This window comes from Oncorhynchus kisutch, linkage group LG30 (genome assembly GCF_002021735.2).
Source record: "Oncorhynchus kisutch isolate 150728-3 linkage group LG30, Okis_V2, whole genome shotgun sequence".
In the NCBI taxonomy this organism is placed as follows: Eukaryota; Metazoa; Chordata; class Actinopteri; order Salmoniformes; family Salmonidae; genus Oncorhynchus; species Oncorhynchus kisutch.
In genome coordinates, this window is record NC_034203.2 from 8721429 (window position 1) to 8793517 (window position 72089).

At 42.4% G+C, this 72089-nt stretch overlaps 1 protein-coding gene across 1 annotated transcript; it reads left to right on the forward strand.

The window, feature by feature from the left end:
* Positions 1-8818: 8818 nt before the first annotated feature.
* LOC109875323 (ephrin type-B receptor 3) lies at positions 8819-54171 on the forward strand. Its single transcript, XM_020467642.2, has 15 exons — positions 8819-9557; positions 23332-23396; positions 27423-28095; positions 33089-33244; positions 34748-35083; positions 35611-35735; positions 36430-36586; positions 37546-37654; positions 37911-37963; positions 39663-39785; positions 41533-41780; positions 47028-47243; positions 47681-47830; positions 49605-49798; positions 52258-54171. The coding sequence occupies exons 1-15, from the start codon at positions 9494-9496 to the stop codon at positions 52370-52372; spliced, it is 2784 nt and encodes a 927-aa protein (XP_020323231.1). The 5' UTR covers positions 8819-9493; the 3' UTR covers positions 52373-54171.
* Positions 54172-72089: the final 17918 nt, after the last annotated feature.

A 72089-nucleotide genomic window follows, 5' to 3' on the forward strand; every position in this document is an offset into this window, starting at 1 on the left:
GGTATGACAGTGTGTTTGAGTTTTGGTATTACTTTTTCAAGTTTATTATTCATCAGTCTGCACTGCAGTAACTTTTTATGTCTCCGGCTCCTATTCTATTGCCTTCTTAGCTGTAAGTCTTACCTCAGTCTTGAAATATATTCATAATTTAGAACCAAGACACACAGACTTCCAATATTGTCCAGAGAGCTTTATTCACCTTTGTTTTATGCCCTGGCCTTCAATGCCCTCCCCCCGCCCCATACACACAACCCCCCTACACACACACATACACACACACACCCCGTCCACACATACGGTAGCAGAGTCGACTGACTCCATAATACGCAGGAGAGCTCAGGCTCTGAGATGATCTGTCATCCTCTCCTGTCAGCTTAGCGCCACTGTGCCTCCCCTTTCAGACGCTGTTTCGCAGCTGATACCTCTAGTGCAATTCTCTATTCCCAGGCTTATCCTTGGTCTGCGTCCCAAATGGCACTCTTCCCTACATAACGCACTACTTTTGACCAGAGCCCTACGGGTCTGCTCAAAAGTAGTGCACTTGACAGGGAATAGGGTGCCATTTGGGAGTTAGCCCTTGACTTCGTGTCGTCTCGCTGCAGCGTCTCTTCGGCATGCTTTGTGAAATGTGTTTTCCCCCCCACCTCATCCCAATGACTGAATTATCATTTGTGGACTGCAGCGGGATCGTAAAAGGTTCTCTCCACAATGATTCTTCATAACACACATGTCACCACCACAGCAAAACCCAGATGGTTGTATTCTCAGTCCATGGTCAAAAGCTAAGGTATACAGTATGTGATGGACTTGACTACCTGTGTTAGGATCCGTTTGAATGAATGAAGAGACAGACAGACAGACAGACAGACAGACAGACAGACAGACAGACAGACAGACAGACAGACAGACAGACAGACAGACAGACAGACAGACAGACAGACAGACAGACAGACAGACAGACAGACAGACAGACAGACAGACAGACAGACAGACAGACAGACAGACAGACAGACAGACAGACAGACAGACAGACAGACAGACAGACAGACAGACAGACAGACAGACAGACGACAGACAGACAGACAGACAGACAGACAGACAGACAGACAGACAGACAGACAGACAGACAGACAGACAGACAGACAGACAGACAGACAGACAGACAGACAGACAGACAGACAGACAGACAGACAGACAGACAGACAGACAGACAGACAGACAGACAGACAGACAGACAGACAGACAGACAGACAGACAGACAGACAGACAGACAGACAGACAGACAGACAGACAGACAGACAGACAGACAGACAGACAGACAGACAGACAGACAGACGACAGACAGACAGACAGACAGACAGACAGACAGACAGACAGACAGACAGACAGACAGACAGACAGGACAGACAGACAGACAGACAGACAGACAGACAGACAGACAGACAGACAGACAGACAGACAGACAGACAGACAGACAGACAGACAGACAGACAGACAGACAGACGACAGACAGACAGACAGACAGACAGACAGACAGACAGACAGACAGACAGACAGACAGACAGACAGACAGACAGACAGACAGACAGACAGACAGACAGACAGACAGACAGACAGACAGACAGACAGACAGACAGACAGACAGACAGACAGACAGACAGACAGACAGACAGACAGACAGACAGACAGACAGACAGACAGACAGACAGACAGACAGACAGACAGACAGACAGACAGACAGACAGACAGACAGACAGACAGACAGACAGACAGACAGACAGACAGACAGACAGACAGACAGACAGACAGACAGACAGACAGACAGACAGACAGACAGACAGACAGACAGACAGACAGACAGACAGACAGACAGACAGACAGACAGACAGACAGACAGACAGACAGACAGACAGACAGACAGACAGACAGACAGACAGACAGACAGACAGACAGACAGACAGACGACAGACAGACAGACAGACAGACAGACAGACAGACAGACAGACAGACAGACAGACAGACAGACAGACAGACAGACAGACAGACAGACAGACAGACAGACAGACAGACAGACAGACAGACAGACAGACAGACAGACAGACAGACAGACCGACAGACAGACAGACAGACAGACAGACAGACAGACAGACAGACAGACAGACAGACAGACAGACAGACAGACAGACAGACAGACAGACAGACAGACAGACAGACAGACAGACAGACAGACAGACAGACAGACAGACAGACAGACAGACAGACAGACAGACAGACAGACAGACAGACAGACAGACAGACAGACAGACAGACAGACAGACAGACAGACAGACAGACAGACAGACATATTTTAGTCATTAGCAGGGCACATCCATCTATCTACAGTGCCTTCAGAAAGTATTCACACCCCTTGACTTTTTCCACATTTGGTTGTGTTCCAGCCTGAAATTAAAATTCATTACATTTAGATGTTGTGTCTCTGATCTACACACAATACCCCATAATGTCAAAGTGGAACTATGTTTTTAGACATTTTTACAAATGAATAAAAACAAGTAAAAGTTCAAATGTCTTGAGTCAATAAGTATTCAAACCATTTTGTTATGGCAAGCCTAAATAAGTTCAGGAGTAAACATTTGCTTAACAAGTCAGATACGTTGCATTGACTTACTCCATGTGCAATAATGGTGTGTAAAATGATTTTTGAATGACTACCTCATCTCTGTACCCCACGCATACAATTATCTGTAAGATCCCTCAGTCGAGCAGCACAGATTCAACGACAAAGACCAGGGAGGTTCTCCAACGCCTCGCAAAGAAGGGCACCTATTGGTAGATGGGTAAAAAAAACTGACATTGAATATCCCTTTGAGCAAGGTGAAGTTATTCATTACACTTTGGATGGTGTATCAATACACCCAGTCACTACAGAGATACTGGCGTCCTTCCTAACTCAGTTGTCGGAGAGGAAGAAAACTGCTCAGGGATTTCACCATGAGGCCAATGGTCATTTTAAAACAGTTACAGACTTAAATGGCTGAGGATGGATCGACAACATTGTAGTTACTCCACAATACTAACCTAAATGACATAGTAAAAAGAAGGAAGCTTGTACAGAATCCTGCCTGTTTGGCCCTGTCCGGGGTATCATTGGATGGGGCCACAGTGTCTCCTGACCCCTCCTGTCTCAGCCTCCAGTATTTACAGTGCCTTGCGAAAGTATTTGGCCCCCTTGAATTTTGCGACCTTTTGCCACATTTCAGGCTTCAAACATAAAGATATAAAACAATTTTTTTGTGAAGAATCAACAACAAGTGGGACACAATCATGAAGTGCAACGACATTTATTGGATGTTTTTTAACAAATCAAAAACGGAAAAATTGGGCGTGCAAAATTATTCAGCCCCTTTACTTTCAGTGCAGCAAACTCTCTCCAGAAGTTCAGTGAGGATCTCTGAATGATCCAATGTTGACCTAAATGACTAATGATGATAAATACAATCCACCTGTGTGTAATCAAGTCTCCGTATAAATGCACCTGCACTGTGATAGTCTCAGAGGTCCGTTAAAAGCGCAGAGAGCATCATGAAGAACAAGGAACACACCAGGCAGGTCCGAGATACTGTTGTGAAGAAGTTTAAAGCCGGATTTGGATACAAAAAGATTTCCCAAGCTTTAAACATCCCAAGGAGCACTGTGCAAGCGATAATATTGAAATGGAAGGAGTATCAGACCACTGTAAATCTACCAAGACCTGGCCGTCCCTCTAAACTTTCAGCTCATCATACAAGGAGAAGACTGATCAGAGATGCAGCCAAGAGGCCCATGATCACTCTGGATGAACTGCAGAGATCTACAGCTGAGGTGGGAGACTCTGTCCATAGGACAACAATCAGTCGTATATTGCACAAATCTGGCCTTTATGGAAGAGTGGCAAGAAGAAAGCCATTTCTTAAAAATATCCATAAAAAGTGTTGTTTAAAGTTTGCCACAAGCCAGCTGGGAGACACACCAAACATGTGGAAGAAGGTGCTCTGGTCAGATGAAACCAAAATGGAACTTTTTGGCAACAATGCAAAACGTTATGTTTGGCGTAAAAGCAACACAGCTCATCACCCTGAACACACCATCCCCATTGTCAAACATGGTGTTGGCAGCATCATGGTTTGGGCATGCTTTTCTTCAGCAGGGACAGGGAAGATGGTTAAAATTGATGGGAACCTGATGGAGTCTCCAAAAGACCTGAGACTGGGACGGAGATTTGTCTTCCAACAAGACAATGATCCAAAACATAAAGCAAAATCTACAATGGAATGGTTCAAAAATAAACATATCCAGGTGTTAGAATGGCCAAGTCAAAGTCCAGACCTGAATCCAATCGAGAATCTGTGGAAAGAACTGAAAACTGCTGTTCACAAATGCTCTCCATCCAACCTCACTGAGCTCGAGCTGTTTTGCAAGGAGGAATGGGAAATAATTTCAGTCTCTCGATGTGCAAAACTGATAGAGACATACCCCAAGCGACTTACAGCTGTAATCGCAGCAAAAGGTGGCGCTACAAAGTATTAACTTAAGGGGGCTGAATAATTTTGCACGCCCAATTTTTCCGTTTTTGATTTGTTAAAAAAGTTTGAAATATCCAATAAATGTCATTCCACTTCATGATTGTGTCCCACTTGTTGTTGATTCTTCACCAAAAAATACAGTTTTATATCTTTATGTTTGAGGCCTGAAATGTGGCAAAAGGTCGCAAAGTTCAAGGGGGCCGAATACTTTCGCAAGGCACTGTATCAGCTGATGTGAGAAGGGCTATATAAATACATTTGATTTGATTTGAATATAAATATGACAAAATATGCATCATGTTTGCAATAAGGCACTAAAGTTTGCAAAAGGCACCTTATTGATCTCCTGTGTAGCTCAGTTGGTAGAGCATGGCACTTGTAATGTCAGGGTGGTGGGTTTGAGTCCCACAGGGGACCAGTAGAAAAAAAGGGAAAGCATTTATGCACTCACTACCGTAAGTTGCTCTGGATAAGAGTGTCTGCTGGTTGACTAAAATGGAAAGTCGTACTCTGAAAAAACTTGCAAAGAAATGCATTTTTTCCCTGAATACCAACATCACTGAGCAGCACTCTTCATATTTTCAAGCATGGTGGTAGCTGCAACATGTTATATGGGTATGCTTGTCATCTGCAAGGACTAGACAATTTTTAGGATGAAAAGGAAAGGAATAAAGCTAAGCACAGGCAAAGTGCTAGAGGAAAAACCTGGTTCAGTCTGCTTTCCAACAGACAGTGGGAGACAAATTCACCTTTCAGCAGGATAATAACACACAAGGCCAAATATACACTGGAGTTACTTACCAAGACAACATTGAATGTTCCTGAGTGGCCTAGTTACAGTTTTGACGTAAATCGTCTTGAAAATCTATGGCAAGACTTGAAAATGGCCGTTTAGGAATAATCAACAGCCAACATGACGGAGCTTGAAGAATAAAAAAAATTATATAATGGCCAAATATTGTACAATCCAGGTTTGCAAAGCACTTAGAGACTTACCCAGAAAGACTCACAGCTGTAATCGCTGCCAATTGGGATTCTAACATGTATTGACTAAGAGGGTTGAACATTTATCTAATGAAAATGTATTTGTGTTTAATTTTCCATCCTCCCCAAAAATAATTTTGACTTTGGCGTTAGAGAGTATTTTGTTTAGATCGTTGACAAAAAAAATGTCAAATCCATTTGAATCCTGCTTTGTAACACAACAAAATGTGGAAAAAGTAAAGGGGTGTGAATCCTTTCCTAAGGCACTGTAGATAACTTACTGGACCTCTAATTCATATACAGAACACTATAGAGCATTCTCACAGGCCCCAACCTTCTGGAAATGGCAGACAGAATCATGGTGGTATTGATGATAATGTGTTGATGGCAACATGTTAATGATGGTGTGTAAATGATACTGTTGACCAACACGTTCCTAGGAAGAGGAAGTCACAGAATGAGTGAGAGGTTTAGATTTCACACCCGCATAGATGCTGGCAACACTCTTCAGATGACAGTCCTTCCTCTCTTCAGAAGACCCTCTGTTGTTAAATTCCTGCTATAAGTGGTGGTCAAAAAATGCAGTGTTTGCCCTATAACCCACCTAATGCCTTTCATACTTTCCCCCTTGAATTCGGGAAACACTGGTCCTTTGTTAAATGACAGAAATCGATCCTCTCTCTCTCTCTCTCTCACACACACACACACACACAGGTATCCAATACACACAGGAAGGGGTATCCAATACACATAGGGAGGAGAGTGAGAGTGTTACCACCCCTACACACAAATTAAAGTATTTGAAAACCCTCCTCCACAGGCTATTTGATAGACTGGTTACTCTTTGCTTCTTGATAGCACTGACTGAATATACAGTTCATTCGTTGTCTTGACATCTGCTAATGAGAAAAACACCCTGTATAAAAACAAAGTACACTTTCCATATTCTCAAAAGAAAAACACTGTTTTGAGTCTGTCAACTATTAAAGCACCCAATACATCGATCGCTAGATGCATAAGTTACATCACAACCACAACAATTGATTACCCCCCCCCCCCCCCCACACACACACACACACACAAACACACAAGTATATACAGTATGGAATTTATGTAGAATACCCCCTCCATTTTAGTATGATGTCATTGATTCTATGAAAATGCCAGGAAGCAGCGTCATATTTTTGGTTCAGTGTCAATGTAGTGATATGTGCTTTAAAGAGTCCTCCTGTCCATCACTGTTTCAATGGCGGGGCAGACCCAAGCCTGTTGGGAACTGAACTGTAGATAATAAGACCATAGAGACTGGGGACAATACAAAAATAGTCGGGAGCTGGGGAGTCTGTGTGAGTGGGTGGGTTTGGGGGGGGGGTTTCACATGGGGGGCTAGGGGGAGCTGGTCATGGGGGGATCAAGCTGGTGAGGGGGCAAAGGGGGGGGGGAGAGAAACAGAGGAGAGAGACAGATGAATTAGCAGTGTTGAAGGGGAGCCTTGTTTAAACATGGGACTCATGAGTACCATGCCCTGTAGCCTACACACACCACTGGGGGGAGAGACAAAGGAGAAGAGGTGTAGTGTAATGGAGTCTTAATCCTTATGAGTCTAAGTAACATCATTTTAAAAAATCCCATCAAAGTATGTCAATTTAAGGTAGAGATATCAGGTATTTTTGCATGGGCAGCACTCCAATCCACCGCATCTGCTACAGCGGTGTTTGTCAGACCATGAAACATCCTGAAAACCGGTCTTCCACAATATGGAAAGGGGAGACTCAAATGAACATGATGGTGTTCTCTGTTTTGCTCTATGACCACCACAAGTGACACGGGACTCATCTGAAGGTAACCCATAGAAACAAATGGAAGTAGTTTTGTGCCATCACAAATAAGGGGTTTAATGTGTAAAAAAATATATATATATATTCCCTGAGCTTCCTTAAATCTCCTAGACATAGGACAGACATTTCAAAACCTTATTCCTTATGATTTTGACTGTCTTTTTTGCCATTTATGAATGTGTTATTCAAGGTGTTTCTATGGGCTATAGTGTTAAAGGCTATAGTAGCCATCGAGTTTGCTGACGGAACGACGGTGGTAGGACTGATCCCCGATGACGATGAGCCTCCTATAGGCAGTGTTGTGCCAGGACAACAACCTCTCCCTCAACATCCGCAAGACAAAGGAGCTGATTATGGACTACAGGAAACAGAGGGGTTGTAGTGGAGCGGGTCTAGAGCTTCAAGGTCCTCGGTGTCCACATCACGAAGGAATTAACATGGTCCACACACACCCACACAGTCGTGAAGAGGGTACGACAGCACCTCTTCCCCCTCAGGAGGCTGAAAGGATTTGGCATGGCCCCCGAGATCCTCAAAAAGTTCTACAGTTGCACCATTGAGAGCATCTTGACTGGCTGCATCGTCGCCTGGTACGGCAACTGCAAGGCACCCGACCACAAGATGGTACAGCGGGTGGTGTGTATGGCCCTGCCATCTAGGACCTCTATACCAGGCGGTACCAGAGGAAGGCCCGAGAAATTGTCAAAGACTCCAGCCACCAAAGTCATAAACTGTTCTTTCTGCTACCACTCGGCAAGCAGTACCACTGCATCAAGTCTGGAACCAACAAGACCCTGAACAAGCCAAGAAAACTGCTAAATAGCTCATCAATGGCTACCCGGACGACTTGCACTGACCAATTTTTCCACTAACTCTCTTGCACTGACTCTATGTCCTCACACTGGACTCTACCCGCACACTCAAACATACTTACACTGACACCCCAAAACACAAATACACACACCACACAAACATAATATGCTCACACATGCATACGGATGCCACACACACTTTCACACTCACCACATACGCTGCTGCTACTGTCTACTATGTTGTTGCCTAGTCAGTTTACTCCTACCTATATGTACATATACACCTCAATTACCTCATACCCCAGAACATGGACTCTGTACTGGTACTCCCTGTACATAGCCATGTTATTTTACTCATGATTATTATTCATTATTCACTGTCTATTTATTCCTATTGTCACAATTTCGATTTATTTTTCATTGTTATCTTTAATTAACTCTGCATGGTTGGAAAAGGACCCGTAAGTAAGCATTCCACTGTTAGTCTACACCTGTTGTTTACAAAGCATGTGACAAATAAAATATGATTGGACACTCAATAACCCGCGGGAGGCGCTATCTATCCATTTCAAAACGAGGCGTAGATATCGACATTCGTCACCTATCCACAGTTCGTTTTGTATCGAAAATGGATTGATTCAGACAGGTTGGGATTTGAATGAACAGAACCTCCACATAAACCAAGGCCTTTCTCTTGTCTCTGTTGCTGGTCCCCAAAGTTCACGACATTCTCTCTGCGTCTCGGGAGGGGTGTGACTCGCAGAGCAGGGCAGCTGCTCCACAGCCGACAACCCCCCTCTTCTTACCCCTTCATCCGCACGCCCCAGCCCCCCTCTGTCTCGGCAGTCCCAATTGCCATTCCAACGAACACTCCTTGAGGAGCAACAGCTACATCTGAGTCAGCGAAGTGGATTACTGAGTTTTTCGAAGAAAAAAATAAGATTTGCAGTATTTTTGGAGCAATGTGCGAGTGTATAGATGCGCTTTTGGACTACAATTTGGCATCGCTAAAGCGCGAGAAAGGCGGAGAGAAAGCGCATTGTAATGCTCCATAGCTTTGCTGTTTCTCCGTGGATTTGGCCGATGATTTGAATGAATAACAAAAATGACTACTTTCGGCGATTGGATGTAGGCTAGTGGAATGGGATGGTTTTTATTTGTTGCATTAATTCAAGACATGAGAATAAAGAGATTTGTAAAAGGTTCTACGTCTCGGGTGGTTTAGGTGCTGTGTATTGTGTGGCACCATCTGAAGGGTCCAGGCAAAACCCTTATTAATGTTGCAAGATCCTAGTTTATGACAATGGATTACTTGCTGTGGATATGCAGCTTTGTGCTTCCCGTGGTATTAGCTGTTGAAGGTATGTATGTCAAATCATTTTAATATACTACACTTTTGCTTGAACTTTTCTTTTACATGTAGCCCCATTCTGATTAATCGGGTTATAATACTCAATTAATTGGTATATACAGCCTGAAACTAATGACTGCAAAATCGTGTAAATATTCCTCACAAGACAGAATGTTGAGTAAATATAAAAATCTGTACTCGGAATTTGAGGCAAAATATCCACAGGAAATATTTTTTTACCCGACTTTTTTGGGGTCCGGTAGTACAGTGCCTTGCAAAAGTATTCAGACCCCTTGGATTTCTTCACATTTTGTTGTGTTTCAAAGTGCGATTAAAATTTATGCAATTGTCATTTTTTGTTAACAATCTACACAAAATACTTGCATGTCAAAGTGGACGTGGTTTCATATACGTTTTTTTTTTATAGCATATAAAATAAAAACATCTCTATATATATATATATATATATATATATATATATAAATCTAACAAATATAGTCGTTGTGTATGTTTTCCACAAGCCTAATTTGGTGAAAGTGTCAAATTTAGCTTAAGAAATCACATACGTTACATGGGCTCATTCTGTGAAATAATAGGATTTGACATGATTTTTTTACTTTAATTTTTCCTCTGTCCCCCACCCATCCATACATTACATCTGTAAGTTTGCCTCCCGAAGTGGCGCAGCAGTCTAAGGCACTGCATCTCAGTGCAAGAGGCGTCACTGGTTCAAATTCAGGCTGCATCACATATAACCGTGATTGGCTGGAGTAGGCCGTCATTGTAAATAAAAAATGTTTTCTGAACTGACTTGCCTAGTTAAATAAAAGGTTAATGTTCCCTTTGTCAAGTATTCCATTTCAAGCACAGATTCAACTACTAAGATGAGGGACATTTTCAAAAGCCTCATAAAGAAGGGCATTGATTGGTAGGTAGGTAACAATAACTATCTCTTTAAGCATGGTCAAGTTAAGAATTATGCTGTGGATGATGTATTAAACCACCCAGATAATATTAAAGACACAGTCATCCTGCTGAACTGAGCAGCAGGACAAGGAAGAAAACTGCTCAGGGATGTCACCATGAGACCATCTGGGATTTTAAAACAGCCACAAAGTTTAAAAGCTGTGATGGGAGAAAACGGATCAAGAACATTGTACTGACTCCACAATAATGACCTAAATGACAGAGTGAAAAGAAGAACACAAATATACTAAATCAAAAATATTCTTAAACATGCATCTTTGTGCACTAAAATATTACTGCAAAAATGGAATACACTTTTTGGCCTAAATGCAGTCTTATGTTTGGGGGCAAATCCAACACAACACAACACTGAATAACTGCAGCCGTATTTTCAAGCATCTGCAAATACTGGGGATTTTTTCAGGATAAAAAGAAATGGGATGGAGCTAAACACAGGCAAAATCCTAGTCTGCTTTACACCTGAGACTAGGAGAGGAATTCACCTTTCAGCAGGACAATAACATAAAACACAAGGCTAAATCTACACTGGAATTGCTTACCAAGAAGATAGTGAATGTACTTGAGTGGTAAAGTTATAGTTTTGACTTAAATTTGCTTGACAATCTATGGCATGACTTGAAAATAGCAATTTGTGTAGATTGCTGACAAAAAAAAAGGACAATTAAATCAAATTTGATCCCACTTGGTAACACAATAAAATGTGAAGAAATCCAAGGGGCTTGAATACTTTTGCAAGGCACTGTATATATGTTTGGCACCTAGGTAAAGTGAATTTTATATTGGATCTTTGTTTTTTTCTCTCGTCAATGGTTATTGAACCAAGCCTACCATGACACTGAATATTGTATATTCTGAATCAAGGGAGGATGGCGAACAATCAAAACCTTTTTTGTTGGGTGGTTTAAAATATATATATTTGATGTAAATCAGAATAAAAAAAACGAATAATGAAATTCACACAAAAAAGGAGTCCGAATATATCATTTTCAATGTCAGTTTCCTGAGTGGTGCAGCGCACTAAGACACTGCATCTCAGTGCTAGAGGTGTTACTACAGACCCTGGTTCAAATCCAGTCTGTATCACAACTGACTGTATGTAATTGGGAGTCCCATAGGGCAGTCACAATTGGCCCAGTGTTGTTAGGGTTACGCTGGGGTAGGCTGTCATTGTAAATAAGAATTTGTTTTTAATTGACTTGCCTATTTAAATAAATAAAATGTCATGGCATGCTTGGTTCAATAGAAATTGACAAGAGAAAAACAAATATCCAATATAAAACACATTTTTACCTTGGTGCTGAACTCAATCAATCAATCCAATTCATTTAAAAAGCCATCAGCAGATGTCACTGAATCATATACCTACAGGCTCTACAGAAAGTCAGGTAAACAATACTTTCCCGTGAAAATGTTGTCTCAAATTTCGAACAGCTTGAAGGATAAACCGCCCAGACAACCGGTAGAATAAGTTTAGATATAATTGTATTCTGGCTTGTAAGGAACATTTACACAATTTTGCAGGCATTCGTTTCAGGTTGTATATACCAATGAATTGCGTATTACAGCCTGATTAATCAGACTAGCAGCCTAGATGTTTCCAAAGAATGTGGGTGTTTGCAAGCCATGATGAACTGCCAAAAATGCGATTATGTTTGAATATGAATATTACATTGTATAATAAGATGAAGCGCAGCTTTATTTTGCCAATGGCATGGCGTATACAAAAATCTGTTCTTTTTCATTGCAGGTTTTAACTGTGATAGGCTTAAAAATATATTTTTTGTGTGCTAAATCGCCTCTGTTGCCACAATTGAAAATGGATAGAGTAGATCGATTGTTTGGATACAAAGTTACCATTTATGTTCATACTATTCGGGTACGGCCTGTTTTGTATCACACCACTGTATTGTGCTGTGGTTGAGTCACACATTGGATTTATTCTAGGAAAACGGACTAATGAGAACATACACACAACACACACACAGAGACAGTTCCTTGGTATAGCTTTCCCCACAAAGGAAAGCAGGGACGCCCCATGCATTTTCGGTCCTCCACGTGTCACCCATATGTGTCACACGTCATTGCAGCTGCATCCCCGTCGCTATTGTCAACTACCTTTTGCTGCGTTGTCACACCCACTAGTTGAGTATTTCATTATGTTGGGTTGCTTGACCAAGCCCACGACACAGCTCAATATGACATAAAGCATTAATCCTAAATAAAACACCCACATACTGTATTTTGCTTCTCACAAAGTACACAAGGTACACAAAGTACCACAGATAGGAGCTAGTTATCAGTGTCTTTGATATTACACTGATGGGGAGGTTATATACTGACTGTTTTCATATATGTTCAAAATAGGTGCCAAACATTACAACATGCTCAGTGTAAAAAACTTTAGCATCAGTCTATACATTTCCTTCCTGTAGGGAAAAGCCAATATCTCTGGCAATTTAGAGAGGAAAGAAGAAACAAATCCTCTAATATCCTGAAGCTTTCTATCTAGCCAATCAATACCAGTCAATTGTGTGTGTCATAGGACACATACAAAATGATAGGCCAAAGATACATGTAGGCAAGTTGCCTGTAGCTTTGTCTGATCAAGCAGACTGTAATACTCAATGTAATTGGTATATACAGCCTAAAATATTGAAGTGCAAAATCATGTAAAATTTCCTTATAAGCCAGACTGTTGAATATAATTACATTTGAACTAGCTCTACCTGTTGTCTGGGCAGTTTTTCCTTCAGCTGCTTGAAATTTGAGACAAAATATCCACAGACAAGCATTCTCTCAACCAGCTTCACATCAACCAAGAGTGTGCAAATCTGTCATCAAGGCAAAGGGAGCTTTTTTGATTTATCACTTTTTTGGTTACTACATGATTCCATATTTGTTATTTCATATTTTTGATGTCTGTTACAATAATAGTACAAATAAAGACAAACACTTGAATGAGTAGGTGTGTCCAAACTTTTGACTGGTACTGTACATCAGGAGGGTTGGCAAACCAGGTCCGCGGTTTGTGCTGAGTTCATGGGTTAGTCGACTTGCTAACTGGTTGTATTTCTACTCGTGCTTTGGCCAACTACTGTAGTTTAGCAGGTCGTACATTTCAGAGTTTCCTAGTTCCGACTAGCACTTGAACGGGGCATTATCCTCTGTGTTGGGTTATGCCAAACTGGTCAAATCCCAGGGACAGATAAATGTCCCCAGATGTATTTCTGCTTTATGCAGGGTCCTACACTTTTAATTGAAGTCTGTGTATTTATGAATTGTCAATCTGATATCTTGAATATGGTTTTTATGCCAATAATTTGTGATTGGTTGTAATGGTATGGTCCATGTCGGAGTATCCGATGTACCATACTTAAAGAAAACCTAAACCAAGGTAACTTCATTTAGACTCTACCAGCTCCTTTATATATTTCTCTCCAAATTCTGCCACGTTCCCCGCCTGCCTTTCCTTCCCTGAGTAAAATGTGCTTCTCTTGGACGCCAGCCAGTGTTATCGCTCATCAATTATGGTGCCAGAGTCTAAATCAATGCAGCGGCAGCCTCCCTAGCTGGTCTCACAGAGATTTTCATAGGCTGATGATCAGCCAGTTTTCCCACCGACCAACAACTTCACTTACACAACACTGGGTTGTTAACTAATATCTGTCCTCTGAGGACGGGGGCAGGTTCGAGTAGTTGAATGGGTTTTAAGGTTGTCGGGGTCGATGCCTCGTTGTCAGTACGGTGGATTCCAAGAGATTTCATTGGAATTTGATTCTTGAATTGGCAGTTGCCTGTTGGTTTCCGTTACTTTTGTTTTGTCTATTTATTTACTTTTTGTCCTTAGAATTAATCCAATTCATTTGAGTGAGGTACAGTGCCGTTTAGTTCACTCCAATAGATTCATTGGAATTCATGGAAGTCTTGAATTAGCAGTTTCACATTGGTTTCCATTAGGATATGTATTTTTTCAAACACCAGTGTATGTCAGTCAAAATTTTTTGCGGATTTGAGTGCAATGTCCAAATGTGTCCTTGGGTCTGTCCATGAGTTTAGCTAGTGACATAAGCTCTGGCCTCCTAGTCACCCATGCAATGGACATGTGACTCACTGACCCTGTCATCTTCTTTATGACTAACCCCTATAACAGTGATGTTGTGCACTTGTGCTATTTTCAGAGTCGCATGGTATTGGAACGTAGCTGCAATTACGTAATAGCTCAGAAAACCTTAACATCCTACAGAAATAGCTCACTAGGTATGCATGGCTGCAGAAGAACACACTAATATCCAATCATTTCCACACGTATAACTACGGAAGTTATACCGGCGCACGCTTTATTTATCTCTTCTCTGTAGAGCATACAGTAAATACTCATAATTATGAATGGAACCATATGCGCAGATGCAAATAGCCTGAAGGAGAACGTTGAATTGGGGTCGGCTTGAGTTGATTAAAGCGGTTCAACAAGCGTCAAACATAACATTGCTCAATCTTGCAATTGTGTGTAGAGGAAAAGGAAGACCCACTCACACGCAAACTAGACAGTGAGATAGTCAAACAGTAGGCCTAAGCACCCTGAATTTGCCACTACGAATTTGCTGTTTACAGTCAAAATACTCATTTGTTGTATGTAGCCGACCATGCACAAAATCAGTGGAGAGATGTTACGCCTTTGAATATTTCATCTGTTTGTGGATGGGAGTGTGAAATTAATACGAGGAGAGGCTTTCCTTCCATAGCAGCCCATCTCAACAAAGTGAATTAAATATTAGCATGTGTGCTCCCATAGCAGCAGTGAGCATGTTTGCTCCAGTGATCAAAAACAGTATACACCATGGGCGGTGAATGAGATGCTGTAAGGACAACAAGTTCCCGTTTGAGCACAGTTTTTTTGGCCCTGGGGGAGGTATCATCACTGCCAGTTTTATGATGGGGGGGGGGTGTACATTTGAGTTATAGCATCAAGGGGAGACTTTTAAATGGTACATGTACATGAAGGGCAAATGCGTAGGTAGAGAGCTGTACATTTGGGACGCTGTTCAATCAAAAGCTGTGTCCGGCTTTCAGGTTTCTGTCAATAACGATATATACTTCATTCGCAGCTAAAGTGTTTTTATTTTATTTAGTAATGGGCCTACAGTTAATTCTCAATCTGAATTTAACTCATGTGTTAAGCCTGTGGATACAGGACCTCTAATCTACACTGATGTTCTTTGTGTGTTAGTGCGTGGAACTCTTCCCAGGCAAACACATGTTAAGTAATAATGAGCCTCGCTAGGGTCTGTGGAGAGTTCAGTTGGAGTAGAGTTTATGTTACCTCTATGCACACAGAGCGTTGGATCTAACATAAAAGAATCAACCTGGACCCTTAGATGGGCTTTTTGTCTTGGCTCTTGTTGAATGTGAAGACAGCTAGTCAGTGTTCTTGCTGCCTCAAGAAGCCCATCAAATTGCCAGATTTGAGTTATAGCAGCAAGGGGAGACTTAAACGGTACATGTACATGGAAAGCAAATGCGTAGGTAGAGAGTTGTACACTTGGGATGCTATCCAATCGAAAGCTGTGCCCGGCTTTTAGGTTTCTGTCAAAAACAATGCTTCTAAAGCATGTTTGATTTAGTATTGGGCCTACAGTAAATTGTTCTCAATCTGAATTGAACTAATGTGTTAAGCCTGTGGATACAGGACCTCTAATCTACAATGTTCTTTGTATGTTAGTGCGTGGAACTCTTCTCATGTCCTCAATCTTCACACAATACCCCATAATGACAAAGCGAACAGGTTTTTAGAAATGTTGGCAAATTTATAAAAATAAAAATAAACTTATTTACAAAAGTATTCAGACCCTTTGCTATGAGACTTTAAATTGAACTAAGGTGCATCCTGTTTCCATTGATCATCCTTGAGATTTTTCTACAACTTGGAGTCCACCTGTGGCAAATTCTGTTGATTGGACATGATTTGGAAAGGCACACACCGGCACACACAGATCTAAGGAGTTGTCTGTAGAGCTCAGAGACAGGATTGTGTCGAGGCACAGATCTGACGTAAGGATACCAAGACAGTTTTGCAGCATTGAAGGTCCCCGAGAACACAGTGGCCTCCATCATTCTTAAATGGAAGAAGTTTGGAACCAGCAAGATTCTTCCTAGAGCTGGGGGAGAAGGGCCTTGGTCAGGTAGGTGACCTAAAACCCGATGGTGACTCTCACAGAGGACCAGAGTTCCTCTGTGGAGATGGGAGAACCTTCCAGAAGGACAACCGTCTCTGCAGCAATCCGTTCTTTATGGTGGAGTGGCAAGACAGAAGCCATGCCTCAGTAAAAGGCACCTGACAGCCCGCTTGGAGTTTGCCAAAGGCACCTAAAAGACTCTCAGACCATGAGAAACAAGATTCTCAAGCTTGTAGCATCATACCCCAAAAGACTCAAGGCTATAATCACTGCCAAATGTGTATAATTACTCTATTAGTATATTCCAAAATCACTAATAGATTTTATTTAACCTTTATTTTGACAGGGAGTCATGCTGAAACCAATGTCTCTTTTGGTCATTTCTATCAAGGCACAAGGCGAGACCCAAATGCAGACACAGGAGGCAGATGGTTGGAGTCTTACAATGTTTATTTAATCTAAAGGGATAGGCAAGAGAAATGTCGCGGACAGGCAAAAAGGTCAAAACCAGAGCAGAGTTCAGGAGGTACAGAGTGGTAGACAGGCTTGTGCTCAAGGCAGGCAGAATGGTCAGGCAGGCAAGTCCAGAAACGGGCAAGGGTCAAAACCGGGAGGACTAGAAAAAGGCGAATGCAAAAGCAGGAGAACGGGAAAAATGCTCGCTGACTTGGAAACATACAAGATGAACTGGCACAGAGAGACAGGAAACACAGGGATAAATACACTGGGGGAAAAGCGACACCTGGAGGAGGTGGAGACAATCACAAGGACAGGTGAAACAGATCAGGGCATGACAATTTCCATGTAAAAGGACCCATGAGCACCAACATGAAGTTCATACAGATGTTGGATCTTAATTTGATCACTTTTGTTGCTGAGAATGTTCCTGCTCAGCAGGAAATGTAGCCTGTTTGTTTTTTGAAAAGGCTTCTAAAGTTTTTAATTTTCACTTTGAAATTTGACTTGATTTGCCCTGACAAAAATGTATCAACCCCTACAAAAATGTCCATTAACTATAATCCACATAATAATTAGCATTTTATGTTACTGCAGGGTTATTTTCCTTAAGTAACAAACTGCCTTCAAATCCTATATCTGTAAGAGCATATACAATTTGGTGTAAAATGAAAGCTAAGAGTCTATATTTTTGGGAAATTAAGGCATGGATACGTTTATCAATCATTTCCCTGTGCTGTACTGTATAGTTTACTAGGGCTGGCACAATTACCGTATAACCATGTAACTGACGGTTATGGATGAAATAAAATAACCGTCAAAACCGGGGAAAAAATGTCATTAAGGCAAAGGGTGGCTACTTTGAACACTTTTTTGGTTACTACATGATTCCATATATGTTATTTCATACTTTTGATGTCTCAAGTTGACTGGTACTGTATATAATCATTTTGAATTGACAGCTGACTGAAGAGGGGAAGGCCGGGCATTCGTGCGGTTGAGTCTGTTTCTGAGATAACATGGACTCTTAAAACAACATGATTAAACTTTGTTGCCCCATTTTAAAACAAGCAAGGTGTTGCAGCAAATTATGAATAGATTGGGCTTGGAACTTCTAACCTTGGCCATTTGACAGGTAAACTAATTTGTAAATTAATATTCTATATATTTTTTTTGCTATTCAAACCGTTATTACGGAGACCGTGGTCATTTGGCGGGCCTATTATCATCATCCAAAATTCCATGACCGTCACAGCCCTATACTCTACTTTTCTTTACTGTATTGTGAAAACTTGTGAAGCATAGACATCTATAGTTGGTAAAGTTTTGTCTGGTCTGGACTAGAGGTCGACCGATGATGATTTTTCAACGCTGATACCGATACCGATTATTGGAGGACAAAAAAAGCTGCTTCCGATTAATCAGTCGATTTTAAAAATGTATTTGTAATAATGACAATTACAACAATACTGAATGAACACTTATTTTAACTTAATACAGTATAATACATCCATAAAATCAATTCAGCCTCAAATAAATAATGAAACATGTTCAATTTGGTTTAAATAATGCAACAACTAAGTGTTGGAGAAGAAAGTAAAAGTGCAATATGTGCTATGTAAGAAAACTAACGTTTAAGTTCCTTGCTCAGGACATGAGAACATATGAAAGCTGGTTGTTCCTTTTAACATGAGTCTTCAATATTCCCAGGTAAGAAGTTTTAGGTTGTAGTTACTATAGGAATTATAGGACTATTTCTCTCTATACAATTTGTATTTCATATACCTTTAACTATTGGATGTTCTTATAGGCACTTTAGTATTGCCAGTGTAACAGTATAGCTTCCGTACCTCTCCTCGCTCCTACCTAGGCTCGAACCAGGAACACATCGACAACAGCCACCCTCGAAGCAGCGTTACCCATGCAGAGCAAGGGGAACAACCACTCCAAGTCTCAGAGCAAGTGACGTTTGAAACGCTATTAGCGCGCACCCCGCTAACTAGCTAGCCATTTCACATCGGTTACACGAGCCTAATCTCGGGAGTTGATAGGCTTGAAGTCATAAACAGCGCAATGCTTGAAGCACAGCGAAGAGTGGCTGGCAAAATGCATGAAAGTGCTGTTTTGAATGAATGCTTACGAGCCTGCTGGTGCCTACCATCGCTCAGTCAGACTGCTCTATGAAATCATGGACTTAATTATAACATAATAACACACAGAAATGCGAGCCTTGGGTCATTAATATGGTTGAATCCGGAAACTATCATCTCGAAAACAAGGCGTTTATTCTTTCAGTGATGTATGGAACCGTTCCGTATTTTATCTAACGGGTGGCATCCATCAGTCTAAATATTCCTGTTACATTGCACAACCTTCAATGTTATGTCATAATTACGTAAAATGAGTTCGCAATGAACCAGGCGGCCCAAACTGTGGCATATACACTGACTCTGCGTGCAATGAACGCAAGAGAAGCGACACAATTTCACCTGGTTAATATTGCCTGCTAACCTGGATTTCTTTTAGCTAAATATGCAGGTTTAAAAATATATACTTCTGTGTATTGATTTTAAGAAAGGTATTGGTGTTTATGGTTAGGTACACGTTGGAGCAACGACAGTCCTTTTTCGCGAATGCGCACTGCATCGATTATATGCAACGCAGGACATGCTAGATAAACTAGTAATATCATCAACCGTAGTTATAACTAGTGATTATGATTGATTAAGTTTAATGCTAGCTAGCAACTTACCTTGGCTTCTTACTGCATTCGCGTAACAGGCGGGCTCCTCGTGAGGCAGGTGGTTAGAGCGTTGGACTAGTACAGATCCAGGACTCATGATGTCGTTCTGTTAACGTCATTCTGTTACCGGGTGTTGACCCACTTCACTTAGTTCAATAATCAAAGTCGATTTTTTTCAAACTCAAGGTGTCATGTTATAGCTGACACCCCATTCTTTCTGCAGACATCTTTGAATCTTAAGTCGGACTAGATATTTAACAAAGAGTTTGGAAAATGTGGTCACATAAAAAACGGAGAGAGATTTTACTGTCATTCTGTTACCAAACTTTGCATCGGCACTGTTGCTCAAGTAAATGTGTTTTAGGAAAATTGTCAGTAGCAATTGTTAAAAGTAGACCCTCATAGGTGTATGGTTTGTTAAACTTTGCAATCAATGGTTTTTGCTTGGCATACATTTCAATGTGAGAAAGTGAGTCTCAGCGTCACTCTGTTACCGTGGAATTGCCCTTTTACAGATGAACCCCGTATACACATAAATACACATGTCAATATTCACATCAATACACAAAAGCAAAACACAGTCATGGAAAACAAACACATTCTTCATTAAAAAAAGGTGCTCAATCAGCCTTTTGAAATGTATTATAATACATTTGAAGCGATAGTGTGATCAACTGTTTTGGCGCCATTTCGCGCTGCTTTGAGACAAGCGCAGGGACTCGTCTTGATAAATCAATCAATGTGCGATTTCTTTCTTTTCACTAAATCTTTGTTTGGATATTGGTTGGGCTACAATTAGGCTGTGGAAATGTTAGCCGAATTGAGGTGCTGCTCATGATCATCTTGTCTCGTTGGCTCATTTGTTAGCACTGATCAGAGCATTTTGCCAAGCATGTTACTGTATGTAGCATATAACAAGTGGATTATTTTCCTCTTCAGTCGCCTGTGACTTCTCTTAATCAATCAATGTGATTTTGTTTCAGTGAATTGCCGTCTGTATATTTGGTTAAATCTCTGTCTGGGCAAATAAGTAGAGGGGCTAGCTCATCTATCACTGATTAGATACAGTTCGCATTGCAATAATGTAGCCTAAATCAAGTGCAGGCCTATTATTTAGCTTGATCGCGTGTAGGCAACTCCAAAATCCCACGGAGGTTGTGAAATATGAACACAAGACTCACGTGCTTTTGTAAAATATAGACTTTCGATTATTTTCTATTGGTATTGTGATGAAGACACTCTCATTGTAAGACCCGACGCCTTTCTCCCTAAAAAAGCGGAGTGAGGGTAGGAAAAGACATGAAACATGGATTTTAAAAAAGCATGTGTTTGCCATGGGCTCAATTCAAAATTACAGCCATTCCACACCTTGCTGTATCTATAAATACTATTTGTATTTTATTCTGTTATGCTTGAATTCTATTCTTAGGCTACCCTAATCGCAGTCAACACACATATTTTACAGACGGCTAAGTGTGTCTTGTTTGTTTAATGAACAAAACAACTGTGGGCTAAACAGACCAGTAACATAATTCATCTCAATATGCCATTCGATTCTTTAGAAATGACATTTTATTAGTCTTATAAATGTTTCTTAGGACCTGCCTAAAACAAATTTAATAACGGATTTCCTTGTGATGGTGTATATTCAATGGATTTATTCAAATAGACGTCCACCCACATGGGCCCACGTCTACTATCGCTCCTCAACTTGCCCGCATGTACACTGGAGATTTAAAAGACTTATCCCGGCAAGAATGTGGTAAAAACAAATGGGACTATATGAATTGGGTTCTAAAAAACATTGGTAGATTTTTTTAGCAGGCACCATACCGTAAAGTATGTCTGTAAAGGGAATGAGAATCAAGAAGGTTACCTTTTACACCTTATAGCTAATCTAGATCCAAACTATGGTAATAAGGAAGCTAGTCCTCAGGGTTGGCGGAGTAACTGATTACAAAATAAACTAACTGGAATCAGATATGTTACCAGCAAAAAGCATTCTAATCAGATTACAGGTACTTTTGAAAACTAGATGATTACTTCTTGGATTACTTTTAAATTCAGAAAGGATTTTTGTGAAACTACACCTTTTTCTCAATGACATTCAATTCAGCATTGAAAAAAGGTTAAAAAGTTTAAGTTTGTTCTGACCACAAGTCGGAGACCACCATGATTCAGATTACATTACTGAGTTTGGGTAATCCAAAAGTTACATTCCAAAAGTTACATTACAATGTTGGACAGGTAACTGTAATGGATTGCATTTAGAAAGTAACCTACCCAACCCTGATAGTTTTCCCCCTTATTTAACTAGGCAAGTCAGTTAAGAACAAATTCTTATTTACAATGATGGCCTACACTGGCCCAACCCGGACGACGCTGGGCCAATTGTGCGCCACCCTATGGGATTCCCAATCACGGCTGGTTGTGATACAGCCTGGAATCAAACCAGGGTGTTTGTAGTGACACCTCAATCACTGAGATGTAGTGCCTTAGACCGCTGCGCCACACGGGGGCCCAAGCTCCCATGCTTGAGCTTCTATTCAAAGTAATTGACACAACTGTAAATTGGAGGTGCATTCCAGTAAACAACAAGAAGATAACCTTTTGCAAGCCTTTGTTGTGTTTTGATGACTTCTCTCAACCATCATACAGATTGACAGGTGACAACGAGGTCTATTGATCCTCTTATTTCCTTTTTCTTCCCTGTATTTGTTTAACCTCCTCATCCTTCGATTTTCATACTCCTGACTCTCTCAAAATGACCTGTATAATACGAGGTCACCACTCTGGGGAATCCACTATGGCTGGGCCGAGTAGTGATTTGTGATTGATTGTGATATCACTTAGTAATAAAGCTTTGAAATTTGATCGAGATGATTTCTCTCTCCTAGAAGGATGGGACGTTTTCTCAAATTTCTACATTTTCAGTGATATCAAAGGCAGACAGGTTTTTTCTTCCATCATCATCTTTTTATTTAGAGCTTTATGAGGATTTAACCGTTTTCTCATGACAGACTTTCTGTGTACCCAGTTTTTTTATGTATCCGTGTGGAATTGATGCCGATAGACTTACTGTCGTCTTATGAGAAGAATAGACAAAAATAATAAATAAGGTAAATAATAGACTTCTGCTTTTAGGACTATAATTTTTATTTCCAACCACCACTTACTAGTTATTGCAGCTTTTCCCAAACTCGGTCCTCAGGACCCCAAGGGGGTTTTGGTTTTTGCCCTAGCACTACACAGCTGATTCGAATGATGAAAACTTGATGATTAGTTGATTATTTGAATCAGCTGTGTAGTGCTAGGGCTAAAACGAAAGCGTGCACCCCTTGGGGCCCCGGGTTTGGGAAACGCTGAGTTATTGTTTGTTATAATAGCTTCTTGGTTTAACTAACTCTCCTGTTCTTGATTTATAGAAACACTAATGGACAGCAAGTGGGCGACCACAGAACTGGCCTGGACCACATTTCCGGAGAGTGGGGTGAGTGTGTTGTTATTCCACAGCATTTGTTACATTTGCTACTTAGTACAGCTCCCCCTGACTTAAACGACACACCTCCCACTGTTTTATACCTCTCTTTGTAAAGTTTCTTTTCTTCTTTGCTAAAAACAAATGAGAAACATACACCTTTTAAGTTTTACTTTTAAGCAAAGTTTTTCTTAAATGAAGATCCCCCAAACCTCCAAAATAGTACTAAACTCTGCTACATACTCATGTTGAGTACATATAGACCCAAAATGGCCACAAACACGGCTGCAGCAACACTAGCTGAAGAATTTGGAAATACAGTACCAGTCCAAAGTTTGGACACACCTACTCATTCCAGGGGTTTTCTTTGTTTACTATTTTCTACATTGTAGATTAATAGAGAATACATAACAACTATGAAATAACACATTGAATCATGTAGTAACCAAAAAAGTGTTTAAACAAATCAAAATATATTTTGTATTTGAAAAATCTCAAAGTAGCCACTATTTGCCTTGATGACAGCTTTGCACACTCTTGGCATTCTCTCAACCAGCTTCTTGAGGTAGTCACCTGGAATGCATTTCAATTAACAGGTGCGCCTTGTTCAGTTAATTTGTGGAATTTCTTTCCTTCTAATGCGATTGAGCCAATCAGTTGGGTTTGTGACAAGGGAGGGGTGGTATACAGAACATAGCCCTATTTGGTAAAAGACCAAGTCCATATTATGGCAAGAACAGCTCAAATAAGCAAGAGAAATGACAGTCCATCATTACTTGAAGACATGAAGGTCAGTCAATCCGGAAAATTTCAATAACTTTGAAAGTTTCTTCAAGTGCAGTCGCAAAAACCATCAAGCGCTATGATGAAACTGGTTCTCATGAGGACTGCCACAGGAAAAGAAGACCCAGTTACCGCGGCTGCAGAGGATAAGTTCATTATAGTTAACTGAACCTCAGGTTGCAGCCCAAATAAATGCTTCAGAGTTCAAATAACAGACACATCTCAACATCCACTGTTCAGAGGAGACTGTGTGAATCAGCCCTTCATGGTCGAAACCACTACTAAAGGACACCAATAAGAAGAAGAGAATTTCCATGGGCCCAGAAACACGAGCAAAGGATATTAGACCAGTGGAAATCTGTCCTTTGGTCTGATGAGTCCAAATTTGAGATATTTGGATCAAACCGCCGTGTTTTGTGAGACGCAGAGTAGTTTAATGGATGATCTCCACATGTGTAGTTCCCACCGTGAAGCATGGAGGAGGAGGTGTGATAGTGTGGGGGTGCTTTGCTGGTGATACTGTTGGTGATTTATTTAGAATTCAAGGCACATTTGACCAGCATGGCTACCACAGCATTCTGCAGCAATATGCCATCCCATCTGGTTTGCGCTTAGTGGGGCTATCATTTTGTTTTTCAACAGAACAATGACCCAACATACCTCCAGGCTGTGTAAGGGTTATTTGACCAATAAGGTAATTGATAGAGTGCTGAATCAGATTACTTGGCCTCCACAATCTCCGACCTCAACCTATTTGAAATGGTTTGGGATGAGTCGGAAAGTGAAGGAAAAGCAGCCAACAAGTGCTCAGCGTATGTATAAACTCCTTCAAGACGGTTGGAAAAGCATTCCAGGTGAAGTTGGTCGAGAGAATGCCAAGATTGTGCAAAGCTGTCATCAAGGCAAAGGGTGGCTACTTTCAATCATCTCAAATATAAAATATTTACATTTGTTGAAAAAAATTTGGTTACTACATGATTCCATATGTGTTATGTCACAGTTTTGATGTCTTCACTATTATTCTACAATGTAGAAAATAGTAAAAATGATGAAAAACCCTTGAATGAGTACATGTGTCCAAACTTTTGACTTGTACTGTATTTCTCTTAAAGTGGAAGAAGCCAATAGGCAAATTACAGCTGGGAATGAATATTTCAGCCGATCATATCCCCCATAGAAATGTTGAGAAAATAAAACAACATATATTTGACCCCTAGGCTAACAGCTTGACAGACCTTCCCCACTCCCGGGCAGTGTAATTTGTCTTTTGTACGTGAGCGCAAAGTCAGTCGATGAAACCGATGGGTTACCATGGCAACAATCTTCTGCAGTCCATTCTTTTCAGGCCTTTCTGCAGACTCACACCGAATGTCTTTGCACCCCAAGAAGTCATATGTCATTAGGGCAAGGCGGCCCTCTCAAAATGCGTGACAAGCCCATACGTTCTGTCCGGGTGCAATTATCATATTTGTGAGGTATTGCTGCTGCGACGTGTTGCACTTGATTTATGGTGTAGAACGCTGACTCCTGGACTCATCGTTTTGGAATAAATTGCATGCGTGCGTGCTCTGCCAAATATGGAATTATGCATTCTGTTCCTCTTGTTGAATTGATCAATGTTTGGAGCCCTCATTAAGAATGGAAATGAATTATTCAGGTTGAGTTGTTAGAGTCAAAAGATTAACTTCTTGGAAAAGGTGATTTATTCCTTGGGCAAAAATATGTTAATAACCCAGTTAATCATGGATCATGGTTAATCATGGATTTAATCCTGTAATAGATAGCTCTTTGAATATTTCCTATAGGTAGTCATGCCTATATTGTAGAATATATTTGGTGTAGAATATCTGGGGATATGAACTGGTGTAAATGGTTTATTTGCTGACTGCAGAGAACCATATCATCGTTAGACCGTTGTTGAAGCTAAGTGCTATGAAATAATTAATTGACTACTTCACTCAATGAGGTATACTGACCACGTTTCATAGCGTGCAAAAAATACTTCTCACGGCTTTGAAGAGTAGGCTTGGAAATGTTCCACTTGAAATATACCACTTGAATCGTAAAGTACCGTAAAACTTCAATTAAAACGCTGAGTCTCAAATAGCCGCCTGTCCCTTTTAATAAGCCGAGCAACGGCACACATTTCAACACAAACACCTGTTTCAAATAACACCGGTCTAAATGAATTTTTTATGCGGTAACCATGAATTACCATGAATTGTTTATGAGTTGTAACGTTTGATTTGTTGCATGAAATAATTCAGTAACGTCTCGAAAAGATGATGTCAATCATCCGTTTTCATCACAAGTAAGAAACTGCTAGCCATTGGTTGCGAACAGCTGAGAACTTCTAGCTAGCGGGCAAGCATAAAAACAGTCAACAACTTTGGGGAGTACACACCCTCAGAAATCGTCCGATCGCCCTCTAATGGCAAAAGTAAGAACTGCCGAAAATGTATGGTCAAACACGAAAACAATTGCTCTGTGAAAGAAAAACATTTTGGGGGTTGAAATAGAGGCATACTAAGACAAAATAAAACGTGACACAGTGTGTAAATGATAACACATTATTGAAGGAAATGAAGAAATTTATTAAAATGCTGGAAGTGAATGCTGGAACTAAACAATTAACTATTCAAATGAGCAAAAGCTGTGCGCATTAGGGAAATTGACGCCTGGCTCAAATAGAAGCCGGGCTCTAATAAGCGCCTGTTGTGTTCAGTGATTTGAGCAAATAAACAGCCAGTCTATTAATTCAAGTATTACACTATACACCATAAAACCTACATGATGCAACCAGAAAGAGGACATTGCATTTGAATTGCCCCTTTAGTAAATATTGCACTGTTTGCATTATACACGATTTGACATTAGAAATGGCAGAACTCGTTAAAAATAGGCCCTATAATCTCTTTCAATATCAGCACTTACTAAATTACTGTAGCATTTGGAGAACCAACATTTCCTAGGAAGGACATTCTGATTGCTACCTTTCCTGTCCAATTATACTATGATTATATGAAGACCTAGGTTCAATTAGTATTTGTTTTCTTTCAAAGGCTTTGCATGTTAGAGCCTGTCTGGAGTGCCAGATGAGTAGGGTTTGCCTTTTTGGCACTATTGCATTGGTTCAAGCAAGCTCAACCAAACGCAGCTAAACTATTTGAAATAAAATAAATACTATTTGAACCCAGGTTTGATGATATCTACAGTTCTCTTCACTAGTAACATTGTTTGTCTGTTTTCCTGCAGTGGGAGGAGGTGAGCGGCTACGACGATTCAATGAGTCCTATCAGGACATACCAGGTGTGCAATGTGCGCGAGCCCAACCAGAACAATTGGCTGAGGACGGACTTCATCCCCCGTAAGGGCGTGCTGCGCGTCTACGTGGAGCTCAAGTTCTCCGTCCGTGACTGTGCCAGTATTCCCAACATCCCCGGCTCCTGCAAGGAGACCTTTAACCTCTTCTACTACGAGTCTGATGGTGATACCGCTACAGAAAGTAGTCCCTTGTGGAGGGAGACCCCTTATGTCAAAGTTGACACAATTGCCCCTGATGAGAGTTTTTCCTTGCTCGAGGCAGGCAGGATCAACACCAAAGTGAGAAGCTTTGGCCCTATTTCCAAGGCCGGCTTCTACCTGGCCTTTCAGGACCTGGGGGCTTGTATGTCCTTGATATCCGTGCGGGTTTTCTTCAAGAAGTGCTCGACGACCATCGCAAACTTTGCCGTCTTCCCCGAGACGGCCACAGGGGCCGAGGCCACCTCCTTGGTCATCGCCCCGGGGGCGTGTGTGTCTAACGCGCAGGAGTTGTCTGTCCCTCTTAAGCTATACTGCAACGGGGATGGGGAGTGGATGGTTCCCGTGGGGTCTTGTACCTGCATGCCGGGGTTTGAGCCTGCTATGGCCGACACGCAGTGCCAGGGTGAGTTTTTAGTCTATAGGTGCCTGTTTTTACTTTGAACTAAAGCCTGGTTTTTCATGTTTAACTAAAGCCTGTTTTTTAATGTTGATATCCCTTTAAATGAGCAATAGGGATGCATAACAACAGAGAGGTTTCAAAAACAGGGGCACTTCCTGATTGGATTTTCCTCAGGTTTTAGTCTGCAAAATCAGTTCTGTTTAACTCACAGACAAAATTTTGACAGTTTTGGAAACTTTATAGTGTTTTCTATCCTAATATGTCAATTATATGCTTATTCTATCATCTGGTCCTGAGAAATAGGCCGTTTACTTTGGGAACGTTATTTTTCCAAACATAAAAATAGTGCCCCCTAGCTTCAAGAGCTTAACTAAAGCCTGCTTTTTAATGCTTAACCAAAGCCTGCTTTTTAATGCTTAACCAAAGCCTGGTTTTTAATGCTTAACTAAAGCCTGGTTTTTAATGCTTAACTAAAGCCTGGTTTTTAATGCTTAACTAAAGCCTGGTTTTTAATGCTTAACCTCTCTGAACCACCCATCTCGGATCCGGTATAATTGTCATCAGCAACGCTGAAAAGCATAGTGCCACAGTCAAATAATATTACTAGAAAATATTCATATTCATGAAATCACAAGTGCAATATTGCAAAACACAGCTTAGCCTTTTGTTAATCCACCTGTCGTCTCAGATTTTGAAATTATGCTTTACAGCGAAAGCAATACAAGTGTTTGTGTAAGTTTATCGATCGCTCGACAAAACAATAAGTACACTTAGCATCAGGTAACTTGGTCATGAAAATCAGAAAAGCAATCAAATTAATCGTTTACCTTTGATCTTCGGATGTTTTCACTCACGAGACTCCCAGTTAGACAACAAATGTTCCTTTTGTTCCATAAAGATATTTTTTATATCCAAATACCTCCGTTAGTTTGGTGCGTTATGCCCAGGAATCCACCGGAAAGAGCGGTCACGACAACGCAGACAAAAATTCCAAATTATATCCATAATGTCCACAGAAAAATGTCAAACGTTTTTTATAATCAATCCTCAGGGTGTTTTTCATATATATATATATATATATTTGATAATATATCAACCGGGACAGTTGGCTTTTCACTAGGACCGGGAGTAACAATGGCCGCCTTTCTCTTTTGCGCACAACTCACTCTGAGAGCCTGGTTGATATCCCTTTAAATGAGCAATAGGCATAACAACAGAGAGGTTTCAAAAACAGGGAGACTTCCTGATTGGATTTTCCTCAGGGTTTAGCCTGCAAAATCAGTTCTGTTTAACTCACAGACAAAATTTTGACAGTTTTGGAAACTTTAGAGTGTTTTCTATCCTAATATGTCAATTATATGCTTATTCTAGCATCTGGTCCTGAGAAAATAGGCCGTTTACTTTGGGAACGTTATTTTTCCAAACATAAAAATAGTGCCCCCTAGCTTCAAGAGCTTAACTAAAGCCTGGTTTTTAATGCTTAACTACAGCCTGGTTTTTAATGCTTAACTACAGCCTGGTTTTTAATGCTTAACCAAAGCCTGGTTTTTAATGCTTAACTAAAGCCTGGTTTTAATGCTTAACTAAAGCCTGGTTTTTAATGCTTAGCCAAAGCCTGGTTTTTAATGCTTAAGCCTGGTTTTTAATGCTTAACTAAAGCCTGGTTTTTAATGCTTAGCCAAAGCCTGGGTTTTTTATGCTCAATTCAAGTCACACAGTCTACTCCACCCTCTGTATGTATTGTGTGGCGCATGAATGAAGGGTGAAGGAGGGTGGAGAGTTTGCATTAATGAGCTGTTGCGGAGAGCAGCAGCATACAAATATTGAGAGAGGGGGGGATCGGAGGGAGAGGGAGAATGAGATAGTGAAAGGGAAAAAGATAGTGAGGAGAGAAAGGAAGATAGTGGGAGAGAGATTGTGAGAGAGAATATTGTATGAGGGAGAGACAGAGATTGTATAGGAGAAAGAGATATTGAGGTGGAGAGAGATATATTGTGAGACGGAGAAGGAGAGATAAAGCGAGAGACAGACAGAGGGAGAGAGAGAGAGAAGGACAATGAGATTGAGCTGTGAATTGCTGATTGCCCATGCCAAAATGAGGAACGGTCAGAGAAAGAAAGAGAAGCTTCCTCGTCTCTCTCCTTTCTTCACCTGGGCGTGGGAAACGGTGAATAACACGCGCCAGAGAGCTCATTTATGGCCATTTGGCGGCTCAAGGTTAAAAGCCTGTTGTCGACGCCTGATAAAAGGCTCTCCAGAGGCTTCAGGCGTGGCGGAGGCGGGCGGTGGCGAGGAGGAGGAAGTGTAATTTCCTGTATGGTCTCCTCACCGTTAGTTCATCTACAGGCGGCTGCACTCATTAACACCGCTCAGACCACCGTGAGCCAACACTGCCACCGCTCACCATTAATCACAGGGACGTTACCTCAGTCTAGAAAGAGAGGTGGAATGAAGAGAGAAGGGGGGGTTGTAGAGAGGGAGGGATGGAGAGGAAAGAGGGGAGGAGAGAGGGAGGGGTGGTGGAGAGGGAGGGTGTGTGGGGGGAGAGGGAGGGTGGGTTGGGGGGGAGGGAGGGTGAGCGGGAGGTGGGGTAGAGAGGGAGAGGCCAGTGAGGGCCACAGAACTTTCCAGTATCAGAGAGAGAAAGACAAATGGGCATTCCCTCCAAGGTTAATGGATTAAAGTGGAGGATTCAAGTGATTGTCCTCGAGAAACAAAACAAACAAACAAAAGAAAACAGTATATAATAAGTGCAGTATATAATAAGTGCAGTATATAATAAGACAAACATAAATCAGATTAATGTTTCAAGAGTGTATCTGGGTCTGAGGTCTTAGTCGAGTTACGAGATCCAAAACACATTTTCATGTTATCTTAACCAAACTATTTATTACATGTTTTTTTAGCTAGAATGTGGAACTTTAAAGTTCGCTAAATTCACACGAAGTGGCATTCCCGGAGAATTAGGACTTAGCTTAAAATCAAACTGGAAAACCACTTAGCTCGACTAGTTAATCACAACCTCTCGCCAGAAAGGTTTTTACGAGCACCCATGCCGATAAGACAGATGTTAGCCAGAGCCACGGTTTTACACCACACTTAAGGAATGTGAGAAAGGTGAAAGTAGAGTCTAGTTTCTAAGTGATATTTACAACCTCTTAGTGTAAACCTCCTTAACCCGACTTTTAGTGCAAATCTTAACCCCGTTTGAGGTTGAGACCTTTTTTGGTTTATCTTGACACTTTTGTCAATGACGTTGGCGATTGAATTGATAGAGGATGGGCCCCGACAAAGAGAAGCAAAACAGCATCCCTATAGTTGCATATGATTGATGATCAAGCTGCTTTGTACCCACGTTTTTGAATTGTGTTCTTCTAAGCCCCAGATAGACACCTGAGTGATGGATTCGGGTGTGTTCTTACTTTAAATAGTATCCTCCACCCTTGTTAGCCAGACCGGAACAATCTACTGTAATCTGTCCATCTTCATCTTTCGCTCTCAATTTACCTGTCATCCATAGTCCTCTCTGGGATAGATTGAAATCCCTCATATGTTATGATGAAAATGAGAGGGTATGAAGGATTTGCACAGACTAGCTAGAAGTTTCTAACGGATTCCTGACATATTTCCACCCCACACGGACTGAGTTAGTCGAGTGTGACGATATGACACGGAGGTCTTTGACAGACTAGCTAGAGGGATGTGACAAATGAGGAGAGAGAAAAAAATCTTAGCGTTTAATTTGTATTTGTATTGGTTTTCCGTTAAAACGATAAGAAATGTTAATAAATTCCGTGTGATTTCAATGTGCGTCCATTTCAGATAGTTAAGCATTGCACCTGTATTACCATTACTGTACCTCAGCTCCACCTCGCAAATGTTGCATTTTACCGCCTTCTCACTTAACTTCTCAAAGCATTGCCGTGTAGGACTTCGCTGATGTCGCTTGCCTTCCTCTGCCATTTTTTCCCCAACCGTTAACAGCAATGATGTGGTGGGGGAGAGTCGTCTCCAAAATAATCGACTCCTTGCACGTCGACTCCTGGTGTCGACTCCCATTTCTGAGTGCCAAGATTAGAATCCGCAAGGAATCGACTCGTACGATTTGGATACTTTTGGAACGGAGGAAACGGATTAGTTGGTGTACCTCTGTAAAAAAAAACACACACACATTTGCGTCTTCCAAAGCAAGGGAGAAAGAGGGGACGGGCACAGTACAGGTAGGTCGGCCACTAGGTAGACAGAGTCAGAATCGTGCACTAGGCCTATCTATCGGCAATCAAAAGCTGAATCTCACAATGGAATGCTTTATCTTGCAAACTTCAGTAAAGCAGGGCCTATCATTAAGGAATATGCAAGTATACTCTACACGCACCAGACCGAAGACTGAACACACACTTGCATCATTAGCGAAGAGAAAGAGCAGACGAGCCGGCACGAGGAAGAGAGAGGAGGGGGCAGGCAGAAAGAACCGTGTGGATATGTCATGGTAATCTGTATCTCGCAATGTCTTTGTCTTGCAAATTTTCCAAGTAGCCTAAAGTTCACCTCTATCTCTCTGGGTTTATTTAAATTACCCAACTTTCCCCAGGCCTTTATAGCCTATCGTCTAGTTGGGCTATAACACGGCAAAGAATATGTTTCGTGATAACTGCACTGTGATTTTAATTTTGTGGGAGGGGGAAAGAAAATGTTTTTCTCTTCATTGTTTACAATCGCAATTGTGTTCACACCCCTCGCTAGAAGTTTCCATAATAAAGAGTTTAGGTGCTCCTCACCCATTCAAACGTACCCCGAAAGAGATAGTCTAGTGTGACATTATGGTTTGAAAGATTTGGACAGAGTAGCTCTCTCGAACTCAACGAGAACGGCCCTAATATCAATAGTTAGGCCTTTCTAACATTCTTGACCCCCAGTCGGCCTTGGTTTGGGGTTGTGCTTTATTGACTTTGACAGTGTTCTGACTGTCCCTTTCGCTTTTGTCTTCCCAATATAGCGTGCGCCCCCGGGTCATTCAAGTACAAGCAGGGGGAGGGCTCGTGTTACCCCTGCCCCCCCAACAGTCGCACGAGCTCCAGGGGGGCCAACATCTGCCTATGCCAGAATGGCTTCTACCGTGCCGACAGTGACCCTCCGGACTCAGCCTGCACCAGTAAGTCAAGCTCACCGTTTTTCATTAGCAGTCGTCATTGGCCATAGATATTCAATGAAGATTCTCCGTTGATGCGATTTAGTCTAGAACTAGGCTTAACCTTTGTCTGAGGAACTGGCCCAGAGAGTTTTTCGAAAACCACCATGGTGCAAGTGTCTGTGAAGTGTCAGTTTAGTTTTAACTTGAGCAACTGCGGTTGTTTCCACAGACACCTTTATCAGAGAAATCCCCCTTTTTCTCAGAGATATCACAATATGTGTGTGATAGACATGTACCGCTTTGACATTGTGACAAAGCCTAACAGCAAAGGCCTTTTTTCCCCCTTTGGCATAACATACATTAACTGTGACTGAGCCCCTATGACTCGTGCACACTCTCCTTGTTGAGAAAATTCGGACTGTGTCACTGTGTCCAAATCTTTTCAAACCACTGTGCCACTATCGTCGCCGACCATTCGGACTTCATACATCCCCTATAGCCTGTCAGAGCGTGTGCCAGGCCTGGCAGACAATGTTTAGCAAGGGGTCGAGGGTGTTGTACTCGAAAGCTCAGCTCGGGCTCACGTCGGGAGCCCAGCATTTCAGACTTTGTGCCCAATTAGATGAGGCCACATTCTAAACTGTGCCAGTCTAATTAGATAGGACAGAGCATGGGGGGGGGGGGGGGGGGGGGGGACTAGCTCCACTTAGGACGAACAGGCAGAGGAGCTGAACTGAGTTGGTTGAGATGCGTGAACTGACACACTCTGAAAGCATTACCTCGCCATGTGCTGCTGCCGTAGTAGGTGTTGTCTGAGTCGGCTTTGAGAGGCGTTTGGGTTTAGACCCCCCCCCAGCCTCTGTAACTGGATGAAAGAAACATTCTCCTTGCTGCTCCAGCTGTCCCCTGTAGCATTTATCACACGTTACCCCGATTTCATACCGTTCTTATTTAAAGAACTCGTCTCCATTGAGTAACACTGTTCCATAGGTATACACTACTATGCACCACCGCTGTGCAATGGATCATTTAAATTCAGATCATCGCTATTTTATGGCTAATGAATCACGTTTCATGAATAGTGATGTTTAAGTCAAGCGTGGCTTGGATATGGTTTATATTCGCTGTATGAATCCTGCTATTTATTTCATCATGTATATAGCAGAACATATTTCTACTTTATGGAATGAACTCCTGTTGCTATTTAATGGGTAATGATTTAAGTTCCTTGAATTATAATGTTGAAGTCATGCATGGAATGAACATGGTATAAATAAAATAAATGAAGACTTCTGTTCAATTCATTATGTGCTGGAGATCATATTTCTCCACCAGAAAGTGGACAGTTGTATGAACTGTATGGACCCAGGAAGATAAGCCCTAATTGGTATCTTAGTAAGAAAATCATAAATGCTTAGAGTGGGGTTCGAAGACTATGGTTTTAACAGTGAGGTTCTACAATATTAGCCTCTATAAGGGGTGTTCAGAGGACATCGCTAACCCGTATGTGGCGTTTCTGTCCAGCCGTGCCCTCGCCACCTCAGAACGTCATCTCCACGGTGAACGAGACCTCGATCGCCCTGGAGTGGGAGGAGCCGCTGGACGTCGGCGGGCGGGACGACGTCATCTACAACGTGGTGTGTAAGAAGTGTCAGCGCGACCAGAGCCCGTGCTCGCGCTGCGACGACAACATGGACATGTCGCCTCGCCGACTCGGCCTGACCCAGAAGAAGGTGGTGGTGAGGAACCTGCAGGCGCACACCCGCTACAGCTTTGAGGTCCAGGCGGTCAACGGCGTCTCTGGGAAGAGCCCCGGCGCACCGCGATACGCCACCGTCAACATCACCACCAACCAGGCCGGTTAGTATCGTCGTAACGCTTTGTCAGCGCTTAACGTTAGCAGCACTCAACATGAATAATTGATATCGGCACTCACTCTCACCTCACCACACGACAACACACCACTCAAGGTCACCACTGTAAGTGAAGTAGCTACCTACCACTTAACATCGCCTCTCTGACTACACGACGACACACCACTCAATGTCACCAACTTTACCACTCAACTCAGGTTAGCAGCAACAAAGTCATCTACTTTCTACCGTCTCATCTTGTTCTCAGGACTGATGCTTTGTGTGAGTTTATGGCCTCAGTATGTGTCATTTCAGCTTAGTACCAAATCAATAAACTGAAATGTCATGGAGAATGGTCAGATTAATGTCATGGTAAGAAGTCAGATAATCGTAAACAATGCTAGATGAAGAGCTTGTACGCGTTGCGAATTTCATTTATACAGTGGAACAAAAAATGCTCTTAACATATTCAACATGAAAGCTTGCATTTCTTTTTACTTATTTACATCACCCTTTTTTGTTGTCCGATCACAGCACCGTCAGCAATACCCACAGTGCACCTGATGAAGTCAACGTCAGACACCCTCAGCCTGTCCTGGCTTCCCCCAGAGAAACCCAACGGGGTCATCCTGGATTACGAGATTAAGTACTACGAAAGGGTAAGGCACTGTTTTATAGCCTGGTCCCAGATCTGTTTGTGCTGTATAGCCCACTCCTATAGCCTTTTTCCCAGCCTCTAACCTGGTCCCAGATCTGCTTGTGCTGTATAGCCAACTCATAGGTGTTGTAGGTGTTGACTATACAGCACAAACGCATCTGTGACCAGGCTCACTGTTCTCTGATTCAACCATGATTTACATTAGGAAACATTTACTCTGTACCTTAAGTTTGAAGAGTCACTGGAAAGAAAACAATTGTACAAAATATGTTTGAAAAGTAAATATTGCATCTTTTGTCTGATGTAGCTGGGTTGTTTTTGGCATTTCACAGGTTAGCGCTCACTTGATGCAGATGTGTATTGTTTTCTACAGCAGCATCAGCATCATGTGCCTGATGGACATAGACATGCTGCTCATATAGAAAAGACTATGAACCAAATTAACTCAACTACATCAAGTGAATGCTGTCTCTTTTTTTTTAAAGAAAAATAATTTAGCTTTTTTTTTTCGATTCTAATCCATGTGTTGTCGGGGTTCCTCAAGGTTTTCTTGCTTCTAGGGAGTTTTCCTTGTCAGTCTGCCTCTGATTTCCATCTAAGCTGTGTTACTGTAAAATCATGTGACAGCTGCTGATGTTAAAAGGGTTTCATAAGTACATTTGTTCGATTGGTTGATTGATTGATGTGTTCCATAGGGCCAGGCCATGTCACACACGGTGACGGCCCAGCACAGCTCAACCCGTGTGGAGGGACTGAGGGCTGCCACTCCCTACGTTGTCCAGGTCCGGGCTCGCACTGTGGCTGGCTACGGACACTACAGTATCCCTATGGACTTCAGCACCTCCATACACAGTAAGCATTTCTCTCTCTCGCTCTCTCTCTCTCTCGCTCTCTCTCTCTCTCTCTCTCTCTCTCTCTCTCTCTCTCTCCTCCTCCTGTGCTCCTCCGTTGTCTCATTCTTTCTCTCTGTGCTCTGTGTCGAGCTCTTCCTCCCCATCTGTCTCTGTGCCTCTTACTTTCCCTCTGTCTCTCTTCCTTTTCTGCCTTCACTAGTTCATTGTCTTTTTCTCCTCCTCTTTCTGTCTCTCTCTCTCCCTTCACTGTTTATCGGTATCCTCCACCATTGCTGACGCCTTTCATGTTTTTTTTCCACCGGCGTTTCAAAGCTTTTCGATGTTCACTTTAATAAGTACAATCCACCCAAGTAGTGAAAGAACACTGAAGAAGCAATTTGAAGAAGTTGTCTGTTTAAAAAAAAATAGCTCTTAATGGCTGTGTGATATTTCTACAGTCTATTACGGAAGCAGATTAATGCAGGATTAAAACATTGAAATGAAATGTCTTGTTTTTCAATATGCGTGTTTTCTTTTTTTACCAGAGTGCATTGCTTTTTGGAATAAGTAAGTAGCCTTGCACAAGGCTTGGCTTCTAGGAGCAGCAGCCAGTCTCCTGTTTCTGTAGCGTGAGGCAGCTTGATGTGCAGGACGCTAGTCTATCGCAAGGCCTTAACCCCAAACTGATTCAATTCTGAGTGCCAAGCAGAGACGCACTGGCCGGGGATCGAACTCCCAACCTTCCAATCGCAGGGCGAACACTTAACCACAAGGCGCTAACTTGGCATTTTGTTTTTAAATAAAGCACTGTTTTTATTGTGTCTAAATGAAAAACTCAACACAGATTGGAATACAATTTGGCACAATTTGTTTTGGCATGAATCCGCTTCCATATTTCACTAGCTGTTTCTTTTAAGAATTCCTCAGTGACATTTCAGGTGTTTATTGTTTGTTTATCATTGTTTTTTTATTCCTCAGGTGACCCTCAGAAATCGGTGCAGGACCAGCTGCCGCTCATCGTAGGCTCGGCGTCGGCCGGTCTAGTGGTCATTGTTGCCATTGTGGTCATGGCCATAGTTTGCTCTAGGTACGTTTTTTTTAAAATATGTATCTATTTATCTAACACAGGCCTTTTTGGTCATTATTTGGCAACTTCTTGAATCCTGAAAAGCCCTTAGAAAGCCTTAAGCCAACCTTAGCATTGTTCCATTCTTCCAATCCCGACTGTCTGAATACAATCTGTTATCTTCCGCTTGTTATTTGAAAGCAGCCTGTGGAGTGCCAGCCAGGAATGAGGATTGATCATACGAATGAGATTGTGCGTGTGTGGTCCTTGTTTGCAGGAAGCAACACAGCGGTTCGGAGCTGGAGTACACAGAGAAGCTGCAGCAGTACGGTGAGCACTGGGGGAGAGTGTGTGTGTTGGGGGAGTGGGTTGTATATGTGTGTGTGTTGGGGGAGCGGGTTGTATATGTGTGTGTTGGGGGAGTGGGTTGTATATGTGTGTGTGTTGGGGGAGTGGGTTGTATATGTGTGTGTTGGGGGCAGGGGGTTGTGTGTGTGTGTGTTGGGGGAGCGGGTTGTATATGTGTATGTGTTGGGGGAGCGGGTTGTATATGTGTGTGTTGGGGGCAGGGGGTTGTGTGTGTGTGTGTTGGGGGAGCGGGTTGTATATGTGTGTGTTGGGGGAGCGGGTTGTATATGTGTGTTGGGGAAGTGGGTTGTATGTGTGTGTTGGGGCAGGGGGTTGTATGTGTGTGTTGGGGGCAGGGGGTTGTGTGTGTGTGTTGGGGGAAGCGGGTTGTATGTGTGTGTGTTGGGGGTTGTGTGTGTGTGTGTTGGGGGCAGGGGGTTGTGTGTGTGTGTGTTGGGGGAGCGGGTTGTATATGTGTGTGTTGGGGGAGCGGGTTGTATATGTGTGTGTTGGGGAAGCGGGTTGTATGTGTGTGTTGGGGGCAGGGGGTTGTGTGTGTGTGTGTTGGGGGAGCGGGTTGTATATGTGTGTGTTGGGGGAGCGGGTTGTATATGTGTGTTGGGGAAGCGGGTTGTATATGTGTGTGTTGGGGGAGCGGGTTGTATATGTGTGTTGGGGAAGCGGGTTGTATATGTGTGTGTTGGGGGCAGGGGGTTGTGTGTGTGTGTGTTGGGGGAGCGGGTTGTATATGTGTGTGTTGGGGGAGCGGGTTGTATATGTGTGTTGGGGAAGCGGGTTGTATGTGTGTGTTGGGGCAGGGGGTTGTATGTGTGTGTTGGGGGCAGGGGGTTGTGTGTGTGTGTTGGGGGAAGCGGGTTGTATGTGTGTGTGTTGGGGGTTGTGTGTGTGTGTGTTGGGGAAGCGGGTTGTATGTGTGTGTTGGGGAAGCGGGTTGTATGTGTGTGTTGGGGAAGGGGGTTGTGTGTGTGTGTGTTGGGGAAGCGGGTTGTATGTGTGTGTTGGGGGCAGGGGGTTGTATGTGTGTGTTGGGGGTTGTATGTGCGTGTTGGGGGCAGGGGGTTGTATGTGTGTGTTGGGGGCAGGGGGTTGTATGTGTGTGTTGGGGAAGCGGGTTGTATGTGTGTGTTGGGGAAGCGGGTTGTATGTGCGTGTGTTGGGGGCAGGGGGTTGTATGTGCGTGTGTTGGGGGCAGGGGGTTGTGTGTGTGTTGGGGGCAGGGGGTTGTGTGTGTTGGGGGCAGGGGGTTGTGTATTTGTGTGTGTGTTTGGGGAGGAGGTTGTGTGTGTGTGTGTGCGCGCATGTGTGTGCATACTATACAACTCTAATCCTGAAGAGCTGCAGCTTCTGTGGTCCTTTTTTCAATCCAAGACGGTAAACCACCTGATTGAATGAATTATTCAGTCATCTGACCAAGGCAGGAAACTGCATTTGCTCACAGAAAACCATGATTATCTAGATCAGGTTTATAACCCCCCCCCCCCCCCCCCCCCCCCCCCCCGCTCTTCAAGACTCCCCGAGCTGTGTGATAGATATGCTCATATGCTGTTCATGCTTCCAATTTCAGACCAGTCATGACTGTATAATAGTCACTCAGTGTGTGTTCAAGACCTGGCGAAAAACATCTGATGCAATCCTCCCTTCATTCATTTCATCTCTCTAGTTTCCCCGGGGGTGAAAGTATACATTGACCCGTTCACTTACGAGGACCCCAACGAGGCCATCCACGAGTTTGCCAAGGAGATAGACATCTCGTGTGTGAAGATCGAGGAGGTCATTGGTGCAGGTAACCAATATAGCTAGTTGTTGAAGTTTCGTCTTTCTTTTTTTTTTTTTACGGATATTTTTTCAGGGGGTAGATCAGCTTTAATATTGCAGATAGATTGCGGCTTCCATCAATGTAATTGTCTACATCATTTCCAATCCCCATATTTTTTGTTTAGATATAGATTATATATACCTTTATTATTTTCTCCTAACCCTAGCATCCCTCCCCTAATTAGAGTAAACTAATGGACAACAACACTTAGGCTTCTACTTCCAGCTTATTCATACTATATAGATTTTACGGACACCAAACATTTTACAAAATGTATCTTTTGTATGTTTTTAGTCCCAGCCTCCAGCTCCACTCAACCCCTCCCATCTATCTCTGAACACCATCCAGTTTTGATTTCTATTTGCCACATATTTTTCGACTGTGCTGTGATGCTTCACAAAAGTTCTGAACCTTAGATTCTGCATATTGTAAATTAAAGATAACATTTTTTTTTGTATGAGTATTCAGATGTTATTGATCGATTGACTATGCCTTTTTAAAATCACCCAGCAGTTGCTATTTGCAGAGTTAGCTCCAGGTAAATTGTTGCAATTCTTCTGCCATTCCTGAACCCGTGACCAAAAACAAGCTACGTATGGACTGTACCAAAACAAATGATCTAATGATTCTGTCTCCTCGCAGCAAAATCTGCAGAGCCGGGATGGTTGTATCCCCCATAATATATAACGTTCTATGGTTTGCAAGAATTTTGTACAACATTTTAATTGAAAAACTCTTGAGTTTTGAATCCAGCGTTGTTTTGTGTATCAGTTCATAAACCATGTGCCATGGAATTGGTACATCAGAAATCTCTTCCCAACTATTATGCAAACTATATGGCACAGCTGTCAATTTTTTGGTCCTGAAATGAAACTGGTTTACTTTTTTAATTTATCACCATTTTCTTTAGACAATTTTGGTCTTTAATGCAGGGTCGACCCCTTCTACTTTCCTCTTCCATTTTTGCGTTAATGCTGCAATTAATTGGTTGTAATTTTAAGTAGAGCAGACATTTCCATATATTTTTGTTAGCTGCATGTGTGACATAACTATAATTTTCAAAGATTATACCTTTTTTAGTGCAGCCTTTTTGAAATGTGGATTTTAAGGGGTAGGCTTTTTTGGAGTCAATTGTGTTTTGGGGAGTCGTCAATGTTGAGGGGGTTGGTTGAACAGGATTTGTGCTGGGTGGGCAGTGTGTGTGTTCAGAGGATGGGCAGCGGTTGTTGAGGGGGTATGTGTGTATTGGAGGGGGAGTTTGGAGTGTCTGCTTCTGTCATCCACCAAGTCTGCTGTTTCTCCTCTAAGAGCATGTCGTCTATCTCCTAACTTCAACCTTGAATGCCTCCTTTGCTTTCCTCTCTTTCTCTTCTTTCTCTCTCCTTTTCCTTTTTAAACACACAACTTTTTACCAAGGCACCAAAACCCCCAAGCTCCTCATCCGTCCCCTCTCCCCCTACACCGGTCCCAGGCACCACTCCCGGTCGCAGGTTGATCTTTCCGTCCCTCAATCCCTCCCCAACCTCTCAGACCCCTGAGCTCTCGCTCTCTTTTCCTCCCCTCCTCACAAACTCCATCCCTTGCTCTCTTCCTCCTCGTCTTCCTCTTTTCCTCCTCAGTTCAAACCAGTAATGCTCCCTCTCCCTCACTCCCCCCCCTCCCCTAATCCACACTCCCTCCTCCACTCCTTCCACTCACTCCCTTCCCCACCCAGGTGAGTTCGGGGAGGTGTGCCGCGGGCGCCTGAAGCAGGCCAGCCGCCGTGAGGGGGTGGTGGCCATCAAAACGCTGAAGGCGGGTTACACAGAGCGCCAGAGGCGGGATTTCCTGGGGGAAGCGTCAATCATGGGCCAGTTCGACCACCCCAATGTTATCCGGCTGGAGGGCGTGCTGACCCGCAGCTGCCCCGTGCTCATCATCACCGAGTTCATGGAGAATGGAGCGTTGGACTCCTTCCTCAGGGTGAGTGAGGCTGACACCAGTTGTGGCGACGTGAGGAATTGTACATGACAACTGTGGTTGATATTGATAGCCTAGGAGTTGTATACTGTTTAAAATCCCAAGGCTCATGGAGAATGGAGCGTGGGGCTCCTTCCTCAGGGGAACACTGACTGAGTTGTGATGATGCATGGAATCATACAGGACACATTCAATTGATATCGAGTCTACTCTACCGAATCAAATCCTGGAGTCACGCATTATCACACGTACTGTGCGACCACCTACTCACCAGTGGAGGCTTTGAGTCGTACCGTACACACACCAGTTATGACAATCCGTGGAACCGTTCCTGACCCCTCTGATGAATATTGATAGCGGCTGTGCTGAAAATCCTAAGACCTGCATAGTTATACACAATACAGCTGACGGATAGGGATTCTCCTGCACAAAACCATTGATGGAGCTACTCTTTGACTGTGCTACGTAAAAGCCTGGGGGCAAGCACAATTGCACATAGCACCTCCTACACATCAGTGGATGCTGAACAAATCCGCGGGGGGAGTAGAGAACTTCTGCAACTTTCGAGAGTTCTATTACATGACACCTACTGTAATGACAGTGGGCGGTGTACACACACGGCAATACTCTCTGACTCAGTTAGAGCTCGTTTTGAGTTTGTTTTTATTTAACCCATATATTACCAGGTACAGTGGGGGCAAAAAAGTATTTAGTCAGCCACCAATTGTGCAAGTTCTCCCACTTAAAAAGATGAGAGAGGCCTGTAATTTTCATCATAGGTACACTTCAACTATGACAGACAAAAGGAGAGAGAAAAAATCAAGAAAATCACATTGTAGGATTTTTTATGAATATATTAGCAAATTATGGTGGAAAATAAGTATTTGGTCACCTACAAACAAGCACGATAAGTGCCATGGGATCGTTTAGTGACCACAGAGAGTCAGGACACCCGTTTAACGTCCCACCCGAAAGACGGCACCCTACACAGGGCAATGTCCCCAATCACTGCTCTGGGACATTGGGATCTTTTTTTTAGACCAGAGGAAAGAAAGAGTGCCTCCTACTGGCCCCCACCCCAACACCACTTCCAACCAGGACCAACCATGCTTAGCTTCAGAGGCAAGCCAGCAGTGGAATGCAGGGTGGTATGCTGCTGGCTCTTATTAGCCGTTATCCTTGATGAGCTCTTAGGAATGACGCACTGTCCATTCTTAGGTCATCGTACTATAGCTTACATAAAGTGTAGCCCCTTTCCTTTAAGAGTAAACCAAGATCCCGCCTACGAATAAAAAAAACAACAACCCAGATTTAACCTTTAACCAGGAAAGACCCTAGAGGTTAGAGACAAGGTTAACGTAGTCATTCACAAATGATCTCTCTCAGAGGACGATGAGGAAACTTAAGACCATGCACCACAGTGCAATCTCCATAGCCCTCCTTGTCTTATCTCATCTTGTGACTGAAGAGCAGCTTCTCACTCCTTCTCATGCACTCCTCTCAGTCAGATGTCCATCCAACCGCGTGTGTGTGTGTGTGTGTGTGTGTGTGTGTGTGTGTGTGTGTGTGTGTGTGTGTGTGTGTGTGTGTGTGTGTGTGTGTGTGTGTGTGTGTGTGTGTGTGTGTGTGTGTGTGTGTGTGTGTGTGTGTGTGTGTGTGTGTGTGTGTGTGAATCATGGATACACTCTGCCGTGATCTAGTGATGGCCCGCCAAACTATTGTGCCTGACTATGGGATGTAGGCAGAACAACACACACAACACGTGCATAACAAGAACAAACATGTTTGCACGTAAGGACAAAAACACACACACACACACAGCATATGTTTTACTATCCTTGTGGGGACCTAAAATGCATTTCCATTCAAAATCATGTTTTCCCTAACCTTTAACCCTAAACCTAACCCCTAACCCTAATCTAACCCCTACAACTAACCCCTAAACCTAACCCTAATTGTAACCCTAAACCTAAACTCAAATTCTAAAATAGCCTTTGTCCTTGTGGGAACCTGGGAAATGTCTCCATGAGGAATAATTTGACTTGTTTTACTATCTTTTTGTGGGCTTTTGGGGATTTTCGGTACCCACGAGAATAGTAATACAAGCCCCCTAACAGACCTAACCATCTATGCCTGTTATGAAGCATTTTGTTTACATATCCATCCAAACTTGTTTTCCTGTCAAACTAAATTTGAGTGTAGAGTAAAAAACAGAATGTTTACATATTTGTCATGTTTGGAATGTTTCCCTCCTGAGTTGTTGAGAAACAAACCTCGATTTCCAGGCTCCCTCGTGAGACTTGGAAGTATGGCATCAAATTAAATCAAACTTTATTTGTCACAAATGCTTCCTTAACCAACAATGCAGTTTAAGAAAGAGTTCCAAATCAAATCTAATTTTATTGGTCACATACAGATGTTAGCAGATGTTAATGCGAGTGTAGGGAAATGCTTGTGCTTCTCGTTCCGACGATGCAGTAATATCTAACAAGTAATCTTAACAAATTCACAACAGCTACTTTATACACACAAATACACACAAATGTGAAGGGATGAATAAGAATATGTACATATAAATATTTAAATGAGCGATGGCCGTGAGGCTTAGGAAAGATGCAGTAAAAGTTGTAGAATGCAGTATAGACATATGAGATGAGTAATGTACTGTTAGGAAAATATTTACCAAATAAACTAAAGTAAAAAGTAACACAATAAAATAACAATAACAAGGCTATATACAGGGGGTACCAGTACCAAGTTAATGTGAGGGGGTACAGGTTAGTCGAGGTAGTTTGTAGATTGAGGTAGGGGTAAAGTGACTATGCAAAGATAATTAACAACTAGTGGCAGCAGTGTAAAAACAAATGACATCAGCAGTCTAATGTCTTGGGGGTAGAAGCTGTTAAGGAGCCTTTTGGTCCTAGACTTGGCGCACTGGTACCGCTTGCCGTGCGGTAGCAGAGAGAACAGTCTATAACTTGTGTGACTGGAGTCTTTGACCATTTTTGAGGCTTTCCTCGGACACTGCTTAGTATATAGGTCCTGGATGGCAGGAAGCTTGGCCCCAGTGATGTACTGGGCCGTACGCACTACCTTCTGTAGCGCCTTACAGTCAGATGCCGAGCAGTTTCCATACCAGGCGGTGATGCAACCAATCAGGATGCTCTCGATGGTGCAGTTGTAGAATTTTGGAGGATCTTTTCCTGTAGTCCACGATCAGCTCCTTTGTCTTGCTCACATTGAGGGAGAGGCTGTTGTCCTGGCACTACATAGCCAGGTCTCTGACCTCCTGCGACTATAGGCTGTCTCATTGTTGTCGGTAATCAGGCCTACCACTAATGATGGTGTTGGAGTCGTGTTTGGCCACACAGTCGTGGGTGAACAGGAAGTACAGGAGGTGACTAAGCACGCACCCCTGAGGGGCCCTAGTGTTGAGGATCAGCATGGCAGATGTGTTGTTGCCTACCCTTACCTCCTGGTGGCGGCCAGTCAGGAAGTCCAGGATCCAGTTGCAGAGGGAGGTGTTTAGTCCCAGGGTCCTTAGCTTAGTGATGAGCTTTGTGGGCACTATCGTGTTGAACGCTGAGCTGTAGGCAATGAACAGCATTCTCACATAGGTGTTCCTTTTGTCCAGGTGGGAAAGGGCATTGTGGAGTGCGACTGAGATTGCTCATCTGTGGATCTGTTGGGGCGGTATGCGAATTGGAGTGGGTCTAGGGTATTCAGGATGATGCTGTTGATGTGAACCATGACTCGCCTTTCAAAGCACTTCATGGCTACCGACATGAGTGCTTCAGGGCAGTAATCATTTAAGCAGTTTACCTTCGCTTCCTTGGGCACAGGGACTATGGTGTTCTGCTTGAAATATATAGGTATTACAGACTCTGTCAGGGAGAGGTTGAAAATCTCAGTGAAGACACTTGCCAGTTGGTCACGCATGCTATGAGTACACGTCTTGGTAATCTGTCTGGACCCGCGGTTTTGGGAATGTTGACCTGTTTAAAAGTCATGCTCACATCGGCTACCAAGAGAGTTATCACGCAGTCGTCCGGAACGGCTGGTGCTCTCATGCATGAACAATACTAATGAGAAATGGGACTAATTATGTATTGGAGCTGGTAATAGAAGTATAATTTCTAGAACAAAAATGCCCATTCAAGTCATGGAGCCATGATTTTCCATTCTAGTTATTCTAATTCTGTGGAGCTGTAGTGAGGGTAAGCATAGTTAGCATGGCACCATCAATGTAACGCTCATTTCCTTTCAGTCAAGACTGGATCACGCAGAAAAAGGTTGAACCTCCTTGTCGTTCTGTGAAAGGACAATTTAATTCTAACTGTAACTAGTTGACAGCAGACTTTCCTATTCACTTTCACACTGTTTCATCTGTAGTTACAAACAGAAACACACATACACACAGCACAGCACATGGAATTTAGTTATTAAATATTCATTTAAATTATTAATCTTATTAGATGGGGTCAGACAGCTTGAAAAGTTTGTCTGTTGCAGACTGACAGAACCACTCATGGATGGTTATGGCATATGTCATGATTATGTTTATGTAAGCTTAGGGACTGACTGACAGACTTCATCTACCGATTCCCTCTCTCTCTCCCTCCCCTCTTACCTTTTCCTCACCCATCTCCCCCTTCTCTCTCTCTCCCTCCTTTCTTACTTTTTCCTCACCCATCCCCCCCTTCTCTCTCCTCTCCCTTCTGTCTCTCTTTCCTTCTTCTTCCTTCTGTCTTTTTCTCCCTTTCCCATTCCCCTCTATCTACCCTCCTCCCTGTCTGCATTACTCCTCTATTTCACTACCTCACTCACCCCCATTCCCCTCTATCTACCCTCCTCCCTGTCTGCATTACTCCTCTATTTCACTACCTCACTCACCCCCATTCCCCTCTATCTACCCTCCTCCCTGTCTGCATTACTCCTCTATTTCACTACCTCACTCACCCCCATTCCCCTCTATCTACCCTCCTCCCTGTCTGCATTACTCCTCTATTTCACTACCTCACTCACCCCCATTCCCCTCTATCTACCCTCCTCCCTGTCTGCATTACTCCTCTATTTCACTACCTCACTCACCCCCATTCCCCTCTATCTTACCCTCCTCCCTGTCTGCATTACTCCTCTATTTCACTACCTCACTCACCCGCATTCCCATCTATCTACCCTCCTTCCTGTCTGCATTACTCCTCTATTTCACTACCTCACTCACCCCCATTCCCCACCCATACCTCACAGCTGAATGATGGGCGCTTCACGGTGACCCAGCTGGTGGGCATGCTGCGTGGCATCGCGTCGGGCATGAAGTACCTCTCGGACATGAACTATGTCCACCGGGACCTCGCCGCCCGCAACATCCTGGTCAACAGCAACCTGGTGTGTAAGGTGTCCGACTTCGGTCTGTCCCGTTTCCTGGACGACTCATCAGTCGATCCTACCTACACCAGCTCTCTGGTGAGTGGTGTGGGAGGGAGAGTGTGAGTTGTGGGAGGATCTGCTTGTTGGCTTCATCTGTGTTTATATGGTATGTCTATGTTTGTCTGTGTGATTGCTTGTTTGTTTGTTTATCTTTGTTTGTTTGCAATTTTGTGTGTACGTGTGTGTGCTCACCATGTGTGGTCTTTTTGTCTCTCTGCAGTCTGTATATGAGAGTATGGTTATCAGTGTGTGTCTGCCTGTGTTGGCGTCTCTGCCTGTGTGTGGGTGCATGTCTGCTTGTGTGTGGGTGCATGTCTGCTTGTGTGTGGGTGCATGTCTGCCTGTGTGTGAATGCGTCTCTGCCTGTGTGTGGGTGCGTCTCTGCCTGTGTGTGGGTGCGTCTCTGACTGTGTTTACTCCATCGCAAAGCATGCTCCAATGTAGCAACCTTGCCTCTCCCTGTGTCTCTGCAGGGAGGTAAGATCCCCATCCGCTGGACCGCCCCCGAGGCCATCGCCTTCAGGAAGTTCACCTCGGCCAGTGACGCGTGGAGCTACGGAATCGTCATGTGGGAGGTGGTATCCTACGGAGAAAGGCCCTACTGGGACATGAGCAACCAGGATGTGAGTTAGTTATACGCACTGGACAAAAATATAAACGCAACATGTAAAGTGTTGGTCCCATGTTTCATGAGCTGAAATGAAATGAAAGATCCCAGAAATGTTCCATACTTAGAAAAGGCTTATGTCTCAAATGTTGAAATTTGTTTAAATCCCTGATAGTGAGCATTTCTCCTTTGCCAATATAATCCATCCACCTGACAGGTGTGGCATATCAAGAAGCTGATTAAACAGCATGATTTATCACAGGTGCACCTTGTGCTGGGGGGGCAATAAAAGTCCACTCAAAAATGTTGCAGTTTTGTCACACAACACAATGCCACAGATGTCTCAAGTTTTGAGGGAGTGTGCAATTGGCATGCTGACTGCAGGAATGTCCACCAGAGCTGTTGCCAGACAATTGATTGTTTAATTCCCCTACCATAAGCGTTGTTTTAGAGAATTTGGCAGTACGTCCAACTGGCCTCACAACCGCAGACCCACGTGTATGGCGTTGTGTTGTCAAGCGGTTTGCCAATGTCAACGTTGTGAACAGAGTGCTCCATGGTTGCGGTACGAACCCACCTAGTGGGCCACCCATCCATAGTTTAGGGACAATTCGTTGATTTCAATGAACTGATTTCCTCATATGAACAATAACTCAGCAAAGTCTTTGAAGTTGTTGCATGTTTCGTTTTAATATTTTGGGGTTATACTCTCTGCCTACTCTTTAGATAGAGTCTTCCACAACACTCGCCTGCTACTTATGTATGTATTCCATTATGTATTCATGGTATTGATTTGATAGGGACAGTGCACACGAATCAACTATTTTCAGGGTGAAAGTCAATGTTAAAGAACCGGAGTTAGCAACAAAGCTTATTTTAGTCCCTTTTAATAAATGACCTAAAATGAAGTATTGGTAATGTATTAACCACTGTTTAATTTCAGGAGGGCTCGTTTACATTGCAGTGACATTGCAGCCTCTACTTTTAGCTTGAGCTTGACAGTTATGCTGAAGTGTGTTTGTATCTTCACTGTGCAGGTGGTCAGTGCGGCTGTGTGCCTGGGTTGGTGTTTATTGCCTCCTGCCACCCCTATCTACACCTGCATCTTCACCCCACAGATATTTACTACGGCAGAGTAGCAAACACACACACACACACACACACACACTCTATCCCCGCAACACATCATACCATCTCACTGGGCTTCTACCTTATTAATAAATAGAGAACAATGATGCTCATCCAAACGTGTTCTATTACTACTGCAGCTAGTTTCAATAGAGTAGCACAGAAAAGTGGGAATAGTATAGGAGAGATTTTATATGATCCCCGGAGGCACATTTCCATTGCAGGAAGATGTCATTCAAATACATACAGACAGCATATGGATATGAATAGCTTCCCTGTACAGAGAATAGAAACGTGTCATAACAAATCAATGAGAAAACAAGGAAAGTTGTGGAGTGCAGTAGAGAGATTCATTATCTTTGTAAGCAAGCAGTTAAAAATGCATACGTAATGTGAAGGTATGAAAATGAGTAAAGGGAATAGCTTTATTTTATTCCACCTTGAATTGTAATGTATTTTTTTGGGGGGGGGCCCGGAATATTGTATTATATCACAACATATTCTATCGCGTTGTAGAGTGTCATATTGTGCCGTAGAGTATCGTATCGAAATTGTATTGTATTTTGTTGTGACATATCGTATCATATTGCATTGCATCGCAAGATATATTGTGTTGCATTGTAGCGTACTGTATATCATATTAACCCTTTTACTTTCTGTAGGTGATGACTGCTGTGGAGCAGGACTACCGCTTGCCCCCTCCCATGGACTGCCCCATGGTGCTGCACCAGCTCATGCTGGAGTGCTGGGTGAAGGAGAGGAACCTGAGGCCCAAGTTCTGCCAAATCGTCAGCACCCTGGACAAGCTTCTCCGCAACGCCGCCACCCTCAAGGTGGTCACCAGCACATACTCAGGGTGAGTGGAGGGGACTGGAAAGCGGTATTTTTGATTTGCACAACAAGACCGGTGTTAAGACAAAGTAACAAGGCAACAGTTTCAAAATAAGTATATACATACGGGTGTGCAGGAGAGATCAGAAACCTAAGAGATTATACAATCTTTATTGTTGGTTTGATTTGTCGTTTTGGGGTGCGATCAACAATATCGACCGTGGTTAGTTGGCCCTAAAATGTAAACTGAGTGTACAAAACATTAGGAACACCTGCTCTTTCCATGACAAAGACTGACCAGGTGAATCCAGGTGATCCCTTATTGATGTCACCTGTTAAATCCACTTGAATCCGTGTAGATGAAGGGGAAGAGACATGTTAAAGAAGGATTTCTAAGCTTTGAGACATGGATTTTGTGTGTGTGTGTGTGTGTGTGTGCCATTGAGGGTGAATAGGCAAGTGCCTTTGAACAGAGTATGGTAGTAGGTGCCAGGTGCACCGGTTTGAGTGTGTCAAGAACTGAAATGCTGCTGGGTTTTTCAAGCTCAACAGTGTCCTGTGTGATTCAAGAATGGTCCACCACCCAGCCAATTTGACACAACTGTGGGAAACATTGGAGTCAACCTGGGCCAGCATCCCTGTGGAACGCTTCCGACATCTTGCGGAGTCCGTGCTCCGACGAATTGAGGCTGTTCTGAGGACAAAAGTGGGTGCAACTCAGTATTAGGAAGGTGTTCCTGATGCTTTGTACTCTCAGTGTATGTTTAATGCATCAACTGCTATGTGGCAAAGCTCTGGATCAGCTCTGTTTACCAAACAAAAACCGCAAAATGATCATGTTCCCTCACTTAACAGCTCCTCTCTTGAGCCTCAATAGAGAGCGATGGTAATGATGTCTTTTTGTAGGCACTAACTCCACCATGGCTCATTGGTCAAAGCCTGTGGGGAAATGAATGTTTTCTTTGGAAAGACGTCAAAAGTAAGATCCGTGGTAAACACAGGCTTAGGAGACCTTATATATATATATATATAAAAATAAAAAAATCTATGAGATAATCTTCATTAGCTAACGTCACTTTTTGTCAAATTTCAAGCATTTATGTTGTCCAAACAAACACACAAAGCACATAAAGGCTTCATAATTCATATAAGGTCATGTTCACTGACCAATATTATCTCTAAACGTATAAGATCTCTCCTAAGCCTTTCCCCCAAACTACATTCTTTCCCCCATTCACTTCCTCCATAGGAACGGCTGGACAAACCAGAGGTTACTCATTACCGTTTTTTATTTTTGTATTTTTTTAGGACTACAAGCTGGCCAGCTCTATGTCTTCGTTTCCGCGTTTCACTGTCGCAGCATTACCCCACGGACGATTCCCATTGCAAGGAGTGGGCCTAATTGCGTGTGGAAACATAATGACTGACCTAGGTTTAATTCCCTGTGCTCTTGGCTGTCTCTTAAATGTAGGTGATAGGACAGAGACAGAGCCGGGGCTGCCGATGTGGAAACAAACTACCGGAGGGCTGAGGTGATGGAGTGTGTGTAATAAGGCAGATTCAGGAGAAGCTAAAAGAGAGGAATGTGTTTAATTAGGTTGCTAATTAGTTTTTTTTTATGCTCCAAGGGAGGCCAAGCCATTTGCTTTGATGGGTCGAATGGGGAGTTGTATGTGTATGTCAGTGTGTCTGGCATGTGTTATGCTACATATCACTGTATGCAGATGGCATGCGGATGATTGATTTATGGCCTCATCTGTATGTGACAGCCACAGAGGGAGAGATAGAGAGTGAGCCCTATCAAAGGTAGTGCACTATATAGGGAATAGGGTGCCGTTTGGGATGCAAAAAAAGACAATGTAGCATCCTCAGAAGGTAGATGAAGGAGATACTAGTTTTATTACAACCCCAGAATGATGAATTGATTCTGCTCAGAGGTTAAATTGGATTTTGTAATTGGTGGAACTGGCTTCTAAAATAGGTTGTCTTTTCCATGATCGGTATCAACACATATGTGATCGATTCTCACTGTGTGCTACTACGTGTGCTGTGTGCTGTGTGCTGCCTCCCATCCTCAATGTTGTTGCCGGCGTAATACTATACCTAAACACAGCAGCATTCTTCAATCCTGGTCCTGCGAGCCGTCAGGGTATGCAGGCTTTTACCAGATGATTATTGTAAATACAAATTTGTTCTTAACTGACTTGCCTACTTAAATAAAGTATTTTTTTATTAACCTTCAATTAACCACGGTTAAAATATGCATATTTTAAATAGTAACAAGCCTAACAAACCTAATTCAACAAATCAAGGGCTTGATGATTTGTTGATAAGTTGAATGCAATGCGCTACCCTGGGTTGGAACAAAACCCTGCACACCCTATGGGTCTCCACTCCAAGACCAGGAATTTAACAAGACTGGTCTAACAATTTGTACTCTTGAAAGAACCACCTGTGACTGATCTTTGCCTCTCTTGTTGACAGGGATCTTTTGCGGATCGGGGGGACACTGCCTGGCCACCACAGGAAGAGTCTAGACAGCAGTCAGAATGATATAGTTCGACAACAGATGAGCACGACTCTCCCCATCAGGGTCTAAGGTTTGGGTCTGGACCAACAAACCAACAAACAACCAAACCAGAGAGAGCATGGGAAACTGGACCCACTAGAAACTACCTAGGAACTCTACTTGCAGAGCCCAATGGATGAATGAATGACCCTACCTAGACAAAACAAACATTGTCTACTGTAATTAGACAAAACATTGTCCACAGGAGACAAAAACGTCTACTCTACCTAGACAAAACTAACATGGAAAAGGAAGTCTCGACGTTGGACAGCTTCAGTAGGGCACCATAGAAAATAGACTTGAGAAGCTTGTGGATTACCCATCATTGATGTTGAATTGAATTTGTGAACCGTCCATTGACAGAAAGCCAAACTCCCCCTCAGGTTGTGTTTGCATGTCTGCATGTGCTTTCTGGGATGTGTTCTTTTCCCAAAATGATTTCCATGCCTCCTCTGCCATTATCGTTGACTTTGACCATGGATGGGAATGGGCATGGATACTGTGGACTTCGACGTCTGGAAAGGAACGAGGGCAATGGTGATGCAAAAAAGACTTTAAGGATGGGTTCTATGGATTCTAAATGAATGTGGGCTACTGAAAGATTGTATCCCAGTGCCCATTGCCAGAGAACCTGATTTTAGACGTCTATAACAATTGCTGTTTTTAAAAATCTGGTTTCATCCACTTTCTTTTAAATGTGGTCTTCCATGTTACTGGGAGGTTTTGGTTTCATGGTGCTGTATGTGTTGTTGTGTGTCCTCTTCACCTACTCTGGATAAAGGGGGTGACTGAGAAGGACTTGTCTGACTGTACAGGACACACCGTCGTGTGCAATGCCATGCCAAAGTGGAACTGTTGTGGATGAACACCATGGAAACAAGAGACGATGGTTCCGCATAAATGTTACTCTACAGACATATGCCATATTTTCATACTATTATTTTATTCAACTATGCCTTGTTTTGGATGCTAAGTTATTACTTATTGTTAAAAATATATATATATATAATATTCACACATTAAACTCAATACACTAAACAGTGAATTTAATGATTAAACAAGAATCAAATATTTTACGGAGGCTGTTGCTCGTAGGAAAGGGTTAATGGTGAACAATAGCTATTTCTAGTCACCAGTGCTGGCTCACATTTTCAACATGTCAGTACAGTTGTCAATTCCATTATTCTGGACTAGCTGCTGATATCTTAGCCTGGGGCTCCAGTCCCTTTGTGCCTCAACCAACTCCTCTCTGTGTTCATCCATTGTCATGCCTAACATGTTTGGCCTGACAACGGTAGTCAGGGGAGTTGGCTAAAGCACATACAGTATGGAACCAGACTGTTGATGTGTCAGATCTATTCTTTAGTCAAATGTGTCACGGATCAATGCAAATGAAAAAGGTCACCATTGAGATAATAACTATGTGACCGTAACATCAACTTGACCCACAAAATGTTAATGTAGTTTGAATTATTCAGTTAATTACTCTTGTTTTTTGAAGTACGACCAGCTGTCAGCATCAATCTCTCACATTAACACTGCCGCTGTGCTACAGTTATTATATGATCCCCATCCGTACTGCACCAATCAGCTCCGAGTTCATCTTCATTTCACCCTCTGGCCTCCGTGTGAACCCTTGTTTGGATGTTGGTTGCTGGTGAGAGGCAACATCAAAAGGAAAATGACAGTTTAAAGGGGCCATGTACCAGGAAAAAAAGAGAAAATCTATGTGAAAGAAGAAAAATAGGAAAATGTATGTCCGTCAGTGCAGACTTCTTTCTGTAAGAGTAACATGTATGGAATTGTAAAAAAAAAAAGAAAAAAAAGAACAAAATACACATTTCTCTTTGAGTATTTTTACGATAATCATATGCAAATTAACTTAAAACTTTAAATTATTAAAGTGATCTATGGTATTCTCTTTGATTTCTCCGCGGGTCCAGCAGAAAGTCATTCCAGGTCTTCTCTTCTCTTCCAGTTGTAGGACGAACAGAGGAAATAGCAAGTACGTTCAGCTTTTAGGAATATCATATTAGTTATAGAACCCATTCACTTTTAAACTTCATCAAAGACCAGTCCACACAGCTGATTAGTGAGAAAGCAGGACTATAGATTAGTGAGAAAGCAGGACTATAGATTAGTGAGAAAGCAGGACTATAGATTTGTGAGAAAGCAGGACTATAGATTAGTGAGAAAGCAGGACTATAGATTAGTGAGAAAGCAGGACTATAGATTAGTGAGAAAGCAGGACTATAGATTAGTGAGAAAGCAGGACTATAGATTAGTGAGAAAGCAGGACTATAGATTAGTGAGAAAGCAGGACTATAGATTAGTGAGAAAGCAGGACTATAGATTAGTGAGAAAGCAGGACTATAGATTAGTGAGAAAGCAGGACTATAGATTAGCCCTCCGTCGTTGGAGAAGCTTCAAAGAAGCAAGATGCCCTGGCGTCACTCTAAAGCTGGTACTGTATCTTTGTGCATTTTTTTGGGCAACCTGTACACAATCGCATCATGTCACATCGGTTTTCTCTTGTCAATATTGATGAGCGGAGCTGTCACCCGGGCAACACGCTAGCTGCGGAGACTGATGTTATGTTCTTATTGACTGCGTTGAAACGGATCCTCACGGAGGGTTCTGAAGCCCTATGCATATTTAGGGATTTCTTTGGACTCAATATTGAGCCAGCAGGCATATGATAATCTCCCTGAGGAGAGATCAATGGTGACTTGTCCGTCCTCCGATATGTCCTTGAGAGGGTAGACATACTGTATTTTTACTAGGCCCATCAAGAGAGACATACCATATAGAAACAATATAGAATTGTTAGAGATAACTTGCTACTGTGTCCCAGTTCATAAACAACATGGGGATCGTCATTGAGATATATGGGTCAGCTCTGGCATGAATTCCATCTTGTATATAATTGGTATCAGTATATCTGTGCTATAGTGTGGCTTGTGGGGAAGATATGCTTCTTCTACTATAGCCCACAGTAAGTTGCATCGTGACGGACAGCACTATACATTGATATACAAGTGTAGGATCTTAATTTGATCAGTATTGTTGCAGAAACAGGATTTGAACGTTTAGTCCATAATGTTGCTTGATCGGTGGTTAAAACATTTGCTTGTCCAAAATTAGGCTACATGAAAAGAAGGGATTGGAACTGAAATTGTTAAGCTCTGAACCGAACTGTAATGATTTTTTGTTCCTTTCCCCTGTTCCTATCTGCAAAATAACTTCCGAACTGGTTCAAACCCCCTTCAAAGTGCAGGTTTACATTGTTATTTTCTGTTCCTACATCTAAACCTCTAAAATAAAAATGTTTTTAAATTATCTCGACATGAAATGACTTCGCAATCAGTGAGGATAGAGCAGTTTGCTATGGAGCGGACAAGCAATAGTTGTTTTAGCCTAGGCAGTGCATGGGTGCTATCAGCTGCCTTAGGCTTGGGTTGTATACATACACGATGGACAGCCAGTGTAGTGCGTGAGAGGCGACTGAAATTTGTGTAGGTGGGGAGAGAGGGTGGAGGAGGAGGCTTGGCGTGAAGAGCTGGACATCTCGTTATGACAGAATTATACCTATGGAGGAACTTTGAACGTCTCCGAACTTCCATTCTCTACCGTGCTTGACTTGGGATGGAATACAACAGGAGCACTTTTTCCAAGTCCGTCCATTAGACTGTTCACCAAATTTCACACATTACATTATGCTATCGAGACCTCTGATTATTCCCTGTTAAGGGTTTATACACATTTTCCATGACTTCTCCATGACTTTTAACAAAATGTCCATGTTTATTATTATAGCCTACATGAAAATGTAAGCATTACTGACACTGGAAAGCTGTTGTGTCTGATCCCATGTCGAACTACCACCTCCTGCCATTGTGCCCTTGATCAAGGCACTTAGCCCCACACATAGAACTGCACTGTTGTCAACCCTCCATTTGGAGATCTTCTGGGTGTGCAGGCTTGGCTTTTGATCCAGCACTGAAACACTCAAGTCTGCTTATCAAGGTCCTGTTGATCAGCTGATGTTTAGGCTACAATGTGGTTAGACCAGGGCTTGAACAAAAGCCTGCACACCCAGTAGCTATCCTGGAGGATGGTAGCCACCCTTGTCTGAAAATATTGTAACATTTACAACCAAATCATTTGATTTTATAAAATGAGTCCCTCCTTCAATAAATCAGGGATCGAATGGATAAGGTAGGCTACTGCAAAGCAAGGTGAATGGATAAGGTAGGCTACTGCAAAGCAAGGTGAATGGATAAGGTAGGCTACTGCAAAGCAAAGTGAATGGATAAGGTAGACTACTGCAAAGCAAGGTGAATGGATAAGATAGGCTACTGCAAAGCAAAGTGAATGGATAAGGTAGACTACTGCAAAGCAAGGTGAATGGATAAGGTAGGCTACTGCAAAGCAAGGTGAATGGATAAGATAGGCTACTGCAAAGCAAGGTGAATGGATACGGTAGACTACTGCAAAGCAAGGTGAATGGATAAGGTAGACTACTGCAAAGCAAGGTGAATGGATAAGATAGGCTACTGCAAAGCAAAGTGAATGGATAAGGTAGGCTACTGCAAAGCAAGGTGAATGGATAAGGTAGGCTACTGCAAAGCAAGGTGAATGGATAAGGTAGGCTACAGCAAAGCAAGGTAAAATGGATAAGGTAGGCTACTGCAAAGCAAGGTGAATGGATAAGGTAGGCTACTGCAAAGCAAGGTGAATGGATAAGGTAGGCTACTGCAAAGCAAGGTAAATGGATAAGGTAGGCTACTGCAAAGCAAGGTAAATGGCTAAGGTAGGCTACTGCAAAGCAAGGTAAATGGATAAGGTAGGCTACTGCAAAGCAAGGTAAATGGATAAGGTAGGCTACTTCAAAGCAAGGTATCTAACTGCACATGTTTATACAGTATATAAGGCTCAAATATTCATGTTTCATGGGAGATCTATGGACAACAAAATTAATGCTTAGTTGGCTATAGTTAACTAGCGAGACAACTGCTAGAAGTTATGTGTTGAATTGATGATCTAGTTAGTCTGTCTCATTACTTCATAGTACCTGCTGCTGAAATGTCGTGGTCTCTCCTCGGGCAATGGGCCCGCTTGCAATGGCACACATGCAGCACCACATGCACTGAAGGGTCATTCCGATAATGGCTGACATGTCGTTTTTTTAAAAATCGATTGATCATATTTAAAAGTGATCTTTCATCAATTACATTAACAAAAATCATGAAACTAATAAAAATGACTTTTCATGGCCTTACAAACCTTAATTTGACAACTTGCATCATTAGGGCTGTGGTGTCATGACATTTTGTCAGCCAGTGATTGTTAAGCAAATAACTGCCGGTCTCACGGTAATGGACCTTTTGGAACATCTACATTTTACAAAGTCTAATAAATCCATGTAATATAGCCTACACCATCACAATAAATCCATGATTTATTTTAGACAGGTCTAAAGGTACATGACAGGAAGAAAATAATAAAATAGAACAGATATTTTCTCCAAGCGATTTGAGGGAGTGCGCACATGCGGCTATTCTGTGTTGAGGGGTTAACAAAGAAACAGGTACTCCTATTTGCTTAATTTAGAGTTATTTATGCAACTTTAGTTGTGATACAAACGTTGGGCTATATGTTTTCATTTTGGAATACGGTACATTATAAGGCTGCAAGATGCGACTCCAATGATGATTTGAAAAAGGTTGCATGAAAGGCATGAGCTCCGCTTTGTTATTTGCACAGGCTGCACACACTTCATCAGTCTCTCATTCACAATTTGACAAGCACTTGATAATGCCTAGAATTTCCCGCCAGCATGTCCTTTGTGTGTCCGTAATGCCCCCTAAAAAAATTCCATGTCTTTTGCAGCCAGTGGTTGTTGGTGCCCTTGGGTTAAATATAATTATTATTATTCCCTTCACATGGCTCTCTCATATAGCTTTATTCTTGTTACATTTACAGAAGTATTCGGACCCTTTGACGTGAGACTCGTAGCAAAGAAGAAGACTACTAGTACTGTAGCTGTTGCTTCATAGAGGCTCTTCAGTGCTCTATCTGTTGAAAGGAGAGGGCATTGACTTGCTATTGGCTTCAGACATTGTGTATGCTTGATATTGACTAAGACCATTGACACGTGGTGCCAGTAGAGGGATTTCGCATTCTATTTTTTCTACAATCTCTCAGGGCCACCGTGGACTAGAAATCTTCAATCTTCCATCGCTGACTTAATCTCACTGGGAGTGTCTCGGAACTCATTTTTTATTCTCCAATTTAATGCGAGATGACAGCAAGCTTACAGGAAAAGATGCGACACCATCCCCATATTACAGACTATTAGGTAATGAGAAATCAACTGAGACAGTTCATCCATAGATTTTAATGAGTGTGCTTGATGGAGTAAAAATGGAGGACGCGGCACATAGATGACAGTCAATTTCAGGGCAATTTATTTCCTGCTTACTTGTCGTATGCTCATCGATGGCCAGACACTCGTGCAGTAAAACGTCAAATCCCCACATCACCAGTGTGATCCTATGATAAATGTGAGATTAACAACTGACAAGCTCTTGTACTTAATACTGTGTGTACATGAGACTGCGTGTGGGGGAAGGATAATCATCCACACACATGCCAGCATGTACCCACGCTCAAACATGTATCCAAACGCAGACAAATACATACATGCACACTTGCTTGCACATGCACACACAACACACACACTCCCTTCCCCCCCCCCCACACACACACACATAAAGCACACATGCCATCCCTCCAACACACACCCACCCTATTCCACTCCCCACTCCCCACACACACAGATACATCCCCCAACCCCGGCTCCCACATACGACCAGTGGATTGGCAGTGACTTCCCCCTCTCTCACGTATCACCTTCTGATTTCACCGGTACGGTTTCTGCCTAAGCTCAAAGCACTCATTTGCCATTCTGTCCAAAGTAAATGTAATGTCTCCAATTACAGGAGGCTCTGCAAGCAGGCAGATTTGGGGCGAGGTCAGAGCCAGAGTTTGCTACGCATCAGGGCATTTTAACAGAGTAGCGATTTTCTGCCGGTGGGGCAGATGATGGTGTCTGTACGGCCCCATCAGTGGAAAACTACCCCCTTTATGTAGAAAACGAAAGGTTGCTTGGCTGAAAACTGCTGGGATAGTCACAAAACGATCTGCCTTTCAACTGTGCCTGCTATCTCTCTATCGGAGGAAACCTCAACACAGCAGATGAAAGGTTGTATCAAGGAGGACGGGGAAAAGTTGACAGGCGAAGTTGTTGGGAAATTGCAAAATGCTGCGGTATGAATAAGGCCCATACACTTTTAATATAGTGATCGCATCACGCACAGAAACATTGTTGAGGTGAACCTTCATACCGCTAATGAACATAGGGATGGCTTCAAACCTTATCGCAGAAGGTCTGCGTTATAGCTCGATTGAATTGGAATAATTGGAATCATTCTTCAAATTGTTTAATTGTGACAAACAAAAATAACCTAAGCAATGCTGCCAAACATTTCCCTGTTTTCCTGTCTTGAAGTCAACTCAGCAACTCCCAGCCCTCCTTTGTCATTAACATCCTTAGTTTCCAATGTTTTCGCATTAGCATGACAGTGCACTTTGTGTTCAGCCGGTGAGGCTGAGGAGGCATGAAGCATGTGTGCCAGTGTTGTGATCTGCTAAGAGGCCACCTAAGCCTACCATTGATCCAATTGGTGTCAATGCTCCAGAGGGCCTGAGTCTGATGGACAGGGTGCCGGATGCACATCAGAATGTGCCTGGGGGGGGGGGGGTCATCAGAAACAGAAAAGAGAGAGGAGGATGAAGTGGTCTTGTGGTAGAAGTAAAAGTAGATACTTTTTGATCATCGGTCTCTTAATATAAGTGAACCTATGTGGTTTGTTATTTGACGCTTGCTCATCATGGCTCAAGGGATGACACTAATTCACTGATCTACACATCATGTGGAGCTGCATCACAATTATGCCAATCCACTGATTGTGAGTTTGAGATGATTGAGTCTGGCGTCATTCAACGAGAATGTGCCCTATTATTGGAATCACACAAGCTCAAAGACCTCAAAGCAGAGATTTAAGCCATTGGCGAGAGTAAAAAAATACTGTAAGTAAAGTGTTACCCAATTGCATTGTGGGAAAAAAGGCCTGATCACTGACTTGTGGTGTCAAGCAGTCATCCAATCACAGTGATGGACACTGGTTGAAGAGAAGAGCCTACCGAGACAATTAGCTTGCATGTGAATGGGTGAAGGAGAAAGGGCAGATTTGGCCTGATTATGCGTCCGTGTGTTTGCTGATGGGATTGGAAGGTCCCACAAACCTCCGACTTGCATTTGCAAACCACACCAGGGAAGGGGAAAAGAGGGATAGATGGGTAACATAGGCCTTTGAGCAAACTTGCTGGAGGTTATTTGATACTGGGGCGATGAGGTCTCTGAACAGATGGGAAGAAAGAGAGAAAGTGAAAGGGGTTGCTGGATCTAAAGCTTGGAATTCCTCACCAAAAAAGCTGTATCTGTGCAATGTAGCCATAGCAGGCAGTTGTAGTTCTAAAATATTATTTCAAGTATGGCCTTGTTTTGGCCCTAGAGCATGTTGACACTGGAGTGAGAACAGCTTTGGGGACCATTTCAACAGGATTTATATCTGAAATGATAAGGAGAGACAGGCAAACTGATTTCCTCAACCAACACAAAAGTCTTGATTTTGCGATGCGTTTACCATAGCAACAAAGCCACCTCAGATGACTAACAAACACAAAGGCATACCGTGGCAGATTCATATTATCTGAAACTACCTGGTATATGTGAAATGAATGAGCCTGTTGAGCGTTTGATGGGCTGGCTTGCAATCTCACATACTCATGCTCCCTCGTCTTGCTTTCAAGTCATCATCCCCATGGAAACGCCTGACATCGACAATTTATCACACACCCCATAATACTCCAGTCTGGTCCATAAAGCTCCAGCTAGCATATGCTTAACACCTGTTTTAACTTTTACAACCCTCAGCTGACAAATGACTATACGGGAGTAAAAAGTGAACGGCTTAGTCCAATCAATTTGGCGTATGCCACTGCGTGTGATGCGTCCTTTGTTATTGACGGACATGAGAGGTTATACATTTATGTCCCAGGTGGTATGTGATGTAGTTTACAAAAGGTCAATCAGTAAGGCTTTTTCATTCATCCAGTAAACCCATATAATTGACATTGCTTCCTATCTCACTCATCAGCATAGCAGGTGTTTGTAGGTGGTGTTAATAATGTTACCTCGTCAGAATAGCAGGTGTTTGTAGGTGGTGTTAATAATGTTACCTCGTCAGAATAACAGGTGTTTATAGATAGGGTCTATAATGTTACCTCATCAGAATAACAGGTGTTTATAGATAGGGTCTATAATGTTACCTCGTCAGCATAGCAGGTGTTTGTAGGTGGTGTTAATAATGTTACCTCGTCAGAATAACAGGTGTTTATAGATAGGGTCTATAATGTTACCTCATCAGAATAACAGGTGTTTATAGATAGGGTCTATAATGTTACCTCATCAGAATAACAGGTGTTTATAGGTAGTGTCTATAATGTTACCTCGTCAGCATAGCAGGTGTTTATAGGTAGTGTTAATAATTTTACCTTATCAGAATAACAGGTGTTTATAGATAGGGTCTATAATGTTACCTCATCAGAATAACCGGTGTTTATAGATAGGGTCTATAATATTACCTCATCAGAATAACAGGTGTTTATAGGTAGTGTTAATAATGTTACCTCATCAGAATAACAGGTGTTTATAGATAGGGTCTATAATGTTACCTCATCAGAATAACAGGTGTTTATAGATAGGGTCTATAATATTACCTCATCAGAATAACGGGTGTTTATAGGTAGTGTTAATAATGTTACCTCATCAGAATAACAGGTGTTTATAGATAGGGTCTATAATGTTACCTCATCAGAATAACAGGTAGTTGTAGGTAGTGTGTATAATGTTACCTCGTCAGAATAACAGGTGTTTATAGATAGGGTCTATAATGTTACCTCATCAGAATAACAGGTAGTTGTAGGTAGTGTGTATAATGTTACCTCGTCAGCATAACAGGAACTTGTAAGTAGTGTCTATAATGTTACCTCATCAGCATAACAGTTATTTGTAGGTAGTGTCTATAATGTTACCTCGTCAGCATAGCAGGTATTTGTAGGTAGTGTCTATAATGTTACCTCGTCAGCATAATAGGTATTTATAGGAAGTGTTATAATGCTACCTCATCAGTATAGCGTCACTTCTCTACTCCTCCTTTACTATTAGCACGTGTGCGGAATGTCATTCACGTACTGTATTAACTTCAGTCTATGAGCATGTCACACTAAGGAAATTACACCACGGTTGCTGATTTAACCTGTAGGCTCACTCGTGCAGTAACCACTTTCCTTTCTTTCAACCAATGGGCTTGAGTCTAGGGGTGTATTTATATGTCAACTCCAACCTTGTGTCTTCCACTTGCTGTTTTTCAGCAACGGTCTTCCAATGACCTTTCACACCCCCACTACCACCAACTGAAGCCCCGTCATCGGATCCCCAGGGGGGGTTCGATGCCAGCTGCCCAGCATAGGGCAACCTGTCAGCAGCATCTGACTCTGAGGAGCATTCCTTGGAGACGAGGCCTACACCGAATTGTTCAGTAAAATTCCATATTGTAGTCTGCCTCTGTTGTCATTCAGTTAAGCATGTACTTGATTGAAATAAGTAGTGGATGTAGACCTACCTAAAACATTCTGAGCTGAATACCTCAGCTGCTCTAACTGTACAGTAGGTTGTGAGGTACACCCTTCTCTCCTACAAGTTTAATGTCTCCATCAAAGGAGGATGAAAAGACGGGATTTAGCCCTACATAACAGATGATAGGAGTTATTTTTCCACTGAACTCCAGTTGGTTTCTCATTCCCTCGTCCCTGGCGAACAGTAGCCATGGCAACAGCTAGATGGAGAGAAGCGCGCCGATGATAAGGGATGAGAGAATGGGATGAAAGGGTCGGCAGATCGTTTGGAGAAGCCTGACCCTTCTGCCAAGGACCTGTCTCGTCTGGTGAATTAATAGCGTACACAGTTGGAGTATAGAGATTGACAGTATGGGCCCCCAAACTCTCTTGGGGGGCAATTTAACACATATCATGAGACAAGAGTGACACAGACACTTCTGAGGCGATTTCCCAAATTTCTAGATGGATCTTTCTCACTTTACTCATTTAAAGTGAAGTTGCCACTACTTTATTTTTCACTCACTATTAGAAACACACTATGAAAGCCAGCCTACTTTATGAGACGACTCATTTGTCAAGGTATAATTGCAGTCATAAACAGTAACAACAACAAAAACAGTGAGGTGAATTTGGGTACAGCAAATACTTTTTTACTCAAAATCAAAGCTACCTTGGCTTCGAAGGTACTGGAATTGAAATAGATGCTCAATGCCTTTCCTTAGAGTCTTCACACTGCCGAAGAAGCTGCTTGTGTGCTTCAGTATGTCAGGCCTAAAGGCTGCCTCGGAGGCAGCTAGACAGATGTGGGGTGGGATTGGACACACAACATTTGTTTTCTCAGCAATGAATTGGGCTGAGTGTACCTAATTAGGCAAAATGGCCACTAATTGAGCCCCAGCTGTATGTAAAGAGATGTGAATCTACTTCCACACACCCAACATCGCTTCAAGCTCCGAGACTCTCATCCTCTATTCCTCTATTCCTGTTCCTCGCCCCGAGCTCCCTTTGTTCATTCACAGCGGAACATAGCACGGTGAAAGATTTGTCAGGATAATGAGTACTGGGAGATAGACTGGAGCACAGTAGGGAGGGTTGCTGTACTTTGGGGCTCACTATTAGCTAGTACAACATGTAGTTCTGCAAGTATATTTGAAAACTTCAATTTTAAGAAAATAGTTCTAGAAATGAAGGATTTTCAAAACAATGTATGTAGGCTATATTAAATATACATATTTCAATAGCATACTTAAGATAACTTTCATGTTTGCAAAAGGCCAAGATGATTAGATGCTTTGTATTACTAGCGGGTTGAACTTGAGGAAACAAAACTATGAATGATTCAGTGCATCGTTTTCAAAGGATCCATCTGCACAGCTTCTTAGGGCTGACTGAAGATAACATGAGTTTCTCCCAGACTTCACAGAAAACTGATTTAAAAACTGACATTTCCGCTGAACTAAACCCCAATGAGTTAAATCAGTTGGCATTGGACTTCTTGGAAGATGAGATTTTCTTTGCAGCTCTTGTATCTTGGTCATCAAAGTGTTTGGCATGCCACCAAACTGTGAATTCTCACTAATCTGATTTTGTCGTTAGAGCCACAATGAAGCCTTTGCGGGAGCTAGTGCAAACAAAGCCCTCGACAGTAAAGGAGAAGCTGAGGCTGCGTCACAAATGGCACTCTACTCCCTATACAGTGGTCAAAATGAGTGCACTAGGTAGGAAATAGGGTGCCACTTGGCATGTCAGCCCGAGAGCCAGGCCAGGGAGGGGTTTGAGGCTGAGAGGCAGGTGGAGATGGATTTTTACGAGGACCCTTTATCTTAAATTCATGAACAGTGAGTCATTTGATGAGATGGGCACTCCAGAAAGTCATGATAGATGCACATATTGTAACGTTTTTCATCGGGAGATAGAGAGGAGGACCAAAGCGCAGCGTGGTAAGTGTTCATGATGATTTTAATTAAAGAAGGCACTGACCACTGAATCAAAACAATAAACGATGATGTGAATTTACAAAACAGTACCGTGTGGCCCAAACACTCACACGGAAACAAACACCCACAAACCAAAAGTGAAACCCAGGCTACCTAAGTATGATTCTCAATCAGAGACAACTAACGACACCTGCCTCTGATTGAGAACCATACTAGGCCGAACACAAAAACCAACAGAGAAAAACAAACAGACTGCCCACCCCAACTCACGCCCTGACCATACTAACTAACACAAAGAATAAAATAACAAAACTATGGTCAGAACGTAACTGTAAAAAAGAAGACTGACTGTGTTTACTATGGTAACTTAATCTTAACTTTGATGAATGTTTGATACTGGGCTCCCGAGTGGCACAGCGGTCTAAAGGCATTGCATCTCAGTGATACAGACCCTGGATCGATTCCAGGCTGTATCACAAACGGCTGTGATTGGGAGTCCCATAGGGCAGTGCACAATTTGCCCAGCGTCGTTAGGGTTTGGCCTAGGTAGACTGTCATTGTAAATGAGAATTTCTTCTTTACTGACTAGTCAAATAAAGGTTCAATCAAATAAATAAATAAGTTCTCATTAGTAGATGGAGCTAGATTAATGATTAACTGACACATTGAGGCCCACTCAGAACAGGTAGCAAAGAGAGTTTTACGTTGCTTCCTCTTTTTTCCCTCTCGTTCTCATTCATACTGGCAATACTGCTTTAGTAGGTGAATGAATACAATGGTATTAGTTTCTTGGTAATGCTGCACCTTTTTTAGTCTTTTGATTAAAAAAAGCAATTGCATTGCTATTATGTAAAGGCTGACATTTTTAAGTGAAGAAATTGCTGACCTTTGCAGCCAGTATAACACATAAACCACGTGATTTTTTTGTTGCCCCAATTAATCTAATGTCAAGATAACTAGGACAGTGCAAAAGAGTGTCATTGACTTCTTCTAAGCCTTTTCTATTGTGTAGGCTAAGCTAAGTCAAGTACCCAGCAGCAGACAACTTCTATAACTTACATTATTGTAAATTAGCCTTCTGAGGTGAGGAGTCAATATGTTGTTCAAGGTCATAAACTCGGGACCGTCTGTGTTTACCCCCCCCCCCCCCCCCCCCCCCCCCCTGCAGAAACTGTTTTCAAAATAGGAGTAGTGTGCTTTCCAGTAGCCCTTTCCTGCAGTCAATGACCAAAAGCGCCTTGTTGGCCTCATGGGTGGAATGTTATTAATATTTTGCATAATTTCATAATTAAAAAATTGTTTTATTAAAAAAATGTACCTGACAAATCTGGTCTTTCCATGTCAAACAGTTTTGTTGTATTTCAGTCTTCTGTGATGTTTATAAGTGGAATATTGGAATATTGGGATGCAAACTCAAAATGTAATACATTTCAACTCTATATCTGACAAATCCCCTAACAATGTATGTGAGGTGTATACTTTTGTTTCAAAGTCTATGTGTTTAAGACTACCAAGAAACACTCTGTGTGACCCTGATTTAGCCCACTGCAGTACAAGGTTAAAGGGAAAATCCACTCAAAAACCACTGTATCCAAAACGTTTTGCATATCAGCAGACAAGTTTTCAAGTGAATGGACTTGCCAGTGACATTTTGCTTCTTGAAATTGCAATATCTTGATAACATGACTGCTGACATGTAAAACATTTTGGGACTGTATCAACAGTGGACTAAGGAAAACAAAATATATATACATTTTTTTTGAGTGGATTTTTCCTGTAAGGCGGTTAACCAGCTGATGGATACTGTAAGGCCTGGGATTTAATTTAATTCCGGCAGTCTCATTTCAGGGTTTATTTTTCAAACCTCAGCCAAGTCACAGCGCTGTGTCCATTAGCGGACAACGCTGAGCATTCAATGAGCAAACATGAAAATTGAGTTACTTCGGAATTGAGTTGCTTGGGAATTCAATATACATTCCTAATTTCAACATATTACAAAGCTACAGTCCTCACAGTTATCAGAGGGATAACATGTTAATAAACTTCATGGAATATCATACGTGTAAACAGTTTTTCATTCCTACAACAACATAGTGTATCAGCAAGGCCATCTTGAACACATTTGTAAATAGACTTTAAACATTGGATTTATGTTTGCAATGAATATACCATGAGCTATATGCCTCCAGCCCAAAAGGCAAAGAAACATAAAAGCATTTACTTTGGGCTGATAATATACTACCATTTCAACATCTCTGTCTCCAATTACCTGAGCTCACATGGCCTTCCTAGTAGGTCCACAATAGCAGACGCTGTTTATCTCAAAGTAATGAGAGAATTTATAATCAGGTACTACGGGTAGGAGTTAAAGTAAGGACAAGTTTAGTAACATACATGCTTTTGAAAACAATTGCTTCCAAGTTACAAGTTCATTAAGAGTTTAAACAAGATACAATCAACTCACGTCTCAGAATTTCTTCTCTTTGAAGTGCTAGCCTAGCTAGGTATCACCCTGCTTTGACTTGTCCTTTTATGGCTTTGTTAAATGCAGACACAGTGAAGCACCAAATGAAACCGTTCTCTCTCTCTCTCTTCTCTCTCTCTCTTCTCTCTCTCTCTCCTTCTCTCTCTTTCTCTCTCTTCTCTCTCTCTTCTCTCTCCCTTCTCTCTCACTTCTCTCTCTCTCTCTTCTCTCTCTCTACTCTCTCCCTTCTCTCTCACTTCTCTCTCTCTCTATCTCTCTCTCTCTTCTCTCTCCCTTCTCTCTCCCTTCTCCCTCACTTCTATCTCTCTCTCTCTCGCTCTCTCTCTTCTCTCTTCTCTCTCTCTCTTCTCTCTCACTTCTCTCTCTCTCCCTCTCTCTCTCTCTCTCTCTCTCTCTCTCTTCTCTCTCTTTCTCTCTCTTCTCTCTCTCTCTTCTCTCTCACTTTTCTCTCACTTCTCTCTCTCTCTTCTCTCTCTTTCTCTCTCTTCTCTCTCTCACTTCTCTCTCACTTCTCTCTTCTCTCTCTCTCTCTTTCTCTCTCTTCTCTCTCACTTCTCTCTTCTCTCTTCTCTCTCTTTCTCGCTGAAGTTGGAGACTTTCATCTCCCTCACCAACTTCAAACATCAGCTATCTGAGCAGCTAACCGATCGCTGCAGCTGTACATAGTCTATTGGTAAATAGCCCACCCTTTTCACCTACCTCATCCCCGTACTGTTTTTATTTATTTACTTTTCTGCTCTTCTGCACACCAATATCTCTACCTGTACATGACCATCTGATCTTTTATCACTCCAGTGTTAATCTGCAAAATTGTAATTATTTGCCTACCTCCTCATGCCTTTTGCACACATTGTATATAGACCCCCCCTTCGTTTTCTACTGTGTTATTGACTTGTTAATTGTTTACTCCATGTGTAACTCTTTGTTGTATGCTCACACTGCTATGCTTTATCTTGGCCAGGTCGCAGTTGCAAATGAGAACTTGTTCTCAACTAGCCTACCTGGTTAAATAAAGGTGAAATAAAAAAATAAAAATAAAATAAAATTCTCTCACTCTTCTCTCTCACTTCTCTCTCTCTCTCTCTTCTCTCTCTCCATTGCCTAAACAAAAGTGAAATAAAAAGTGAACAGTAAATATGATACTCACACAAGTTCCAAAATAATACATTTCTCTCACTCTCTCTTAATTCAATTTCAATTTAAGGGGCTTTATTGGCATGGGAAACACATGTTAACATTGCCAAAGCAAGTGAAGTAGATAATAAACAAAAGTGAAATAAACAATACAAATTTACAATTAAACGTTACATTTACAAAATCTCAAATAGTTCATGTACAAAAGGGAAATGTAACGGCGTTCTTCGTTTGTTGAAAGAGAGGACCGAAATGCAGCGTGGTGGTTACTCATGTTCTTTAATGAATGAATGACGATACATGAAATAACGAATAAATACGAAAACAACAAACGGAACGTGAAACCTAATACAGCCTATCTGGTGAACACTACACAAAGACAGGAACAATCACCCACGAAATACAAAGTGAAACGAGAATCACCTGACTCTGATCGAGAACCGCCTCAGGCAGCCAAGCCTACACTAGACACACCCCTAATCAACCACAATCCCAATGCCTATAAAAAACCCAATAAGACAATACAATAACCCCATGTCACACCCTGGCCTGAACAAATAATTAAAGAAAACACAAAATACTAAGACCAAGGCGTGACAGGAAAATAAATCAATCTAAATATGGGTTGTATTTACAATGGTGTTTGGGTCTTCACTGGTTGCCCTTTTCTTGTGGCAACAGGTCACAAATCTTGCTGCTGTAATGGCACACTGTGGTATTTCACCCAGTAGATATGAGAGTTTATCAAAATTGTCTTTGTTTTCAAATTCTTTGTGGATCTGTGTAGTCTGGGGGAAATATGTGTCTCTAATATGATCATACATTTAGCAGGAGGTTAGGAAGTCCAACTCAGTTTCCACCTGATTTTGTGGGCAGTGTCTGCCTACTGCAGCCTTTCTCAATAGCAAGGCTATGCTCAGTCTGTACATAGTCAAAGCTTTCATTAAGTTTAGGTCAGTCATAGTGGTCAGGTATTCTGCCACTGTGCAGTCTCTGTTTAGAGCCAAAAAGCATTCTAGTTTGCTGTTTTTTTTTGTTAATTATCTTTTTGTTTTCTCATGATTTGGTTGGGTCTAATTGTGTTGCTGTCCTGGGGCTCTGTGGCATCTGTTTGTGTTTGTGAACAGAGCCCCAGGACCAGCTTGCTTAGGAGACTCTTCTCCAGGTTCATCTCTCTGTAGGTTATGGCTTTGTTATAGAAGGTTTGGGAATCACTTCCTTTTATGTGGTTGTATAACAGTGGTGGCTCCTCAGAGGAGGAAGGGGAGGACCATCCTCCTCAGTGAATTTCATAAAAACAAAGATGGTAAAACATTGAAAAACGTATCCTTTTTAGATAAAACTATTCTAAATATATTCACGTCATTATTATATATATACATATATTTGACTCAAAGAGAGAGAAAGACAAGAACACTTTTCAACAACAAATTAATTTCTTCAAAAATGAAGGAGAAGCAAGAGAGAGGGAGATTATTATTATTTTTTTACCCAAATTTCGTGGTATCCAATTGTTAGTAGCTACTATCTTGTCTCATCGCTACAACTCCCGTATGGGCTTGGGAGAGACGAAGGTCAAATGTCATGTGTCCTCCGATACGCAACCCAACCAAGCAGCACTGCTTCTTAACACAGCACGCATCCAACCCGGAAGCCAGCCGCACCAATGTGTCAGAGGTAACACTGTGCACCTTAGCGTGCACTGCGACCGGCCCGCCACAGGAGTCGCTGGTGCGTGATGAGACAAGGATATCCCTACCGGCCAAGCCCTCCCTAACCCGGACGATGCTAGGCCAATTGTGCGTCGCCCCACAGACCTCCCGGGCGCGGCCGGTTGCGACAGAACCTGGGCGCGAACCTGGAGTCTCTGGTGGCACAGCTGGTGCTGCAGTATAGCGCCCTTAACCACTGCGTCACCCAGGAGGCTGAGAGAGGGAGATTTTGTCCTTTTTTTCACTTTCTGTTTCACATTTTCAGCTAGAAAATGCAGCTGGCTAGTTTAGTTACTGAAACACCCGGCTCAAACAGAAGGATGCTAGTTAGCTAGCTGGCCATGACTATCCAACACAACACTGGAACTCTTCCAAGTCAAGTTAAGCTTTTGGTTTTATTAAGTTATTACCACCGTGGCCCGCGGGTGTAACTGCTTACTGACTATACACTGTAACGTTACTGCATGATTGTAGCGGGTTTACTAACACATTAGTTATATTAGCTATGTTGACTAGGACGTTACTTTAGCTAATATGGAGACAACGATGTAGACTGTGTGTAACGGTTATGATATGGTTTGGCTTCGAAAGGTTTGTTCTTCATTGAAGTTCACAAACTAAGTGAAAAGGTGAGAGGAGGAGAGTGCATAGAGGCTAGAATGAGAACAACCTGGCTGCTATGATCAGGGGTGTATTCATTCTGACGATTCTGTTGAAAAAAAAAACGTTTCTTAAATGGAACACAAACGAAACAGGGATAAAAACACCTGAATTTATAGAAACTCTTGTTTGCAGCTGTTGGACTAATGATTACACCCTAGATAAGCTAGACGCAGGCAAGAGTGTGAAAGGCGGTATTGAATGTGTCATTCTCTGTCTTCTCAAATTTTTCTCTCGATCTGTGTGCACCTATGTTGTAAACTTTAATCAATAGGCTAGGTTGTGGCAACCTCATGATGGGTATAGGGAAAATTTGAGTATCATGTAGTAGCCTAAACCTATTGATGTTTCATTGAACTGGGTGAATGGAATGTGAATGACAGTCATCCAACATTCCGTAATATTACTAAGGCCATGCTCTAGAAAAAAATTATCGTCCTCCCTCATCATAAACAGGATATTTATGATGAGGATGTTTTTGCAGAGCCCTCAAAACCATAAAGGGAAATGGGTTCTATAACTGCTTCCCCCCTAAAAATTCAGGTCCTAATTGGTATGTTGAATTTTATGTTCCTTTTGATGGCATAGAAGGCCCTTCTTGCCTTGTCTTTCAGCTCGTTCACAGCTTTGTGGAAGTTACCTGTGGCGCTGATGTTTAGGCCGAGGTATGTATCGTCTTCTCTCTCTCTCTTCATCCGACAACTCACCTCTAAAATGCAATGACTCATGACATCAGATCCGTGTGGGAGGGAATAAGTGTTGAAATAGTGTGGTAAAGAATGACTGTTACAACGGAATCCCTCCAACTGACTGGATTCATTCTTGACCGTTAAGCTCCCAGTCACCTAAAGTTAATGGCCCAGCCATTTACAGGCTGCCTCCCAGCCAGGACAAATCTTTTCACCTTCTGCTGGCATTTTTAACATGCTTCAGATTCACCACAGACAGCAGTCGAGATGTGAACACTGCGATAACAGTACCAACTGAAACCAACAGTAACAATGGGATTACAT

Coding starts and splice junctions, on each gene's coding strand:
- LOC109875323 (XM_020467642.2), top strand. CDS start 9,494: ATGACAATGGATTACTTGCTGTGGATATGCAGCTTTGTGCTTCCCGTG. Junction 47,831..49,604: donor GGGACATGAGCAACCAGGAT/GTGAGTTAGTTA, acceptor TACTTTCTGTAG/GTGATGACTGCTGTGGAGCA. Junction 49,799..52,257: donor GTCACCAGCACATACTCAGG/GTGAGTGGAGGG, acceptor TCTTGTTGACAG/GGATCTTTTGCGGATCGGGG.